Raw genomic sequence first — 72,089 nt, forward strand, 5'->3', positions numbered from 1 at the left:
TCGGACGCACCATTACGCTGTGGTGTTCCGGGTGGCGTGAGTTGTGAAACTATTCAGCATTGTTTCAAATGTAGACCAAACTCGTAACTCAAATATTCTCCTCCATGATCAGATCGTAGAAACTTTATTTTCTTGTTACGATGATTTTCAACTTCACTCTGAAATTCTTTGAACTTTTCAAATGTTTCAGACTTATGTTTCATTAAGTAGATATATCCATATCTGCTAAAATCATCTGTGAAGGTGAGAAAATAACGATACCCTCCGCGAGCCTCAACATTCATTGGACCACATACATCAGTATGTATGATCTCCAACAAATCGGTTGCTCGCTCCATAGTTCCGGAGAACGGCGTTTTAGTCATCTTACCCATGAGGCATGGTTCGCAAGTACCAAGTGATTCATAATCAAGTGATTCCAAAAGTCCATCAGTATGGAGTTTCTTCATGCGCTTTATACCAATATGACCCAAACGGCAGTGCCACAAATAAGTTGCACTATCATTATCAACTCTGCATCTTTTGGCTTCAACATTATGAATATGTGTGTCACTACTATCGAGATTCATCAAAAATAGACCACTCTTTAAGGGTGCATGACCATAAAAGATATTACTCATATAAATAGAACAACCATTATTCTCAGATTTAAATGAATAACCATCTCGCATTAAACAAGATCCAGATATAATGTTCATGCTCAACGCTGGTACCAAATAACAATTATTTAGGTCTAAAACTAATCCCAAAGGTAGATGTAGAGGTAGCGTGCCGACGGTGATCACATCGACTTTGGAACCATTTCCCATGCACATCGTCACCTCGTCCTTAGCCAATGTTCGCTTAATCCGTAGTCCCTGTTTCGAGTTGCAAATATTAGCAACAGAACCAGTATCAAATACCCAGGTGCTACTGCGAGCTATGGTAAGGTACACATCAATAACATGTATATCACATATACCTTTGTTCACCTTGCCATCCTTCTTATCCGCCAAATACTTGGGGCAGTTTCTCTTCCAGTGACCAGTCTGTTTGCAGTAGAAGCACTCAGTCTCAGGCTTAGGTCCAGACTTGAGTTTCTTCTCCTGAGCAACAACTTGTTTGCTGTTCTTCTTTAAGTTCCCCTTCTTCTTCCCTTTGCCTTTTTTCTTGAAACTGGCGGTCTTATTGACCATCAACACTTGATGCTCCTTTTTTATTCCGACCTCTGCAGCTTTTAGCATTGCGAAGAGCTCGGGAATTGTCTTATTCATCCCTTGCATATTATAGTTCATCACGAAGATTTTGTAGCTTGGTGGCAGTGATTGAAGAACTCTGTCAATGACACTATCAATAGGAAGATTAACTCCCAGTTGAGTCGAGTGATTACGGTACCCAGACATTTTGAGTATATGCTCACTGACAGAACTATTCTCCTCCATCTTGCAGTTGTAGAACTTATTAGAGACTTCATATCTCTCAATCCGGGCATTTGCTTGAAATATTAACTTCAACTCCTGGAAAATCTCATATGCTCCATGACATTCAAAGCGTCGTTGAAGTCCCGGTTCCAAGCCGTAAAGCATGGCACACTGAACTATCGAGTAGTCATCATTTTTGCTCTGCCAGGTGTTCATAACATCTGGTGTTGCTCCCGCAGCAGGTTTGGCACTCAGCGGTGCTTCCAGGATGTAATTCTTCTATGCAGCAATGAGGATAATCCTCAAGTTATGGAACTTATCCATGTAATTGCTACCATCATCTTTCAACTTTGCTTTCTCAAGGAACGCATTGAAATTTAACGGAACACCAGCACGAGCCATCTATCTACAACAAACATAGACATGCAAAATACTATCAGGTACTAAGTTCATGATAAATTTTAGTTCAATTAATCATATTGCTTAAGAACTCCCACTTAGATAGACATCTCTCTAATCATCTAAGTGATCACATGATCCAAATCAACTAAACCATAACCGATCATCATGTGAAATGGAGTAGTTTTCAGTGGTGAACATCATTATGTTGATCATATCTACTATATGATTCACGCTCGACCTTTCGATCTCAGTGTTCCGAGGCCATATCTGCATATGCTAGGCTCGTCAAGTTTAACCTGAGTATTCTGCATGTGCAAAACTGGCTTGCACCCGTTGTAGATGGATGTAGAGCTTATCACACCCGATCATCACGTGGTGTGTGGGCACGACGAACTTTGGCAACGGTGCATACTCAAGGAGAACACTTTTATCTTGACATTTAGTGAGAGATCATCTTATAATGCTACCGTCAATCAAAGAAAAATAAGATGCATAAAAGATAAACATCACATGCAATCAATACAAGTGATATGATATGGCCATCATCATCTTGTGCTTGTGATCTCCATCTCCGAAGCACCGTCATGATCACCATCTTCACCGGCGCGACACCTTCATCTCCATTGTAGTATCGTTGTCGTCTCGCCAACTATTGCTTCTACGACTATCGCTACCGCTTAGTGATAAAGTAAAGCAATTACAGGGCGATTGCATTGCATACAATAAAGAGACAACCATATGGCTCCTGCCAGTTGCCGATAACTCGGTTACAAAACATGATCATCTGATACAACAAAATATAGCATCATGTCTTGACCATATCACATCACAACATGCCCCGCAAAAACAAGTTATACATCCTCTACTTTGTTGTTGCAAGTTTTACGTGGCTGCTACGGGCTAAGCAAGAACCATTCTTACCTACGCATCAAAACCACAACGATAGTTCGTTAAGTTAGTGTTGTTTTAACCTTCTCAAGGACCGGGCGTAGTCATACTCGGTTCAACTAAGGATGGAGAAACTGACACCCGCCAGCCACCTGTGTGCAAAGCACGTCGGTAGAACCAGTCTCGCGTAAGCGTACACGTGATGTCGGCCCGGGCCACTTCATCCAACAATACCGCCAAACCAAAGTATGACATGCTGGTAAGCAGTATGACTTGTATCGCACACAACTCACTTGTGTTCTACTCGTGCATATAACATCAACGCATAAAAACCTGGCTCAGATGCCACTGTTGGGGAACATAGTAATTTCAAAAAAATTCCTACGCACACGCAAAATCATGGTGATGCATAACAACAAGAGGGGAGAGTGTGTCCACGTACCCTTGTAGATCGAAAGCGGAAGCGTTAGAACAACGCAGTTGATGTAGTTGCATGTCTTCACAATCCGACCGATCAAGTACCGAACGCACGGCACCTCCGAGTTCTGCACACGTTCAACTCGATGACGCCCCTCGAACTCCGATCCAGCCGAGCTTTGAGGGAGAGTTCCATCAGCACGACAGCGTGGTGACAATGTTGATGTTCTAACATCGCATTGCTTTGCCTAAGCACCGCTATGATATTATCGAGGTGGACTATGGTGGAGAGGGGCACCGTATATAAAGGAGTGGTTTAGGATGAGGGGGCCAGCCACCCTAGGCGCGCCCCATGAGGAGTCCTAGTCCCAATGGGAGTAGGACTCCCATTTTCCATGTGGGAGTATGAGACGAGAGGGAAGGAGAGAGAGGGGAAAGGAAAGGGGGGCGCCGCCCCCCTCCTTGTCCAATTCGGACTGGGGGGGAGGGGGCGCGCGGCTGCCCTTTGGCCGCCCCTCCTCTTCTCCATTAGGGCCCAATAGGCCCATTAGTCTCCGGGGGGGGGGGGTTCCGGTAACCCCCCGGTACTCCGGTATATGCCCGAAACTACCCGAAACCATCCCGATGTCCGAACATCGTCGTCCAATATATAGATCTTTACGTCTCGACCATTTCAAGACTCCTCGTTATGTCCATGATCATATCCGGGACTCCGAACTACCTTCGGTACATCAAAGACCATAAATGCATAATATAACCGTCATCGAACTTTAAGCGTGCGGACCCTACGGGTTCGAGAACTATGTAGACATGACCGAGACACGTCTCCGGTCAATAACCAATAGCGGAACCTGGATGCTCATATTGGCTCCTACATATTCTATGAAGATCTTTATCGGTCAAACCGCATAGCAACATACGTTGTTCCCTTTGTCATCTGTATGTTACTTGCCCGAGATTCGATCGTGGGTATCTCAATACCTAGTTCAATCTCGTTACTGGCAAGTCTCTTTACTCGTTCCGTAAGACATCATCCCGCAACTAACTCATTAGTTGCAATGCTTGCAAGGCTTAAGTGATGTGTATTACCGAGTGGGCCCAGAGATACCTCTCCGACAATCAGAGCGACAAATCCTAATCTCGAAATACGCCAACCCAACAAGTACCTTCGGAGACACATGTAGAGCACCTTTATAATCACCCAGTTACATTGTGATGTTTGGTAGTACACAAAGTGTTCCTCCGGTAAACGGGAGTTGCATAATCTCATAGTCATAGGAACATGTATAAGTCATGAAGAAAGCAATAGCAACAAACTAAACGATCAAGTGCTAAGCTAACAGAATGGGTCAAGTCAATCACATCATTCTCCTAATGATGTGATCCCGTTAATCAAATGACAACTCTTTGTCTATGGCTAGGAAACATAACCATCTTTGATCAATGAGCTAGTCAAGTAGAGGCATACTAGTGACACTCTGTTTGTCTATGTATTCACACATGTATCATGTTTCCGGTTAATACAATTCTAGCATGAATAATAAACATTTATCATGATATAAGGAAATAACTAATAACTTTATTATTGCCTCTAGGGCTTATTTCCTTCTAAAGGCACATCAATTGTTTCTTAGCCATGTGCAGTGCCCCCCTCCACAGTTTACCACCTCGGTCATATTGTCGTAGTGCTTAGGCGAAGCCCTGCGTGGATCACATCACCAACACCGTCGCCACACCGTCGTGCTGACGGAACTCTCCCTCGACCCTCTATGGATCAAGAGCTCGAGGGACGTCATCTTGCTGAACGTGTGCTGAACACGGAGGTGCCGTACGTTCGGTACTTGGACCGGTTGGATCGTGAAGACGTTCGACTACATCAACCGCGTTACTAAACGCTTCTGCTTTCGGTCTATGAGGGTACGTGTACACACTCTCCCGTCTCATTGTTATGCTTCTCCTAGATAGATCTTACATGATCGTAGGATTTTTTTGAATTACTACGTTTCCCAACAGTGGCATCCGAGACAGGTCTATGCGTACATGATATATGCACGAGTAGAACACAATGAGTTGTGGGCGATAATAGTCATACTGCTTACCACCAACGTGTTACTTTGATTCGGCGGTATTGTTGGATGAAGCGGCTCGGACCGACATTACATGACCGTGTTCATGACACTGGTTCTACCAACGTGCTTCACACAGGTGGCTGGCGGGTGTCTATTTCTCCAACTTTAGTTGAATCGAGTTTGACTATGACCAGTCCTTGTTGAAGGTTAAAATAGCACACTTGACGAAAAATCATTGTGGTTCTGATGGGTAGGTAAGAACGGTTCTTGCTAGAAGCCCGTAGCATCCACGTAAAACTTGCAACAACAAAGTAGAGTACGCCTAACTTGTTTTTGTAGGGCATGTTGTGATATGATATGGTCAAGACGTGATGAGATATAAATTGTTGTATGAGATGATCATGTTTTCTAAAAGTTATCGGCAACTGGCAGGAGCCTTATGGTTGTCTCTTTATCGTGTGAAATGCAATCGCCATGTAATTCCTTTACTTTATCACTAAGCGGCAGTGATAGTCGTAGAAGCAATAGTTGGCGAGATGACAACGATGCTACGATGGAGATCAATGTGTCAAGCCAGTGACAATGGAGATCATGATGGTGCTTTGGAGATGGAGATCAAAGGCACAAGATGATGATGGCCATATCATGTCACATATTTTGATTGCATATGATGTTTAACCTTTATGCATCTTATTTTGCTTAGTATGGTGGTAGCATTATAAGATGACCCCTCACTAAATTTCAAGGTATAAGTGTTCTCCCCGAGTATGCACCGTTGCTACAGTTCGTCGTGCTAAGACACCACGTGATGATCGGGTGTGATAAGCTCTACGTTCACATACAACGGGTGCAAGCCAGTTTTGCACATACAGAATACTGATGTTTACTACGCAACTTTATTCTTGTAGACACGTGTTGGGCTTCCAAGCGCAGAGTTCTGTAGGACAGTAGCAATTTTCCCTCAAGTGTATGACCTAAGGTTTATCAATCCGTGAGAGGTATAGGATAAACATGGTCTCTCTCAAACGACCCTCAATCAAATACAAGAAATCTCTTGTGTCCCCAACACACCCAATACAATGGCAAATTGTATAGGTGCACTAGTTCGGCGAAGAGATGGTGATAAAAGTGTAATACAAATGGTAGAAATATATTTTTATAATCTGAATAAATAAAAAAACAGCAAGGTAGCAAATAGTAAATAGGCACAAAAACGGTATTTCAATGCTTATAAACAAGACCTAGGGTTCGTACTTTCACTAGTGCAATCTCCCAACAGTGCTAACATAGTTGGATCATTTGATTATCCCTCAAAGTACAATAAAGAATCATTCCAGAGTTCCTATTAGCGGAGAACAAAAGATAGAAATTGTTTGTAGGGTACGAAACCACCTCAAAGCTATTCTTTTCATTCGATCTATTCAAGAGTTCGTACTAAAATAACACAAAGCTATTGTTTCTATTCAATCTATCCTAGAGTTCGTACTAGAATAACACCAAAGCAAATTCATATTCATAATACTCAATCCACACAAAGAACTACAAGGAGACCCCAAAGTTTCTATCGGAGAAAGGATAATAAAAACGTGCATCAACCCCTATGCATAGATTACCCCAATATCACCACGGGAATCCGCAAGTTGAGTGCCATAATGTATATCAAGTGAATCAATAAGATACCCCATTGTCACCACGAGTATTCAATTGCAAGACATACATCATGTGTTTTCAAATCTAAACATTCAAACCGACATGGCAAAACTTCAAAGGGTAAAGATTCAATTCATCACAACAAGAGTATAGAGGGGAGAAACATCATATGATCCGACTATATTAACAAAGCCCATGATATAGATCACGAGAGAGAGAGAGAGAGAGATTAAACACATAGCTACTAGTACAAACCCTTAGCCCCGAGGGTGGACTACTTCCTCCTCATTGTGGTGGTCGCCGGGATGATGAAGATGGCCACCAGAGACGATTCCCCCCTCCGGAAGGGTGCCGGAACAGGTCTAGATTGGTTTTCGGTGGCTACGGAGCCCTACGGCGGCGGAACTTCTGATCTAGGTTAACCCCGAGGAGTTTCGGAATATTTGGGAATTTATAGTGCAAAGAAGGGGTACAGGAGGCCACCGAGGTGGGCACAACCCACCCGGGCGCACCAGGGGGCCCTGGCGCGCCCTGGCGGGTTGTGCCCCCCTCAAGGCACCCCGTAGGTGCTGCTTTGGCCCATAGGAGTCTTCTGGCCCATAAAAAATCCACAAAAAGTTTCGCGGTGTTTGGACTCCGTTTGATATTGATTTTTTGCGATGTAAAAAACAAGCAAAAAAGAACAACTGGCACTGGGCAGTGGGTCAATAGGTTAGTCCCAAAAAATGATATAAAGTTGCTATAAAATGATTGAAAAACATCCAAGAATGAAAATATATTGGCATGAATACTTCATAAATTATAGATACGTTGGAGACGTATCAAATACTCGGGTTAAACTTGACGAGCCTAGCATATGCAGATATAGCCTCGGAACACTGAGACCGAAAGGTCGAACATGAATCATATAGTAGATATGATCAACATAGTGATGTTCACCATTGAAAACTACTCCATCTCATGTGATGATCGGACATGGTTTAGTTGATATGGATCACGTGATCATTTAGATGACTAGGGGGATGTCTATCTAAGTGGGAGTTCTTTAGTAATATGATTAATTGAACTTTAATTTATCATGAACTTAGTACCTGATAGTTTTTTGCATATCTATGTTGTTGTAGATCAATGGCCCGTGCTACAGTTCCCTTGAATTTTAATGCATTCCTAGAGAAAGCTAAGTTGAAAGATGATGGTAGCAACTACACGGACTAGGTCCGTAACTTGAGGATTATCCTCATTGCTGCATAGAAGAATTACGTCCTGGAAACACTGCTAGGTGCAAGACCCGCTGCACGAGTAACTCCGGACATTATGAACGTGTGGCAGAGCAAAGCTGATGACTACTCGATAGTTCAGTGTGCCATGCTTTATGACTTAGAATCGGGACATCAAAGACATTTTGAACGTCGTGGAGCATATGAGATGTTCCAGGAGTTGAAGTTAATATTTCAAGCAAATGCACGAGTTGAGAGATATGATGTCTCCAGCAAGTTCTACAGCTGCAAAATGGAGGAGAATAGTTCTGTTAGTGAACACATACTCAGAATGTCTGGGTACCATAACCACTTGACTCAGCTGGGAGTTAATCTTCCTGATGATAGTGTCATTGACAGAGTTCTTCAATCACCACCACCAAGCTATAAAGGCTTCGTGATGAACTATAATATGCAAGGGATGGAAAAGACAATTCCTGAGCTGTCCCCGATGCTAAAGGCTGCGGAGGTAGAAATCAAGAAGGAGCATCAAGTGTTGATGGTGAACAAGACCACTAGTTTCAAGAAAAGGGGCAAAGGAAAGAAGGAGAACTTCAAGAAGAACAACAAGCCAGTTGTTTCTCAAGGGAAGAAGCCCAAGTCTGGACCTAAGCCTGAAACTGAGTGCTTCTACTGCAAAGGGACTGGTCACTGGAAGCAGGACTTCCCCAAGTATTTGACGGATTAGAAGGATGGCAAAGTGAAAGGTATATTTGATATACATGTTATTGATGTGTACCTTACTAATGCTCGTAGTAGCGCCTGGGTATTTGATACTGGTTCTGTTGCTCATATTTGCAACTCGAAACAAGGGCTACAGATTAAATGAAGATTGTCTAAGGATAAGGTGAGGATGCGCGTGAGAAATGATTCCAAATCGATGTGATCGCCGTCGATACACTACCCCTACATCTACCATCAGGATTAGTTTTAGACCTAAATAATTGTTTAATGTGAGACGATTATTCATTTAAATCAGAGAATAATGGTTGTTCTATTTATATGAGTAATATCTTTTATGGTCATGCACCCTTGATGAGTGGTCTATTTTTGTTGAATCTCGATAGTAGTGATACACATATTCATAATACTGAAGCCAAAAGATGCAAAGTTAACAATGACAGTGCAACTTATTTGTGGCACTGCCGTTTAGGTCATATTGGTGTAAAGCGCATGAAGAAACTCCATGCCGATGGAATTTTGGGATCACTTGATTATGAATCACTTGATTCTTGCGAACCATGACTCATGGACAAGATGACTAAAACTCCGTTCTCCGGAACAATGGAGCGAGTGACTGACTTATTGGAAATAATACAAACTAATGTATGCGGTCCAATGAGTGTTGAGGCTCGCGGCAGGTATCGTTATCTTCTAACCTTCATAGATGATTTGAGCAGATATGGGTATATCTACTTAATGAAACATAAGTCTGAAACATTTGAAAAGTTCAAAGAATTTCAGAGTGAAGTGGAAAATCATCGTAACAAGAAAATAATTTTTCTACGATCTGATCATGGAGGTGAATATTTGAGTTATGAGTTTGGTCTTCATCTGAAACAATGTGGAATAGTTTTGCAACTCACGCCACCTGGAACACCACAGTGTAATTGTGTGTCCGAACGTCGTAACCGTACTTTATTAGATATGGTGCGATCTATGATGTCTCTTACCGATTTACCACTATCGTTTTGGGGTTATGCTTTAGAGACGGTTGCATTCACGTTAAATAGGGCACCATCTAAATCCGTTGAGACGACACCATATGAACTGTGGTTTAGCAAGAATCCTAAGTTGTCGTTTCTTAAAGTTTGGGGCTGCGATGCTTATGTGAAAAAGCTTCAACCTGGTAAGCTCGAACCCAAATCGGAGAAATGTTTCTTCACAGGATACCCAAAGGAGACTGTTGGGTACACCTTCTATCACAGATCTGAAGGCAAGATATTCGTTGCTAAGAATGGATCCTTTCTAGAGAAGAAGTTTCTCTCGAAAGAAGTGAGTGGGAGGAAAGTAGAACTTGATGAGGTAATTGTACCTTCTCCCGAATTGGAAAGTAGTTTATCACAAAAATCAGTTCCAGTGATTCTTACACCAATTAGTGAGGAAGCTAATGATGATGATCATGAAACTTCAGATCAAGTTACTACCGAACCTCCTAGGTCAACCAGAGTACGATCCACACCAGAGTGGTACGGTAATCCTATTCTGGAGGTCATGTTACTTGACGATGATGAACCTACGAACTATGAGGAAGCGAGATGAGCCCAGATTCCACGAAATGGCTTGAGGCCATGAAATCTGAGATGGGATCCATGTATGAGAACAAAGTGTGGACTTTGGTTGACTTGCCCGATGATCGGTAAGCAATAGAGAATAAATGGATCTTCAAGAAGACTGACGCTGACGGTAATGTTACTGTCTACAAAGCTCGACTTGTTGCAAAAGGTTTTTGACAAGTTCAAGGAGTTGACTACGATGAGACCTTCTCACCGTAGCGATGCTTAAGTCTGTTCTAATCATGTTAGCAATTGCCACATTTTATGATTATGAAATTTGGCAAATGGATGTCAAAACTGCATTCCTTAATGGATATCTTAAAGAAGATTTGTATACGATGCAACCAGGAGGTTTTGTCGATCCTAAAGGTGCTAACAAAGTGTGCAAGCTCCAGCGATCCATTTATGGACTGGTGCAAGCTTCTCGGAGTTGGAATATACGCTTTGATAGTGTGATAAAAGCATATGGTTTTATACAGGCTTTTGGAGAAGCATGTATTTACAAGAAAGCGAGTGGGAGCTCTGTAGTATTTCTAATATTATATGTGGATGGCATGAAATAATACATAATTTCTGGATAGCATAAAAGGATACTTGAATAAGAATTTTTCAATGAAAGACCTCGGTGAAGCTGCTTATATATTGGACTTTCACAAAGCACATACCTTGATAAAGTTCTGAAGAAGTTCAAAATGGATCAGTCAAAGAAAGGGTTCTTGCCTATGTTACAAGGTGTGAAGTTGAGTCAGACTCAATGCCCGACCACTGCAGAAGATAGAGAGAAAATGAAAGTCATTCCCTATGCCTCAGCCATAGGTTCTAGCATGTATGCAATGCTGTGTACCAGACCTGATGTGTGCCTTGCTATAAGTTTAGCAGGGAGGTACCAAAGTAATCCAGGAGTGGATCACTGGACAGCGGTCAAGAACATCCTGGAATACCTGAAAAGGACTAAGGATATGTTTCTTGTTTATGGAGGTGACAAAGAGCTTGTCGTAAATGGTTACGTCAATGCAAGCTTTGACACTGATCCGGACGACTCTAAGTCACAAACCAGATACGTATTTATATTGAATGGTGGAGCTGTCAGTTGGTGCAGTTCCAAGCAGAGCGTCGTGGCGGGATCTGCGTGTGAAGAGGAGTACATAGCTGCTTCGGAAGCAGCAAATGAAGGAGTCTGGATGGAGGAGTTCATATCCGATCTAGGTGTAATACCTAGTGCATTGGGTCCAATGAAAATCTTTTGTGACAATACTGGAGCAATTGCCTTGGCAAAGGAATCTAGATTTCACAAGAGAACCAAACACATCAAGAGACGCTTCAATTCCATTCGCGATCAAGTCAAGGAGGGAGACATAGAGATTTACAAGATACATACGGATCTGAATGTTGCAGACCCGTTGACTAAGCCTCTCTCACGAGCAAAACATGTTCGACACCAAGACTCCATGGGTGTTAGAATCATTACTATGTAATCTAGATTATTGACTCTAGTGCAAGTGGGAGACTGAAGGAAATATGCCCTAGAGGCAATAATAAAGTTGTTATTTATATTTCCTTATATCATGATAAATGTTTATTATTCATGCCAGAATTGTATTAACCGGAAACTTAGTACATGTGTGAATACATAGACAAACTAGAGTGTCCCTAGTATGCCTCTACTTGACTAGCTCGTTAACTTTCTAACCATAAACATGTGTTGTCATTTGATGAACAGGATCACATCATTAGAGAATGATGTGATGGACAAGACTCATCCGTTAGCTTAGCATAATGATCGTTTAGTTTTATTGCTATTGCTTTCTTCATGACTTATACGTATTCCTCTGACTATGAGATTATGCAACTCCCGAATACCAGAGGAACACCTTGTGTGCTATCAAACGTCACAACGTAACTGTGTGATTATAAAGATGCTCTACAGGTGTCTCCAAAGGTGTTTGTTGAGTTGGCATAGATCGAGATTAGGATTTGTCACTCCGAGTATCGGAGAGGTATCTCTGGGCCCTCTCGATAATGCACATCACTATAATCCTTGCAAGCAATGTGACTAATGAGTTAGTTACGGGTTGATGCATTACAAAACAAGTAAAGAGACTTACCGGTAACGAGATTGAGCTAGGTATGATGATACCGACGATCGAATCTCGGGCAAAGTAACATACCGATGACAAAGGGACTAACGTATGTTGTTATGCGGTTTGACCGATAAAGATCTTCGTAGAATATGTAGGAGCCAATATGAGCATCCAGGTTCCGCTATTGGTTATTGACCGAAGATATGTCTCGGTCATGTCTACATAGTTCTCGAACCTGTAGGGTCCGCACGCTTAACCTTCGACGACGATTTGTATTATGAGTTATGTGTTTTGGTGACTGAAGTTTGTTCGGAGTCCTGGATGAGATCACAGACATGAGGAGGAGTCTCGGAATGGTCGAGAGATAAAGATTCATATATTGGAAGGTTGTATTCGGACATCGGAATGGTTCCGAGTGATTCAGGGATTTTTCCAGAGTACCATGGGGTTACCAGAACCCCCCCCCCCCCCAGGGGGGATATTGGGCCTACATGGGCCATAGGGGAGAGGGGAAGCAGCCCATAAGGGGTAGCCGCGCTTCCTCCCAATAGGGAGTCCGAATTGGACTAGGGAGGGGGGCGCCCCCCTTTCCTTCTCCTCTTCCTCTCCCTTCCCTCTTTCCCCCCTCCGGAAAAGGAAAGGGAGTCAAACTAGGATTGGGAGTCCTAGTTGGACTCCCCCCTTTGGCGCGCTCCTAGGCCGGCCGCCTCCTCCCCTCCTCCTTTATATACGGGGGCAGGGGGCACCCCAAAGGCACACAATTGTTCCTTAGCTGAGTGTGGTTCCCCCCTCCACAGTTTACCACATCGATCATACTGTCGTAGTGCTTAGGCGAAGCCTTGCGTGAATCACATCACCAACACTGTCGCCATGCCGTCCTGCTGACGAAACTCTCCCTCGACCCTCTACTGGATCAAGAGGTCAAGGTACGTCATCATGCTGAACGTGTGCTGAACACGGTGGTGCCGTATGTTCGGTACTTGGACCGGTTGGATTGTGAAGACGTTCGACTACATCAACCGCGTTACTAAACGCTTCCGCTTTTGGTCTACGAGGGTACGTGGACACACTCTCCTGTCTTGTTGCTATGCTTCTCCTAGATAGATCTTGCGTGGTCCTAGGAATTTTTTGAATTACTAAGTTCCCCAACATTATCTCTACAAATTCGATGGTCGATTTCGGCGGGGATATGCAAACTATGAACGATGTCTAATGCAGAGGGATGGTTGTGCAACGGCGGTGGTCACGTCGCATGTAGCTGCTGGTATCGCGGAAAAGAGGTGGCGACAACACGTCAGTGACTTCGATGGTGGTGCTACTTGAGCATCCGGTCTCGAGTGCCGGGGCGAAAGCCTAGGTCTGCCTCGAGTCGGGTATACCTGGCAATGGCGACATTTTTATGCCATTACCTTGTTGAAGGCATTGTTCGGAATGCTCAGACTGATTCTTCAGGGTGAAAACCTAGATTTTAGCCTTGGTGGTTGGATCCGGTGATGGCGACGATCAAGTGTCGCTCCCTTCCTGAAGGCATTGCTGTTGAAGAACCTCTTCGTCCATATAGTGTCATGAGATGATGGTGCAGATACGGTCATTTTTCTAGTTTGCCCATTGCGAATATGATCGCTTTGGGGCTTTTTTCTTTTTTCATCGCCTACACATAGCTTTGGTCATATATGACTTTGCTATTTGCTGGCGTGTTTTTGTGTGCGTGAGTTTGTGTTGGCTGTGTGCATCCTTGCTATGCAGAGGCCGAGTGTGTGCTCATTGTGTTTGTATCCTCTTGATGCTGCATTTTAAGTTAATAAAATCCACCCTTTGTCGAAAAAAGGTTATATGCAGAGGGTGTAGACAGGCCCTAGGCTATCAGGGTGCTATCAGGGCCATGGCTCAGGGCGTACCAAGAAATTCCTTTGTTGATTGTAGCAATAGTGTCACACTGTAGTAAATAGTAATCACTGTAGATACATGGCTGGCGTAGGGCGAGGGAGTATCTGGTGAAACGAGCAAATTGGTGCATGCGGTACACCAGTGATAGATGGGCCGTTGGATTCGTAAGAGAGGGACATGATTCAGTGCGATCATTGGGCTCCTGGTATATTTTCAAAATTGTCCTCGCAGCAGAGCTAAATCCAGCGAATTGTCCTCCACGCATCTAGATCGTCTTCCTCCCCTTGCCATGTGTTCTGTACCATTGCAACAACCTAGAGCTAGGGTTAAGCAAAATCTGAGCGATCTCTCTCTCTCTCTCTGATGGCCCCTCATTTCACCAGATGCACCCTCTCTCTACCTTCCCCCGGCTTCCGGCGTTGACGCACCAGTGCCCAGAATCTAACTCGTGTGGTCCATTGATGGCTCACCGTGATTGCGTCCACCTAGCGACGCGACGCTGTAGCTCCAGGAATATCGATGTTGCGGCTGATTAGGAGCCAACTACCCTCTTTTTACTGATAAAGAATCCACAGCATATATGAGCACTAATTTTGGTTCTTCTGTTATTCAGAAAAACTAATCCTTCGGTTCGCCAAGTTGTTTGAATGCAGGGGCATTTGGTGAATAGTATGAGCACCAAATCGATGTGCGACATGCAGTTATAATGGATAATTTTACCAGTAATTATAGGCGGCTGGAAAAATAGATGAGAGGAAATATGTTTGTACAATCTGTATGTCAATTACAAGGTTTGACCATAAATCGGTTAGTGCTCCTGGGAGCCCGCGCTCCTGCACGTATTTTTTTTCAAAGTGTGAAAAAAATTTAAACAAAAATTTGGCGCATACATCTCGACATTATATGTGTGCACATCAAGTTTTGAAGAAAATTAGTATTTTTGTGGCTTGTGTAAAAAAGACAAAAGGATGTCTTGTGAAAAGCATTTTTTAACACCGGATTTTGTCTTTTTCACATGCGACACATCAGTTGTTGGTTTTTCACAAAACAACTTTATGAGCATGTACAATATATCGAGATGTACGTGCCTAGTTTTTGTTTGAATTTTTTTGACATTTCAAAATATGTTTAAAAAACATCTTAAAAACTAGGAGTGCGCGCTCCCATATGCCAAACCTAACATCTAAGACCTGAGGTCCCATCCAGGACATCTATCGGGTATGGGGCACCCACCGGTCCGGCGCACTCCTCAACCAGGACGCCTGTCCAGTATGAGGCCGCTGCAGCCACCTGACACCAATTCATCTTCAGAGTTGTACTGTTGCATCTACCTTGCACGGTCTAGCTGCCGTCGACGCCACCACGACGTCAGACCGTGACACCCTCCTGTGCGAGTCAATCTCCACGCATCCGACGCCGAGTCACCATAGCGCCATGCCGCCGAGATCCACCGCCATCAATGAGTGAGATGACGCACCGCTCCACCAAAGAATCCGTCCACTGGTCCCTCGAACCCGTGTACACCTCCAAGAATGACGCCCCCATGAGGGAAACGACACAAGAACACAACCGTCATCTGATCTAGAGATCTAGAGTTTCCCCTGGAGGTAGCAGATGGTGGCCTTGAACTTCTCCTCGGCGATGCTTTCAAGAAAGGAACGTCGCAAATAGCACCGCCACTGCCGGCTTTGACCTCTAGCCAAAAGCAGGTTTTCACCCGGATCCGTTTGAAGGTCCTCCATCAAGCATCTTGTGCGTGGGCCGCAGCCATCTCTGACGGGGAGTGGACGAAGAATCCAGACCGCTGCCGCCTGACCGGCCACGACACCACCATGATGCCAAGGCTGGCGCTGCCAGGCCCACCACACCCTCTTGTAGTGTAGCGATCCGACCTCAGACAGTCATTCTCTGTGTATAAGTGTCATCTCTGGATCGGTAATGCTCACACACACAGTACATGAAGGATTTATAACAGAGTTCAATCACACACTTATTACACCGAATGCCTCAAAAGAGAACTTATTACAATAATATGGCTGAAGGCCATCTAAATAAGATAATAGCGGAAGCTTCGAAGGTAAAATGAGTCCATCAACTCCAACGGCATAGCTGAGTGCATGACAATGACCTAGCGCACCTTACTCTTCATTTGAAAACTCTGCAACATAATACGTTGCAGCCTATGTAGGTCAGCACATGGAATATGCCGGCAAGATAACACTATAAAACAATGAACAAGTAACAGCTATAACTATATGCATATTTGGATGTTGGAGGCTCTATGTTTAGCATTTGCAGAAAGCTAGTTTTTCCCCACAACAAAGGAATATATTTTATTTAACTACAAAGTTTGTTGAAATATTGAGAAGGTTCCTCCAACTCAATCCCAAATTAAAGTAATCATCAACCCAACAATTTAATTAAGTAAAGTGATGAGATCAAATCAATAATTCAAGCACCATATATTCAAGATGTCCATAACTGGGGACACGGCTAACCATGATTAGTTTGTACACTCTATAGAGGTTTGCGCACTTTTCCCCACAAGACTCGATCTCCTCCGTTGTATTTCTCGCACTGCATGATGTTTGAGAAATGGATGACCGAGACACAGTCTTTTTGAAGAGGTCCCCTTAACCGATAGATAGGTCGGTACACCTACAATCCCCTACATCTGCTGGCCCATCATGGAAAGGTCTCCTGCAACTTACTAAACTATGCCAGAGCCCATATTGGCTTGTGGCTGCACATGAAAGTTTCCAGCATGAATAATTTTATGATCCCTTTGAGCCTGGGTGGCAAACAATAGGATAATCACACGGGTACTCCGAGATATCCCAGGACAGTGCTGGATTGCTCCAGGTGCCCAGACAACCATTGGGTACTCCAGGGTGCCTCAACCAATCCACCCAGATATGTGTTAAAGTAGCCACCTTAAATAAACCCTTAGTTCATAATAATTCTCACAACTATCATGAACCACTCAATCCAAACCACGTCTATGAGCATAGCATAGCAAAGTATAATAAGCGTAACGTAGTAACTCCCGAGGTTTGAATGAAAGGGAAATAGGTACTACCTCAACATCTACTTCCCAAAACCCACATGTTAAATAGGTCCTAACCATGCAGTGTTTGAGGATTGAAACTAATGCATAAAAACTGGGTAATAAAGGGGTATGATCAAAGTGTTACTTGCCTTGCTGATGATCTGAAAATCCAAGTGACTCGTAGTAGCACGCTTCGCACTCCGGAAACTCTATCACAAACAGACAATAACATACATAAGCACTCAAGCAATAGATGCAAGGGTAAAACTCAAGAGAAAAGATCCAAATTGAAAGTACAAGTGAAGTGCTTTGGTTTGCAAAAAGAATCAATCGAATCGGAGCTACGGAACTCAAACTACGATCAAAAGAAGTTTGAATTCAAATCTGCTTGGAACCACATTTTAAATTGTCAAAACCATGTTCAAGTTGGTTATCTAGAAAGAGGGGAACAAGATGAAGATTTTGGCGTTGGTTTCACTGGATTTGGATGAGCGAGCAAAAAGTTGCGAAAGTTTGAAGATCAGGGGCTAATCTGCGATAAAAATCGCGGATAGGTCCCTGGCCGAAAATAAAATAAAAACAAAAAGGCTATCGAAAGAATGTTCGCTATCAGGGTCGAACGAGTGAATACGTTTGCTAACAGAGAAGTTCGAACGAACGCTTGCTAATTAGCGAACTCGAAAAAACTGAACTAAATCGATCTAACGAACCCCCCCCCCCCAAAAAAAACTGGGCGATGGTTCGGTCTTTACCGGTTCTTAAAAAAAACGGTGGGCAGCAGCGGCGCAATCCGGTGAACGGTGCAGCGGTGGCGGCGCAGGGCTTCGGCAGTGGGCGGCGCTAGCGGCGGCGGAGAGCAGCGTCCGCAGCAGGGCAGCGGTGGCGAGCGGCAACAACGGCGGTGGATACGGCAGCGTCGACGGCGGGCGACGGTGGCTGCGGCGACTCGGGACAGGAGGAGGCGGTGGGGCGCACTTATAAAGGCGAGGGGGGCTTCGCCTTGCGGGAGGGGGCGCCGGGTTGGACCGGGAGTCGTGCCCCGGCCAGACTCAGGTGGCGGCGGCGGCGACTCGGTCTCCCCGCGTGGGAGGAAGGCGATGCGCAGGTGGGCCGCGGCCTGCTCGGCTGGGCTTCGGCCGAGTCGGCCGGAAGAGATTTTTTAAATAAAAAATAAAATTCCGCCCAAATAAAATCGTAAAAAAATAAAAAAAATAAAAATAACAGAAACAATTTTCACCATCTAAACCTAATATTTAGAACAAAGTGAACATTTTTGTGATTTAAAAATGCAATTTTCAAAAGTGCATATTTTTCTAATTCAAATAAAATAGCAAATAAAATATAAATTTGATTTTAACGTTTCTCCTCCAATATTCCTCTCTTTTTGAAGAAGTCATATTATCTTCTCTCTTTTATTTTTAATATTGGAAATATTTTGGAGAGAAAAATATTAAAACCAAATTGATCCTCTTTTCAAATTTGAGAAAATTCAAATATGAAAATAAATGAAATCCCAAATCTCTCCTTGGGTCCTTGAGTTGCTTAGGATTTCTAGGATCACCAACAAAATGCAAATAAAATATGATATGCATATGATGACCTATGTATAGCATCCAAATTGAAAATTTGGGATGTTACAAACCTACCCCCCTTAAGATGAATCTCGCCCTCGAGATTTGGGTTGGCTAAAAAATAGGTGCGGGTGGTCTTTCCGTAGGTCTTCTTCTCACTCCCCGGTGGCTTCATCCTCGGTATGGTGGCTCCATTGAACTTTGCAAAACTTGATAACCTTGTTGCGTGTAACCCGGCTAGCAAACTCGAGAATCTTCATGGGTTTCTCCTCGTAAGTTAGGTCATTATCCAATTGAATTGCTTCCAGGGGCACCGTTTCTCTTAGAGGAATATCGGCCATCTCAGCATGGCACTTCTTCAATTGGGAAATGTGAAATACATCGTGAACTCCTGACAATCCTTCGGGTAACTCCAACTTATAGGCCACATCTCCCATACGTTCCAGAACTCAGTATGGCCCTACAAATCTTAGGGCTAGCTTACCCTTCACTCCAAATCATTTAACTCCTCGCAGGGGTGACACACGTAGATACGCTCGGTCTCCAATCTCATAAACTACCTCCTTGCGTTTTGTGTTGGCATAACTCTTCTGCCTAGATTGAGCTACCTTCCTTCTATCTCGAATCAACTTAACCCTCTCTTTAGACTCTTTGATCAAATCCGATCCAAACAATTAACGGTCTCCAACTTCATCCCATATCAACAGTGTCCTGCACCTCCTTCCATACAAAGCTTCAAAAGTTGCCATCTTCAAACTAGCCTGATAACTGTTGTTGTATGAGAACTCTGCGTAAGGTAAATTATCATCCCAACTAGATCCATAATCTAGCGCACATGCTCTCAACATGTCCTCCAGAATCTGATTGACTCTCTCGGTCTGTCCATCTGTCTGTGGATAAAAGGTTGTACTGAACTCTAGCCTAGTACCCAAAGTCTGGTGCAGCTGAATCCAAAACTTCGAGGTAAACTGTGTTCCTCTATCCGATACGATGGTCCTCGGAACTCCATGCAGACATACGATCCTGGTCATATATATCTTGTCCAACTTCGCGCTTGTATAAGTGGTTTTCACTAGGATAAAGTGAACTACCTTGGTTAAATGATCACCTACATCCTAGATAGAATCATACCAAGATCGGGTCCTGGGCAATCCGGTGATGAAATCCATGCCAAGCTTGTCCCACTTCCATTCGGGTATCGGCATAGGCTGAAGTAATCCTGCCGGCTTCTGATGTTCTTCCTTCACTCTCTGACATACATCACATACTGCTACATACTCGGCAATATCCTTCTTCATACCCGTCCACCGGAAACGCTCTTTCAAATCCAAATACATCTTGGTGTTTCCGGGGTGAATCGAGTATGGCGAGTCATGAGCTTCCTGAAGTATTAACTTCCCGATCTCCGCATTATTGGGAACATATACACGATCCTCAACCATAAAGTCTCATGCTCATCCTCACGAAAACCTTTGGCTTTTTCTTTGCGCATCTTCTCCTTTATCTCAGCGATTTCCTTATCATCCTTCTGAGCTTCTCGAATCTTTCCCAATAATGTAGACTGAACCTCCATTGCTGCAACAAAACCTCTTGGAACTATCTCCAAACGTAGTTCCTTGATATCGTCAACTAACTCCTGCAGTAATCCTCCGCTTACGAGGGTATTTGCATAACTTTTGTGGCTCAAAGCATCTGCTATGACATTGGCCTTTCCTGGATGATAATGCAACTTCATATCATAATCCTTTATGAGCTCCAGCCATCTCCTCTGCCTGAGATTCAACTCCTTCTGCGTGAAAATGTACTTCAAACTCTTGTGTCCCGTGTACACATCACAATGGTTTCCAATCAGAAAATGTCTCTAGGTCTTGAGCACATGCACTACGGCTGCTAACTCCAAATCATGGGTGGCATAATTCAACTCATGAGGTCGAAGCTGCCGTGAGGCATATGAAACAACTCTTCCATCTTGCATAAGTACACCTCCAAGTCCCAAGCAAGAAGCGTCGTAATACACTTGGAAATCCTTGCGTATATCCGGAAGAATCAGTACTGGGGCTGTAACCAAACATTTCTTCAACTCCTAAAAACTGGCCTCACAATCCTTGGTCCATTTAAACTTGGTGTCCTTCTTCAACAACTCTGTCATGGGTTTCACAATCTTGGAAAAATCCTCAATGAATCTCCGATAATATCCTGCGAGTCCCAGAAAACTTCGGATCTCTCCAACTGAGGTGGGTGCCAACCACTCGGTGACAGACTGGACCTTGGTGGGGTCGACTGCTATACATTCTCCTGATATAACATGTCCAAGAAAACCAACTTCCTTCAACCAAACTCACACTTGCTAAACTTGGCATACACCTGATGTTCCCTGATCTACTCGAGAACTAAGCGCAAGTGTTCCTTGTGTTCCTCTTCATTCTTCAAGTATACCAGAATATCATCAATGAACACCACAACGAACTTATCCAAAAACTCCATGAACACCTTGTTCATCATACTCATAAAATAGGCAGGGGCATCAGTCAATCCAAATGACATGACCGTGTATTCATATAGCCCGTACCTTGTGGTAAACGTTGTCTTAGGTATATCCAGTTCCCAAATCTTCAACTAGTGGTACCCTGATCTAAGATCGATCTTGGAGAATACTTTAGCTCCTTGCAACTGGTCAAACAAATCATTGATCATTGATAGTGGGTACTTGTTCTTGATCGTCACTTCATGCAATGCCGGATAATCAACAACCATTCTCAAAGATCCATCCTTCTTCTCAACTAAGAGCACTGGGGCTCCCCAAGGTGATGAACTTGGTCGAATATAACCTTTCTCCAGTAAATCCTTAATCCGCTTCTTAATTTCCTCCAGATCATTTGCGGGCATCCGATATGGTCTCTACGATATTAGTCCGGTGCCTGGCAACAACTCTATCAAGAATTATATGTCTCGATCTGGTGGCATGCCTGGTAATTCCTCTGGAAACACATCCGGGTAATCCTTCACAACAGGCACTTCTTCCTGAACAACTCCTGAGAGTGAATTTACTTGGATCCTCCTTGGTGCATGTCATGATACATACTTGATCCGTTTACCCTCTGGGGTGGTGAGTAGAATTGACCTACTAGCACAATCGATATTTCCTTCATACATGGATAGCCAATCCATGCCTAATATCACATCCAATCCTTGTTATTCCAAGATTATTAGGTCTGAGGGGAAAACATGCCTACCTATGGCTAATGGCATCTGAAAACATCCACTGCTTTCCATATACTCCGCTCCGGGTGAGCTCACTAGCATATGTATTTTAAGGACTTTGGTTGGCAACTTTTACTTATCCACAAATACCCTTGATATGTATGAATGTGATGCACCAGTATCAAAAAGAACAGTAGAAGTAAATGACTTAATCAAAACTTACCTATAACTGCATCTGGCTGTTCTTCAACCTCCTCCACGTTAACGTGGTTCACTTGTCCTCTGGTGAAAGGGTTGGGCTTCTTCCCAGAGTTTCCATTTCCATTGCCGTTCCTTGCTTCAGGGCATTCGGTGGCGTAGTGTCCAGTCTTCCCGCACTTGAAACAAGTAATGTGACTTAGATCCTTCTTGGCGGGTGTTGCTGGGTTGGAACAGTTCTGGCTGCTACTTGCTCCATTCCCATTTCCATTCTTGGGGCCATTGTGATTGTGTGTGCTTCCTCCATTATGGGTATGGCCTCCATGGTTATGGTTGTATCCTCCCGAGTTAGGGGTAAAGCGAGGCTTCTGTTGAACTCCAGAATTGTACTTCCCTTGTCCATACTTCCTTTTGCGGATCTCTATTTGTTGTTGCTTGCCTTCGATCATAAGGGCCCTGTCTACCAAATCCTGGTAGTTATTGAATGTTGCTACCATCAACTGCATACTCAGCTCATCATTCAGCCTTCCATAAACTTCTCTTGCTTTGGGGCATCTGTGGCCACATCATCTGGGGCATATCGGGCTAATTTACTAAACTCATCCACATACTGCCCCACAGTATGATTTACCTGGCGTAAGTTGTGAAACTCACGCTTCTTCATACTCATTGCTCCAGTTGAGACATGTGATGTGCGGAAAGCTTGCTGAAACTGATCCCATGTGACATTGGCTATGGGAAAAGTGGCTGTGTAATTCTCCCACCATGAGGCTGCTGGTCCATCCAATTGATGTGTGACAAAGCGCACCTTCTCAGCATCTATGCAACCTGCGGTGGTTAGCTCCCTTCCAATCATGCGGAGCTAGTCATCAGCAACAATCGACTCGGTCCTACTGGAAAACACCGGCGGATTCAACCTCAGAAAACGGGCTAAGTTGTCAACTGGAGGTGGTGGCGGTGGGTTGTTGTTATTGTTGTTGCCTCGGTTCTGAACTAGTAGCTGCATCAAGGCATTCTGCTGCTGGATCAACTGAGTGAGCTTCGGTGGGAAGACAAATTCGGGGTCACGTATCGGAGGCATCTGACAGGTTTAGAGGGGAGAGATTAGAATAGAGTGATGTCTAAAGATAAATCACTACCCATATGCACATGAGACAAACACACAATCATAATCACACCACTCAAACAATGGCATACAATCAATCTAACTATCGTTACAAAATACTCGAACTATCCTATATACATGGGGGAATACTATTGATAATATGGTGGTCGACTAAAAACTTTGATCGGTGGAAGACTCCATGATATCTGCTCCAGCTTCGTCTTCATAATCATCATCACTATCGGGGTCGGAGTCGGTGTCGTCGATGATGATGTAGTCCTCGGGAAGGTTGTCCTCTCCTGGCGCAGGGTCTCCCATGAATACTCCTAGCTTCTTCTTCAGGTCTTCATTCCTCTCCAGTAGTACTGCAATTTCTTCTTCATATCCATCGCATGTAGACTTGAGTTCCTCTTCTACCTCCATGTTCCTGGTCATCAACTTCTTCATGTCTATCATGCCAGCGCACATCTGGTTCTCCTGACGATGAATGTGCTAGTTTAACTCCTGGAAGTACACTACTAGGGAAAACCCTAGTAGTAGCGCATGTTTAATGCCCAGTAGTAGCGCGGGCTACCGTGCTACTAATAAGGCGCTACAGCTATTACTTAGTAGTAGCACATGCGACACGCGCTACTGCTAAGACACATAGCGGCAACGCTTGTTCTCTCCCGCGCTGCTGCTAATCTAGCTAGTTGCAGCGTGTTTACTATCCATCGCTACTAGTATTCTTTTTTCACTTTTTTAATTTTTAGTGTATTTATACGCCGTTATACAAATTTTGGTACAATACCAATTATGAGATTTATATCATTATGTCCATAGCAGTGTGTCAAATGAAGGTGGATTAGGTTCAAGTGGAGGCAATATGTGGTGCATGTCAAAAGTATACTACTAATCCAACCTTAATCTAGTTTGGACTAGTAGTACTTTCGATTAGGTAAAATAACATAAAACATGTGTAGCTCTCCTCCTTCATCAAGTTGGAGCATGCAGATGAACCTGTCTCCTAATCGTGGGCTGCGCTTCTGATTGCTGCCCCTAGTACTTCTCTACACTCCTCCATCACAAATTTGGTCCAGTCTTTCACTATTAAGCATTCCTCGCTATTAGAAATCCTGAATGCACTAAAGTGCATTGTAGGATATATTGTCCGTAAGCTAACAATACTCATGGTACCTTTAGTCTCGATCCCATGAGGCACAACATTCATCGGGAGTCCCTGTTGAATAACATCGTATAGTAACATACTTAGCAATGAAGTTTAGCTTAAAAAATAATGTATGCAAAAGATGCACTGAGGACAAATAGTAAAAATCTTACCATCTTTCCTAAATAGATGTGACCGTAGTTCATTACGAACACTATTGGTCGCACATTTTTAGTACTAACATTTCTAAGTGCAGGAAGAAAATTTGTCTTGACTGTATCAAGATCCTCAAGCCATGAAACATAATGACTTAGCTCCTCGCAGTTTAGTTCAGCCCCGGGACAGTAGTAGGTCCTGTCTACCAAGCGCTGGACATGTTTTCTTGAACGGAAATAAGCTGACAATAGAAATTAGTTGTCAACTATTTTTGAATAAACAATATCAAAGACATAAATATGGTTGAGAAACTCACATAATGGTACAACTGGAGGCATCTGCACATCGACCCAGCTGTCGATATTACCTTCAATATCATCGTCCGGACGAATATCAAAGGTGATAACCATATCAGGCTCAAATGCATAAGTCCTGCATAGTGCTCGCCAAGTTTTGCATCCAAAATAGGTGTAGTCATTTGCATTGTATAATTTTGCATGGAAAATACAACCATGCTCGGTCTTCAAGTAAACTTTCTTTACCTCCATAGTACGACTGAAACCTATCTTATCCAAGACAAAAACTCTTGCATGGCAGGGGATACACTAGTAGAATAGTAAAAAAAATAAATTATAAGTTGAAGCAAATGAAGCAGATGTCATGCTTAATTACGAAAAAAGACTTGCCGTTGTGACTTATTGTATCCACTTCGAAGTTCACGTCCAGCTTGATGCTGAAGCGCCTATCATCATCTAGGAAGATTCCGTCGCACATGCCGCGCTCGTCTTTGCAGTATTTGCAAATACCGAAATCCTTTTCATTGTCAGACATTTCCTATGTTCATAGTTGAAACATTAATTGAATTCGATCAAAGACAACTACTAGGATACTCAAAATATCTTATAGGACTCATATTGACATGAGCATTCAATAAGCAAAACCAAATCATAAAATAAATAAGTATTCAAATTAGCATGCATTCAATAAGCAAAAGTAAATCATCTCATGCGTCCGTACATCGTCGAATATTATCACTAATACACCCCGAATAGTACCATACATATAACATCACTAATACAACTAAAACCCTAGCGCATGACGGGTATCGGCGCGGGCAGTGTACACCCAAAGAGAAGGAACCATCGCAGGATCATAGCTCCAGTGAGATCCCTGGAGAACCTGCCAGGTATTGGAGAATCTGTGCTACAACGCAAACAAGTAGCGACGGACGTGCGCGTCCTCCTCACTAACACGGTGATGCACCACCTCCGCGGGTCCTCGAGCCTCTGGACCGTCACTGGCCCACGCGACCACCACCAAAGAAGGTTCGTGTCAACGACAGGCTGGCTCCTCACCAACCTGTGCCCCGCGGTAGGTAGCACCTCCCAGTACCACCCCGGCGGAGCCCAGTCCCGGACATGGCCCATATGGTGACACAGGTGTCTTCCGTCGACTCGACGACGAGGATGCGCGATAGGCATCATCGATGTCGATGCGGGAAAAATTGCTTTAACTAAAAAAATAACAACAAATGTGACATGTCCAACTAGTTCTATTAATTCAACTAGTTCTTATGATTAAATCTAGTCAATTAATTCTATACCTAATAAAATGAATAATGACATAAAAACGGCCTATGCTTTGCAGGAATGTTGACTCCTTCCCGGTGCGGCAAATCCCGGGCACTCGATATGTCCTAGTTTTTAGCACAAGTCATGCCGAAATTCACAGAAAATTTCGGCATGACTTTTACTAAAAAGTGGACAAATCAAGAACTTGAAATTTGTCGGAACGGAAATGAATCAACATTCCGGCAAAACATAGGCCACTCGACTTCATTCCCTGGAAACAACAAAGCCACTTGGGCACAATCGAACCACTTCAATAATGGAATATGCAAATAAACATCAATGACATATATCATATAACAACAATCTTGTTTTTTGTTTACATAGCAACAATTAGTTTAACCAAGGTTTTGAAAGAAAAACAATTCTGTTTTTTGTTTTTTGAATGAAATTACTATTTAGGCATTTTCATAAAAAATTATCGTAGCTAATTTCCTAAAAACAATTGCTAATCATTTTTCCTAAATGCTAAAAAATGCCTACTGCCCTAAACAAATCTATGGTTCATATGAACTCCTAGGGTTCATATGAACATCAACACAGCATCAACACATATATGAATTGCCCTAGCAGAGAGAGAGAGGGGAGGGTAGGGGAGAGGAGAGGCAGAGCCTTACGGTGATTGCGGCGAGGGAGGGGCAGGCGGCGTCGAGGACGGGGTCGGGGCTCGGGCGCGCGGCGGAGGGCAGCGTCGATGTCGGGGTCAGGGGCGGCGTCGAGGTCGGGGGCGGCGTAGAGGGTGTGCGGTGGGCAGCGGCGGTGGTAAGGTTGAGGGCGGCGGTGGTGAGGTCGAGAGCGGCAGGGCGACGACGGCGATGGTGCAGTTGGGGGAGAGGGGGGAGTGAAGGGGAAGGACTTAGAGAAATTTTGAGCCCGCACGGCCGGGGGTCAAGTCAAACTAGTAGCAACGCGTTTTGCCGGAACGCGCTATAGCTAAGTTAGCTATAGCGTGTCAAGCAAAACGCGCTACAACTATTACTTTCTGTTTTATAATATCAGTAGCGCTTTGCCCTGAAAAAACGCTACTGCTAAGTCTAAGCATGTAAAAACTTCAAAAATATACATTGGTCACCATTGATCTTTTTGTGTAGAATCTAAATAGTCAGCATGAATCCTCACAGTACCTGTATAAGCACTGGTGAAGATTCATATTGCAGCCACAAATCCTACACATATAGTTCAATGAAGACCAAGTGCTTGAGATTGTTTGAGAAGTAACATATTTAAGGTGGTAAACACCTTGTTCGCTTAGCAGTACGGGACTAAACTTAATTAGGTGCAATACTTAGCAGTAGCGTGTTTTGAAGAAAAACTTTGCTACTAACTACTTTAGCAGTAGCGCGTCCTCGGAAGGGCGCTACTACTATATCTAGCCTAGGGGCAACGCCGTGGCAATTATAGTAGTAGCGCTTGTTCCACCTAGACCGCTACTACTACTGTGCTATTAGTAGCATGGTTTTCTGAAGCTCGCTACTGCTAATTTGCAGTAGCGTCTGTTTTTAAACCGCGCTGCTGCTAAGATTCTGTGTATAAAGTTTTCCCTAGTAGTGGTAGGCTGCAATGGACTTGTCCCTCTTGGTGCAAATCATCTCCCATTGCTCATCTCGGCGTCCGCATATTGATACGCCTCCAACCTATCTATAATTTTTGATTGTTCCATGCTATTATATATATTATGTTTTGGATGTTTAATGGGCTTATTTATACACTTTTATATTATTTTTGGGACTAACCCATCAACCGGAGGCCCAGCCCAAATTGGTATTTTTTTGCCTACTTCAGTGTTTCGCAGAAAAAGAATATCAAACGGAGTCCAAACGGAATGAAACCTTCGGGAGCGTGATTTTTGGAAAAAACGTGATCCAGAGGACTTGGAGTGGACGTCAAGCAATCAATGAGGAGGCCACAAGGCAGGGGGCACGCCTACCCCCTGGGCGCGCCCTCCACCCTGGTGGGCCCCTCGTGGCTCCACCGACCTACTTCTTCCTCCTATATATACCAACGTACCCTGAAAACATCAGAGGGCACCACGAAAACCTAATTCCACCACCGCAACCTTCTGTACCCGTGAGATCCCATCTTGGGGCCTTTTCCGACGCTCCCCCGGAGGGGGCATTGATCACGGAGGGCTTCTACATCAACACCATAGCCTCTCCGATGATGTGTGAGTAGTTTACTTCTGACCTTCGGGTCCATAGTTATTAGCTAGATGGCTTCTTCTCTCCCTTTGGATCTCAATACAAAGTTCTCCTTGATTCTCTTGGAGATCTATTCGATGTAATCTTCTTTTGCGGTGTGTTTGTCGAGACCCGATGAATTGTGGGTTTATGATCAAGATTATCTATGAACAATATTTGAATCTTCGTTGAATTCTTGTATGTATGATTGCTTATATTTGCAAGTCTCTTCGAATTATCAGTTTGGTTTGGCCTACTAGATTGATCTTTCTTACAATGGGAGAAGTGCTTAGCTTTGGGTTCAATCTTGCGGTGCTCGATCCCAGTGACAGCAGGGGAAACAACACGTATTGTATTGTTGCCATCGAGGATAAAAATATGGGGTTTATATCATATTGCATGAGTCTATCCCTCTACATCATGTCATCTTGCTTAAAGTGTTACTCCGTTCTTATGAACTTAATACTCTAGATGCATGCTGGATAGCGGTCGATGTGTGGAGTAATAGTAATAGATGCAGGCAGGAGTCGGTCTACTTGTCACAGACGTGATGCCTATATACATGATCATACCTAGATATTCTGATAACTATGCTCAATTCTATCAATTGCTCGACAGTAATTTGTTCACCCACCGTAATACTTATGCTATCTTGAGAGAAGCCACTAGTGGAACCTATGGCCCCCGGGTCTATTTTCCATCATACAAGTTTCCAATCTATTTTATTTTGCAATATTTACTTTCAATTTATATCATAAAAATACCAAAAATATTTATCTTATTATTATTATATCTATCAGATCTCACTCTTGCAAGTGGCCACGAAGGGATTGACAACCCCTTTACCGCGTTGGTTGCGAGGTTCTTATTTGTTTGTGTAGGTACGAGGTGACTTGCGCGTGTTCTCCTACTCGATTGATACCTTGGTTCTCAAAAACTGAGGGAAATACTTATGCTGCTTTGCTACATCACCCTTTCCTCTTCAAGGGAAAACCAACACATGCTCAAGAGGTAGCAAGAAGGATTTCTGGCGCCGTTGCCGGGGAGATCTACGCCAAGTCAAGACATACCAAGTACCCATCCCAACTCTTATCCTTCGCATTACATTATTTGACATTTGCCTCTCATTTTCCTCTCCCCCACTTCACCCTTGCCGTTTTATTCACCCTCTTTTTCGTTCGCCCTTTCTTTCGCTTGCTTTATCGTTATGGCTAGTCCTTTATCTACTCCTTTATCTCCCGATAATGAGGTCCTTAATTTTAAACAAAGGGAGGGAGAAAATCTAAAAGATGCTTGGTTCAGAATTTGCAATGCGCAAAATAAATCTACTAGGAAGCAATCTACTTATGTTCTTCTTCACAATTTTTATGTAGGCATCATTCCTTGAAATAGATATATTCTTGATACCATTACCGGAGGAAATTTCTTGGGTAACCACACTTTTGATTCTTACAATGCTATGATAGATTTGTTTGCACACCACCTCTCTTGGTTAATGGAACTATGTTAACTTTGGAACATGTTATGCAAAGGCTCAATATTATTGAAAATAAAGTTTCCACTGTTGAATTGATTGAGAATTTGGAGAAAAATATCCATAACCAAATTACCCAATATTGATCTAAGGTAGGAGTTGCTCTGAAAAGTTTTAAAGAAAAAGAACTTGTAGTTAATGAAAGAATTGACCAAGATTCCACTAGAATTGATAAACTTGAGGGTATTATTACCAACTTGGGGTCCACTTTTTCCGCTTTAAGGAATACTTCAAACCCCCTACCAAAGTTGCCAAATTAATGTACGTTCCTAAGAATAAGGGTGAAACTTCTAGTAAGGAAAATGCGGATCTCAAATCGATAAGTGTTCACCCCAACTTTCTTCCTATCATTAAGGAACCTTTTGATACAAATAATTTTCTTGATTTCTTGCCTAGGATCTTAATCATTAATAGAAAGAAGGAAACTCCTAAGGGTTATAAGTGTTCTATTGAAGAATTGCCTACCAAAGATGATAATACCTAGATCTATCCTCGCTTTTATGCCTAGCTAGGGGCGTTAAACAATAGCGCTTGTTGGGAGGCAACCCAATTTTATTTTTATTCCTGTTTAGTAATAAACAATTTATCTAGCCTCTGTTTTGGTTGTGTTTTTTGCTTTTAATTAGTGTTTGTGCCAAGTAGAACCATTGGGAAGACTTGGGGAAAGTCTTTTTGATCTTGCTGTAAAAACAGAAACTTTAGCGCTCGCGAGAATTGCTGCCATTGTTAATGGAGAGTGATATTTAGTTAATTCTTTTTGCAGATGATTAATAGATAAATTCCTCACGTCCAGAAATTTATTTTAGAATTTTTGGGGTTCAGAAGTATGCGTTTGATACAGATTACTACAGGCTGTTCTGTTTTTGACAGATTCTGTTTTTCGTGTGTTGTTTGCTTATTTTGATGAATCTATGGCTAGTAATGGAGTTTATAAACCATAGAAAAGTTGGAATACAGTAGGTTTAACAAAAATATAAATAAATAATGAGTTCACTACAGTACCTTGAAGTGGTGTTTTGTTTTCTTTCACTAACGGAGCTCACGAGATTTTCTGTTAAGTTTTGTGTTGTGAAGTTTTCAAGTTTTGGGTAAAGATTTCATGGATTACGGAACAAGGAGTGGCAAGAGCCTAAGATTGGTTATGCCCAAGGCACCCCAAGGTAAAATTCAAGGACACCAAAAAGCCTAAGCTTGGGGATGCCCCGGAAGGCATCACCTCTTTTTTCTTTGTTCATCGGTAACTTTACTTGGAGCTATATTTTTATTCACCACATGATATGTGTTTTGCTTGGAGCGTCTTGTATGATTTGAGTCTTTCCTTTTTATCTTACCACAATCATCCTTTCTATACACACCTTTTGAGAGAGACACACATGAATCAGAATTTATTAGAATACTCTATGTGCTTCACTTATATCTTTTGAGCTATATAGTTTTTTCTCTAGTGCTTCACTTATATCTTTTAGAGCACGGTGGTGGTTTTATTTTATAGAAATAATTGATCTCTCATGCTTCACTTATATTATTTTGAGAGTCATTTAGAACAGCATGGTAATTTTCTTTTAAGCATAGTAAAAACTTTCATATAAGTGCATTGAATACTATGAGAAGTTTGATACTTGATAATTGTTTTGAGATATGGAGATGGTGATATTAGAGTCATGCTAGTTGAGTAGTTGTGAATTTGAGAAATACTTGTGTTGAACTTTGTGATTCCCGTAGCATGCATGTATGGTGAACCGTTATGTGATGAAGTCGGAGCATGATTTATTTATTGATTGTCTTCCTTATGAGTGGCGGTCGGGGACGAGCGATGGTCTTTTCCTACCAATCTACCCCTCTAGGAGCATGCATGTAGTACTTTGTTTCGATAACTAATAGATTTTTGCAATAAGTATGTGAGTTCTTTATGACTAATGTTGAGTCCATGGATTATATGCACTCTCACCCTTCCACATTTGCTAGCCTCTCTATTACCGCGCACTTTTCGCCGGTATCATACACCCACCATATACCTTCCTCAAAACAGCCACCATACCTACCTATTATGGCATTTCCATAGCCATTCTGAGATATATTGCCATGCAACTTTCCACCGTTCCATTTGTTATGACACGCTTCATCATTTTCATATCGCCATGCATGATCATGTAGTTGACATCGTATTTGTGGCAAAGCCACCGTTCATAATTTTTTTTCATACATGTCACTCTTGATTCATTGCATATCCCGGTACACCGCCGGAGGCATTCAGATAGAGTCATATTTTGTTCTAAGTATTGAGTTGCAATTCTTGAGTTGTAAGTAAAAAGAAGTGTGATGATGATCATCATTATTAGAGCATTGTCCCAGTGAGGTAAGGATGATGGAGACTATGATTCCCCCACAAGTCAGGATGAGACTCCAGATGAAAAAAAATAAAAGAGGCCAAAAAAGAAGGCCCAAATAAAAAAATGAGAGAAAAAGAGAGAAGGGACAATGTTACTATCCTTTTTCCACACTTGTGCTTCAAAGTAGCACCATGATCTTCATGATAGAGAGTCTCCTATGTTGTCACTTTCATAAACTAGTGGGAATTTTACATTATAGAACTTGGCTTGTATATTCCAATGATGGGCTTCCTCAAATTGCCCTAGGTCTTCGTGAGCAAGCAAGTTGGATGCACACCCACTTAGTTTCTTTTGTTGAGCTTTCATACACTTATAGCTCTAGTGCATCCGTTGCATGGCAATCCCTACTCACTCACATTGATATCTATTGATGGGCATCTCCATAGCCCGTTGATACGCCTAGTTGATGTGAGACTATCTTCTCCTTTTTTGTCTTCTCCACAACCACCATTCTATTCCACCTATAGTGCTATGTCCATGGCTCACACTCATGTATTGCATGAAAGTTGAAAAAGTTTGAGAACATCAAAAGTATGAAACAATTGCTTGGATTGTTATCAGAGTTGTGCATGATTTAATATTTTCTGTGATGAAGATAGAGCATAGCCAGACTATATGATTTTGTAGGGATAACTTTTTTGGCCATGTTATTTTGAGAAGCCATGATTGCTTAGTTAATATGCTTGAAGTATTATTATTTTTATGTCAATATTAAACTTTTATCTTGAATCTTTCAGATCTTAACATTCATGCCACAATAAAGAAAATTACATTGAGAAATATGTTAGGAAGCATTCCAAATCAAAAATTCTGTTTTTATCATTTGCCTACTCGAGGACGAGCAGGAATTAAGCTTGGCGATGCTTGATACGTCTCCAATGTATCTATAATTTTGTATTGTTCCATGCTATTATATATATATATATATATATATATATTCTAATTTGGATGTTTAATGGGCTTATTTATACACTTTTATATTATTTTTGGGACTAACCTATTAACCGGAGGCCCAACCCAAATTGTATTTTTCTGCCTATTTTAGTGTTTCGTAGAAAAAGAATATCAAACGGAGTCCAAACGGAATGATACCTTCGGGAGCGTGATTTTTGGAACAAACGTGATCCAGAGGACTTGGAGTGGACGTCAGGCAATCAACGAGGAGGCCACGAGGCAGGGGGTGTGCCTACCCCCTGGGTGTGCCCTCCACCCTCGTGGGCCCCTCGTGGCTCCACCGACCTACTTCTTCCTCCTATATATACCTACGTACCCTGAAAACATCAGAGGGCACCACGAAAACCTAATTCCACCGCCTCAACCTTCTGTACCCGTGAGATCCCATCTTGGGTCCTTTTCCGGCGCTCCGTCGGAGGGGGCATTGATCATGGAGGGCTTCTACATCAACACCATAGCATGTCCGATCATGTGTGAGTAGTTTACTTCAGACCTTCGGGTCCATAGTTATTAGCTAGATGGCTTCTTCTCTCTCTTTGGATCTCAATACAAAGTTCTCCTCGATTCTCTTGGAGATCTATTCGATGTAATCTTCTTTTGTGGTGTGTTTGTCGAGATCCGATGAATTGTGGGTTTATGATCAATATTACCTATGAACAATATTTGAATCTTCTCTGAATTCTTTTATGTATGATTGGTTATCTTTGCAAGTCTCTTTGAATTATCAGTTTGGTTTGGCCTACTAGATTGATCTTTCTTGCAATGGGAGAAGTGCTTAGCTTTGGGTTCAATATTGCGGTGCTCGATCCCAGTGAAAGTAGGGGAAACGACACGTATTGTATTGTTGCCATTGAGGATAAAAAGATGGGGTTTATATCATATTGCATGAGTTTATCCGTCTACATCATGTCATCTTTCTTAAAGCGTTACTCCGTTCTTATGAACTTAATACTCTAGATGCATGCTGGATAGCGCTCGATGTGTGGAGTAATAGTAGTAGATGCAGGCAGGAGGAGTCGGTCTACTTGTCACGGACGTGATGCCTATATACATGATCATACCTAGATATTCTGATAACTATGCTCAATTCTATCAATTACTCGACCATAATTTGTTCATCCACCGTAATACTTATGCTATCTTGAGATAAGCCACTATTGAAATCTATGGCCCTCGGGTCTATTTTCCATCATAGAAGTTTCCAATCTATTTTATTTTGCAATCTTTACTTTCAATTTATATCATAAAATTACCAAAAATATTTATCTTATTATTATTATCTCTATAAGATCTCACTCTTGCAAGTGGTCGTGAAGGGATCGACAACCCCTTTATCGTGTTGGTTGCGAGGTTCTTATTTGTTTGCGTAGGTACGAGGTGACTCGCGCGTGGTCTCCTACTGGATTGATACCTTGGTTCTCAAAAATTGAGGGAAATACTTACGCTGCTTTGCTGCATCACCCTTTCCTCTTCAAGGGAGAACCAACACATGCTTAAGAGGTAGCACATATCTGGTAGATGGTGTCCTTAAGATCCTTGTGGTAAACTTCGCAGATGCGTCCCATGGTGATGTGGGCTTCCATGCTCTTTCCTAGACTCCAGGTTGGTGCATCAAAGGAAAACTCTATGGGCTCAGTAACTGGCGCGAATGTCCTTCCTGGAACATGAACTCGAATCATCCAACGCTCCTCTTCTGGTAAAGTGGCCATGTAGGTCCCGGTGAAGCTTGGTATTCCGATGTCCATGTACCTAGTGGCTTCCTTCAAGTGTCATCCAAAAGGTGTATCTTCATCTGGTTGAGCAAACTTATTCCTTGGGTACGCCATCAATAGAGTAGAAAATGGATAAGAGTCAAAAATGAGTAGAGAACAGGGTCCTATGGCTCATCTTAGTGGTTGTGTCCTACAGTCAGCGTGTGCTCTGATACCATCTTGTAGTGATCCGACCTCAGACGGTCAAATCTCTGTGTATAAGTGTCATCCCTGGATCGGTAATGCTGACACACACAGTACTTGAAGGATTTATAACAGAGATCAATCACACACTTATTACATTGAATGTCTCAAAAGAGAACTTATTACAATAATATGGCTAAAGGCCATCTAAATAAGATAACATCGGAAGTTTCAAAGGTAAAATGAATCCATCAACTCCAATGGCATAGCTGAGTGCATGACAACGACCTAGCGCACCTTACTCTTCGTCTGAAAACTCTGCAACACAATACGTTGCGGCCTGTGTAGGTCAGCACATGGAATATGCTGGCAAGATAACATTATAAAACAATGAACAAGTAACAGCTATAACTATATGCATATTTGGCTGGTGGAGGCTCTATGTTTAGCATTTGCAGAAAGCTCGTTTTTCCCTACAACAAAGGAATATATTTTATATAACTACAAAGTTTCTTGAAATATTGAGAAGGTTCCTCCAACTCAATCCAAAATTAAAGTAATCATCAACCCAACAATTTAATTAAGTAAAATGATGAGATCAAATCAATAATTCAAGCACCAGATACTGAAGATGTCCATAACCGGGGACATGACTAACCATGATTAGTTTGTACACTCTGCAGAGGTTTGCGCACTTTTTCCCACAAGACTCGATCTCCTCCGTTGTATTTCTCGCACTGCATGATGTTTGAGAAACGGATGATGGAGACACAGTCTTTTCGAAGAGGTCCCCTTAACTGATAGATAGGTCAGTACACCTACAATCCCCATCTGCTAGCCCATCATGGAAAGGTTTCCTGCAACTTACTCAACTATGCCAGAGCCCATAATGGCTTGTGGCTGTACATGAAAGTTTCCAGCATGAATAATTTTATGATCCCTTTGAGCCTGGGTGGGAAACCATAGGATAATCACACGGGTACTCCGGGATATCCCAGGACAGCGCTGGATTGCTCCAGGTGCCCAGACAACCACTAGGTACTCCAGGGTGCCTCAACTAATCCACCCAGATGTGTGTTAAAGTAGTCACCTTAAATAAACCCTTAGTTCATAATAATTCTCAGAACTATCATGAATCACTCAATCCAAACCACGTCTACGAGCATACCATAGCAAAGTATAAAAAGCGTAACGTAGTAACTCCCGAGGTTTGAATGAAAGGGCAATATGTACTACCTCAACATCTACTTCCCAAAACCCACATGTTAAACAGGTCCTAACCATGCAGTGTTTGAGGATTAAAACTAATGCATAAAAACTGGGTAATAAAGGGATATGATCAAAGTGTTACTTGCCTTGCTCATGATCTAAAAACCCTAGTGACTCGTAGTAGCGAGCTTCGCACTCCGGAAACTCTATTGCAAACAAACAATAACATATATATAAGCACTCAAGAAATAGATGCAACGGTAAAACTCAAGAGAAAATATCCAAATTGAAAGTACAAGCGAAGAGCTTCGATCTGCAAAAAGAATTAATCGAATCGGAGCTACGAAACTCAAACTACGATCAAAAGAAGTTTGAATTCAAATTTGCTTGCAGCCACATTTTAAATTGTCAAAACCATGTTCAAGTTGGTTATCTGGAAAGAGGGGAACAAGACGAAGATTTTGGCGTTGGTTTCACTGGATTTGGACGAGCGAGCAAAAAACTGCGAAGGTTTGAAGATCAGGGGCTAATCTGCGATAAAAATCGCGGATAGGTCCCTGGTTGAAAATAAAATAAAAAGAAAAGGCTATCGAACGAACGTTCGCTATCAGGGTCAAACGAGCGAATACGTTCGCTAACAGAGACATTCGAACGAACGCTCGCTAATTAGCGAACTCGAAAAAAACAGAACTAAATCGATCTAACGAAAACCCCCAAAAAATATTGGGCGACGGTTCGGTCTTTACCGGTTCTTTAAAAAAACGACGGGCGGCGGCGGCGGGATCCCGCGAACTGCGTGGCGGCGGCTTCGGCATCGGTGGCGCGGGGCTTCAGCAGCGGGCGGCGCTAGCGGCGGCAGCAGGACAGCAGCGGCGAGCAGCAACGACGACGGTGGTTGCGGTGGCTCGGGACGGGAGGAGGAGGCAGTGGGGCGGGCGCTTATAAACGCGAGGGGGGAGGCTTCGCCTTGCGGGAGGGGGTGCCGGGTCGGACCAGGAGTCGTGCCCCGGTCGGACTCGGGTGGCGGCGGCGGCGGCTCGGTCTCCCCGCGCGGGAGAAAGGCGGCGCGCAGGTGGGCCGCGGCCTGCTCGGCTGGGCTTCAGCCTAGTCGGGCGGGAAAATATTTTTTTAAAATAAATTCTGCCCGAATAAAATCCTAATAAAATAAAAAATGCTAAAAATACCAGAAACAATTTTCACCGTCTAAACCTAATATTTAGAACAAACTGAATATTTTTCTGGTCTAAAAATACAATTTTCAAATATGCATATTTTCCTAATTCAAATAAAATAGCAAATAAAATCCAAATAAAATATAATTTTTATTTTAACATTTCTCCTCCAATATTCCTCTCTTTTTAAAGAAGTCATATTATCTTCTCTGTTTTATTTTTAATATTGGAAATATTTTGGAGAGAAAAATACTAAAATCAAATTGATCCTCTTTTCAAATTTGAGAAAATTCAAATATGAAAATAAATGAAATCCCCAACTCTCTCCTTGGGTCCTTGAGTTGCTTAGGATTTCTAGGATCACCAACAAAATGCAAATAAAATATGATATGCATATGATGACCTATGTATAACATCCAAATTGAAAATTTGGGATGTTACATGTAAACGGCCTCTAGATCTGCTGGCCCGCCGAAACCCATCTAGGCACCGCAGGGGCCGTGATCTGGGCCACCGCCATAGGTGCTCCTCAGCCACGGAGAGGGCGCCTGCGCAGTCCCCTTCGATGCACTCACCGCCGATCACCTGCTGTGCCTTGCTGCCAGTGAACCGCCGACCCATTAGCCGCCGCCAGGAGGACACCACCATCGCGCGAGGGGGAAAGGCCCTGCCGCCGCCGTCATTGGCTAGGCTGCATCGGCGTGGCCTCAGGCGGCGGCAGGAGGGAGGAGAGGAACGCGGACGCCTAGGGCCGACGGTGGGGAATCGCCCCCCGTGTCGCCTAGGGTTGGCGACGCGGGGTTGGGTTTCGGGGGTGGGTATGCGGTCAGCCTTCCTATCTGGTGATTTTATTATCTCATTCATTCTTGCCCTGAAACTGGTGTTTTCAGTTCATATATACAGAATACGAAAGAACGACTGATCTTTAGCGCTCGCTATGGAGGATCAGGGATGAGGTTTGGTATTGAACCTGGTCGCAATTCTCCACCTTCGGGTCGGCCATGTGGCAAGCAACCCCGACGTAGGCAGGCCGGCACTGCACTTGTGATGTAGGGGAGAAGACGGGAACTCTGTCGGCGCCGACACCGGACCGCATCGCTACGGCCGGCGACATGGCCGAGGAAACGGAGACACGACCCACGTCGGCGGGCGCGGAGGAGAGGGGGCAGGGCGAGACCGAGGACTATGACTCCTCGGCGGCCGCACGGCGCGGCGCGCTGGCAACTGCCGCACCCGATGGATGATGCTAGGATTTTGGGATATTCTACGATGGGAGGAGATCGGGAGAAAGAACAACCTGAAAAATTCTCCGTGCAATTAGACTCCGGTGTGGTTTGCTGTGTAGAGGCAAAGCGCGGGGTGTGCCCTCGACCTAGGCAGTAAAAGAGGCATGTGGAAACAAGACCATGGAGGCACCAACTATGGGAGATAGGCGGCGGCGGGCGATGAGCAGCGCGGTGGCGATAGCGAGAGGTTCAAGGTCATTGCAAACATCCGCCGTCAAAACAGACACAATATTTTTTTAGGTACACAATGATACGAGCTTCTTCCAAACGTCCGCCTGCAATATAAACAAATTCAAACACAATTCATGCAAATTTGACGAAACTCATTGAAACAGATGTACGTTTAATATATTATAAATTAGAGGAAAGTATATTTTTCGTTACTCAACTCTTGACGAAGTTAGATTTAGTCACTCAACTCTCAAACTAGACAATTTGCACCCACAACTCTTGAAACCGGACAAATTCTGTCCCTTGTCTAGGCAGACCCGGTATCACTGCCGACTTGGCGTGGTTTTGACCGGTCTTTGTCCAAGTGGCATTATTTCTCTCTCCTACCTTCTTCCTTCTCATGTTGACTTATTGAGCCATTTCATCGAACACCTTGCATGCACTGTGTGTGCCGTCAATGGCCGATCCCTTGCAATTCCCTCTAGCCAACGATAGGTCACGAGCACATGCCTAAGTGAGGTTAGGGTCTGCGAGGACCCAGGCCGGTGTCACATCGAATTTCACAAATGCCAAGTGGCATGCCGCATTGCGCCACTCCCACTGGGCCACTTGTCTGGCCATCGTCTCCTTAGCTATGATGCTGCTCCGCAATTACTAGGATCTTCCGCCGGCATCGAGGCAGTGGAGGAAGCACCCACGAACCTTCGCAATTGCGGGGGTAACTCCTCCTTCATGATCTTATCACGCCAAATTGATTTGTCGCTGTATTTAGTTCCTAAATATTCACACGGCCAAGTAATCATCAACCCGCGGTAGTTTGAGTGGTAGAGAACGTTAACTCTTGATCGTGTGTTCGCGAGTTCGATTCCTCGATCACTTGTGTGGAGGTCTCACTCGCGGCGACTATTTGTCGCTTTAAGCGAGCGTCGGGCGAGCTCTCCTGAAGGTTTTCCTCTATCTACGTCGTATTGGGCCGGCCCGCGCGCTGATAAAAATACAGTGTAGAAATATGGAGATGCAGGATTCAATCCCTAGTCCCGAGGCTAATCTCAGGTGTCGCCAATATACCTAGCCATCTGTCGGGCCGGGCCGGGCTTCGGGACGGGCCTACCGAAGCCTGTGACAGAAAACCTAGGCCCGAGCCCAGCCTGGCCGTCGGGCCTGATTTTTGGGCCCAAGCCCGGCCCGAAAGTGTTAAAACCCGTCAGGCCTCGGGCCATGGGCCGAGCCCCTTCAGTAAATCTCAAAAACAGCGGGCCCGGGCCCAAGCCCGGCCCAACCTCGGGCTCAAAATCTAAGCCCGAGCCCAGCCCGGGTGTAGTGTCAGGCCGGCCGGCTCGGGCTTTTTCATGTCGGGCCGGGTCGGGCCGACCGGGCCGGGCTGCCCATCGCCAGGTCTAGTCGCTAGCCACACCACCAAGGTGCCTCTAGCGAAAAGTTATAGAGCATGTACTACTTGAGGCTAGTCGAGCCGTTTTTTCCTGTTTTCTTTTATTTTTCTCCTTTCTTGTATTTTGTTTCTTCTTTTTTGTTTTCTTACATTTTTTCTTCTTCATTTTTTGTTTGGTTTTCTTTTTTTTCTTCTCCATCTTTTTTGTTTTTTTTCTTATGATGTTTTCGATTTCATTCTACATTTTCATATGTGTCAAAAATATGTTTTTAATAAGTGATCAACATCTTTTGTATACACATTCAACATTGTCCAAACGATACTTATTCAACACTCTTCAAAATTCAAATACATGTTTAACATTTTTCAAGTAGTCGTTTAACATTTGTAAATACTTATTCAACATTTTCAAATACTTGTTCAGCATTTTAAATAGTTATTAAAAATTTGAAAAACTTTCCAACATTTATTAAACACTAGTTCAACAATTCTTAATACCTATTCAACATTTGTCAAATACTTGTTCAGCATTTTGAATAGTTATTCAACATTTTTAATACCCATTCAACATTTTTCAAAAACTTGTTCAACCTTTTTAAAACACTCGTTCTACAACTCTTAATACCTATTTCAACATTTGTCAAATACTTTCTCAACATTTTAAATACTTATTAACATTTTTAATATTTATTCAACATTTTTTCAATACTCGTTCAACATTTTTAGTGCTTATTCAACATTTTATGTGTTCGTTAACCTATATTTTTTCATGAAAAGCATGGAAAAACCGAGTAAAAGAAAAGGCACAGACAAGCGTGTTGAATTAGATGAGTAAAGATGAAAAAAAATTAAAAGCAAGGAAAGGAGGTAAGCACCGTAAACCCCGCTCATTTTTCTTCTTGTAGGCTGCGCTCTCCATGTTGTACAACAAGTTGAGTTTGTGGTAGTGGCTAGAAGCGCAAGGAAGCAACAAGTTGATCGCATGATCGATTCCCACCTAGCACCAATTTTAACTCTGGTTTTTTCTGAATATGTACCCTGCAGTGGACCAGCCCAATATGTAGCGATCGACGCGAGAATCCCATCTCATCTCGCTTAATGCGAGAATCCCATCTCGTCTCGCGTAATGCGGGGAATAGGGGCGCCCGTTAGATGAAGCGATCGACGCGACGCGGGAAACCCATCTCACCCCGCTTAATGCGAGGAATAGGGGCGCCCGTTAGCTGAAGCGATCGACGCGATGGGATTCTCGTCTCGCTTAATGCGAGGAATAGGGGCGCCCGTTAGCTGAAGCGAAGCTAAGCGGGCGACCGCCATGGGCCGGCCCACTTGCAGCGAGGAACCGGTTTTGGGAACTTTCTAGAAGGTTCCCTAAACCGGTTTTTCCCTGTTTTGTTCCATTTTCTTAATTATTTTTATTTTTCTTTTTCGTTTTTCTTTTTCTTCATGCTTATTTGTTCCTTTTCTTTTCTTTTTCTACTGTTTTTTGTTTCCATTTTTATATTTTCGTAAATTCAATATTTCCAAAAAAAAACAGAATTTTCAGAAAAATGTTTCAAAGTCCAAATTTTGTTCACGTTTTTTGATTATTGTTCCTGTTTTCAAATTTTGTTCACGTCTTCAAAAAAGTTTGGAATTCCCTTCTGTTCACCGTATTAATGAAAAATGTTCACAACCTCTGAATGTAACCATTTGGTTTGATTAATGAAAGTTCCTTTCCCGCAAAAAAAGTTCACTATACATTTAAAAAAATGTTCACTCCTGTATAAATAATGTTCGTCGTGTATAGAAACTTTGTTCAAGTGCATTTGACAAAATTTCGTTGTATTTTAAAAATATCGTTCAGTGTCTATTTAAATAATGTTCATGGTGTACTAAGAAAATGTTCAGCGAGTATTTTAAATTACTTTTTAAAATTGTTCACTGTTAAAAAAATTGTTCAGATTTTCAAAATTTGTTCAGAAAATGTTCATGTCTTAAAAATGAATATTAGAAAAAATTAGTATTTCCATACATTTGGTCGCATTTTTTTTAAATGTTCTAATTTTTGTCCAATAAATGTTGAAAAAGTTGAGGAAACTCAGACCTGCCGCTTTTTGATTTTATATCACGTAGTGCCATATATCAGCCGTACTCAGTTCAGATCTTAGCTGGCTAGCAGTGCTAGTACGCATCGCTATGTTGGGAGTTCGACTCCCAGTTGGTGCGCTTTTCTTTTTGCGATTCGCTCGGCGCCTGCGAATTGAGCTGGGCCATTTGCGTGCTACCTTTAGCGAAACCAGCTCGTTTTGACGCTCACGAGCGTCGAGCAGGAGCTCTCGGTCTCACCGCGGTGCGTTCTTTTCTCGATCGGTAGTGTAGTATTGGGCTAAGATGTGAGGCCCAGCTTAGAGGTTAGGAGCGGGCTGTGCGCCAGGTCGAAAGATTTTTTTTCACAGCGGGCTGGGACTTTTTCTTACGCCCAGTCAATGGCCCCGGCTGCCCGGGGCCCATCTCCGCCATCGCTCAACAAGAAGAGATTCCATTTAGATTCTCGAAAAAGAGAAGAGATTCCATTTCTCTCTAAAAAAAAACAACAACAGGACATCCCATTATTGATTTGTGTTGTAGTTGGAGGAAGAGACCTAGATCGATCTACCCTAAGGATCACCCAAAAAAATCTAGCCCTAAAGAAAAAAAACCTAGATCGATCTGATATAAATCTGTATCCAAGAATAGAAGAGAGGGACTTCACGTGATTTGGTTTTGCTGAATGCATAGCAAATATTTCCGTGCCACATTCCTTATGTGTACATGCATGTATAATTACTTTTTGCTTTTTATTATGTATATTTACAGTCTTATAATAAATATAATTTGCAACATATACCAGGCAACGTAATGTTCTCTTGCAACTTATGTACTACAATATGGTCATGAGCTTCAACTCTGCAACACATGAGCTGCATCGCTTATATGCGTACCTACACTGAATTTTGTAACATATAGTCAAAATGTTGTGGAATTTGTGTTGCTTTATAGGGGTATCCTTGTAGTGATTTCAAATCCAAATTTAACAAATTAAATGTGTATTCCTATCAAGAAAGTGTGTTCTACCCATTTACAAAAAAAATTCCACTGTTTTGGTTAATTATAATTGGTGCAATTAGAAAATATTTTAATTACTCGTTATAGCTTGCAAAAATCATAACTTAATATCTATAAATTCAAATAATATATTTTTTCACTGTTTTACTTGTAACTAATGCAATGTCACACTGATATTGCAATATCTTTCCGAATATTACCAAAAATAGTTATTCTGTTGAAATACCTAGTCTCTATTACAACAAAATGGCTGCCTCGCGCAACGGAATTTGTTTGTCGCAATATCGCTACCATATTGCAATGTCGATGCAGTTTGTATAGTTAGCCACTCTTTTGCAACAATATTTGTAACTAATGCAAAATCATGCTGGTGTTGCAATATCTTTTCTAATATTGGCACGAATAGTTATTCTGTTGAAATACCTAGTCTCTATTACAACAAAAATGACTGCCCTCGTGCAACGGAATTTGTTTGTCGCAATACCGCTACCATATTGCAACGCCGATGTAGTTTTTTGCAGTATGAGGCCTCTATTGCAACAAAGTTAGTATTTATCGTGACCAAACTAAGTTATGGCAATATGTGCGGCCTATTACCACAACCGGAGAATTTGTGGTAATACTGCGTTTTTTTGCAACAAAACTTAGTTGTAGCAATAAATTTTGTTGCAATAGACCGGAATCCTTGTAGTGGCTTTCCTTACAAAAAATTACACCAATTCATGTCCTAGAGTCCTAGTTCTAGTCCAACTCGGATTCAGTCTGAATTTGGCCCAAACTTCTGTCTTGCTCCTTACGCGGGCCGTAGAGCTTGCATATGACCTCCGATCAAGACGGCCGATATATCAAATTTGTGTGCCTTGAAGAGACAAACAACTCTCGTGTTGGTCACTTTTTCAAACAAGATCATCTTGAATACTTTACGAGGTCATCTTTACCTTCCAGTCGGACTCGGTCTTGCAGCAGACTGGACTGTCCGAGTCTCATAGTGAATTTGCAAGCCATATACTATCTCAGATGATGACGACTCCAGAACCAAAGTTTACTTTTTGACAATACGCACAACTTCCGTGTTGAAAACTTTCCCATCCGAGGTCATCTAGATAATCTTTCAGGCACGTCTTCAGCTTCTGGTCGGAGCACTCGGATCTCTCCACTCAGATATTAGAGTCTTTCACTCGGATCGTCCGACTGGACTTTTTGACTCGGATGTTAGAATCTTTCACTAGGATTTCCCGATTAGACTTCTTCACTCGGACGTCAACTTTCACGAGGATGGCAAAATATTCACTCGAAAGACAATCTTTCACTCGGATGACTATATTTTCACTTGGAAGGCAATCTCTTACTCGATCGGCAAGTTTTCATTCCGACGGTAATCTTTTCACTCGGATGGCTATATTTTCACTCGGATGATAATAAGTTCACTCAGACAGTAAACTTTCACTCGATCGGTAAGTTTTCACTCGGAGGATAAGATTTTCACTCGGATTTCCCGACTGAAAACATAGCCTGGTCTTGATTTGTCTCTCCAGGTCTCATACGACCTCATATTGAGACGAATTCTATATGAAAATTAATCGGCTCGACGAGACGAAACTTTACCTTGTTGACGGTTTTTCGATTCAAAGCCTTATTGAGGGCTGAATTGCTCGCGCGACCCAACAAACAGGGTGTCTGGTACCTCCCGTCATATTTCCGTTTAGCCTCGGTCTGCAGTGTATTGTCTCTAACTTTTGCATACGAACTCCCGTAACTCTCCGGTACTTCGAAAAATACCCGAATCATTCGGAACCTTTCCGATGTCCGAATATAGGCTTCCAATATATCGATCTTTACGTCTCGACCATTTTGAGACTCCTCGTCATGTCCGTGATCTCATCCAGGACTCTGAACAACCTTCGGTACATCAAATAACATAACTCATAATACAAATCGTCATCGAACATTAAGCGTGCGGACCCTACGGGTTCGAGAACTATGTAGACATGACCGAGACACATCTCCGGTAAATAACCAATTGCGGAACCTGGATGCTCATATTAACTCCTACATATTTTACGAAGATCTTTATCGGTCAAACTGCATAACAACATACATTGTTCCCTTTGTCATCGGTATGTTACTTGCCCGAGATTCAATCGTCGGTATCATCATACCAAGTTCAATCTCGTTACCGGAAAGTCTCTTTACTTGTTCCGTAATGTATCATCCGCAACTAACTCATTAGTCACATTGCTTGCAAGGTTCATATTGATGTACATTATTGAGAGGGCCCAGAGATACCTCTCCGATAGACGGAGTGACAAACCCTAATCTCGATCTATGCCAACTCAACAAACACCATCGGAGACACCTGTAGAGTATCTTTATAATCACCCTGTTACGTTGTGACGTTTGATAGCACACAAGGTGTTCCTCTGTTATTCGGGAGTTGCATAATCTCATAGTCAGAGGAACATGTATAAGTCATGAAGAAAGCAGTAGCAATAAAACTGAACAATCATTATGCTAAGCTAATGGATGGGTCTTGTCCATCACATCATTCTCTAATGATGTGACCCCGTTCATCAAATGACAACACATGTCCATGGCTAGGAACTTAACCATCTTTGATTAACGAGCTAGTCAAGTAGAGGCATACTAGGGACACTCTATTAGTGTATGTATTCACACATGTACTAAGTTTCCGGTTAATATAATTCTAGCATGAATAATAAACATATATCATGATATAAGGAAATATAAATAACAACTTTATTATTGCCTCTAGGGCATATTTCCTTCAGTCCCCACTTGCACTAGAGTCAATAATCTAGTTCACATCGTCATGTGATTTAACACCAATAGTTCACATCTTTATGTGATTAGCATCTCCATGTGACTAACACCCAAAGGGTTTACTAGAGTCAATAATCTAGTTCATATCGGTATGTGATTAACACCCAAAGAGTGATCATGTTTTGCTTGTGAGAGAAGTTTAGTCAACGGGTCTGCCACATTCAGAGCCGTATGTATTTTGCAAATTTTCTATGTCTACAATGCTTTGCACGGAGCTACTCTAGCTAATTGCTCCCACTTTCAATATGTATCTAGATCGAGACTTAGAGTCATCCAGATCGGTGTCAAAGCTTGCATCGACGTAACTCTTTACAACGAACTCTTTGCCGCCTCCATAACTGAGAAACATTTCCTTATTCCACTAAGGATATTTTTGACCATTGTCCAGTGATCCACTCCTGGATAACTATTGTACCCTCTTGCCAAATTATGGTGAGGTACACAATAGGTCTGGTACACACCATAGCATACTTTATAGAACCTATGATTGAGGCATAGGGAATGACTTTTCATCCTCTTTCTATTTTCTGCCATGGTCGGGTCATGAGTCTTTACTCAACTTCACACCTTGCAACATAGGCAAGAACTCCTTCTTTGACTGCTCCATTTTGAACTACTTCAAAATCTTGTCAAGGTATGTACTCATTGAAAATATATCAAGCGTCTTGATCCATCTCTATAGATCTTGATGCTCAATATGTAAGTAGCTTTTGTTGGGGAACGTAGTAATTTCAAAAAAATTCCTACGCACACGCAAGATCATGGTGATGCATAGCAACGAGAGGGGAGAGTGTTGTCCACGTACCCTCGTAGACCGAAAGCGGAAGCGTTATAACAATGCGGTTGACGTAGTCGTACGTCTTCACGGCCCGACCGATCAAGCACCGAAACTACGGCACCTCCGAGTTCTAGCACACGTTCAGCTCGATGACGATCCCTGGACTCCGATCCAGCAGAATGTCGGGGAAGAGTTCCGTCAGCACGATGGCGTGGTGATGATCTTGATGTTCTACCATCGCAGGGCTTCGCCTAAGCACCCCTACAATATTATCGAGGATTATGGTGGAGGGGGGCACCGCACACGGCTAAGAGATCAATGATCAATTGTTGTCTCTATGGGGTGCCCCTGCCCCCGTATATAAAGGAGCAAGGGGGAGAAGGTGCGGCCAGGCAAGGGGCACGCCAGGAGGAGTCCTACTCCTACCGGGAGTAGGATTCCCCCCTTTCCATGTTGGACTAGGACTTGGGGGGAAAGAGAGAGAGAGAGGGGAAAGGAAAGGGGGGCACCGCCCCCTCCTTATCCAATTCGGACTTGGGGGGGGGGGGGAGGGGCGCGCGGCTGCCCCTTGGCCTCCTCTCCTCTTCCTCCACTAGGCCCATTAAGGCCCATTAGGTTACCGGGGGGTTCCGGTAACCTCCCGGTACTCCGGTAAAATGCTGATTTCACCCGGAACACTTCCGATGTCTAAACATAGGCTTCCAATATATCAATCTTCATGTCTCGACCATTTCTAGACTCCTCGTCATGTCCGTGATCACATCCGGGACTCCAAACAACCTTCAGTACATCAAAATATATAAACTCATAACGAAACTGTCATCGTAACGTTAAGCGTGCGGACCCTACGGGTTCGAGAACAATGTAGACATGACCGAGACATGTCTCCGGTCAATAACCAATAGCAAAACCTGGATGTCCATATTGGCTCCTACATATTCTACGAAGATCTTTATCGGTCAGATCGCATAACAACATACGTTGTTCCCTTTGTCATCGGTATGTTACTTGCCCGAGATTCGATCGTCAGTATCTTAATACCTAGTTCAATCTCGTTACCGGCAAGTCTCTTTACTCGTTCTGTAATACATCATCTCGCAACTAACTCATTAGTTGCAATGCTTGCAAGGCTTTAAGTGATGTGCATTACCGAGAGGGCCCAAAGATACCTCTCCGACAATCGGAGTGACAAATCCTAATCTCGAAATATGCCAACCCAACAAGTACCTTTGGAGACACATGTAGGGCACCTTTATAATCACCCAGTTACGTTGTGACGTTTGGTAGCACACAAAGTGTTCCTCCGGTAAACGGGAGTTGCATAATCTCATAGTCATAGGAACATGTATAAGTCATGAAGAAAGCAATAGCAACAAACTAAACGATCAAGTGCTATGCTAACGGAATGGGTCAAGTCAATCACATCATTCTCTAATGATGTGACCCTGTTAATCAAATGACAACTCATGTCTAGGGTTAGGAAACTTAACCATCTTTGATTCAATGAGCTAGTCAAGTAGAGGCATACTGGTGACAGTTTGTTTGTCTATGTATTCACACATGTATTATGTTTCAGGTTAATACAATTCTAGCATGAATAATAAACATTTATCATGAAATAAGGAAATAAATAATAACTTTATTATTGCCTCTAGGGCATATTTCCTTCAGTCTCCCACTTGCATTAGAGTCAATAATCTAGTTCACATCGCCTATGTGATTTAACATCAATAGTTCACATCACCATGTGATTAACACCCATAGTTTACATGTCATGTGACCAACACCCAAAGGGTTTACTAGATTCAATAATTTAGTTCACATCACTATGTGATTAGCACCCAAAGAGTACTAAGGTGTGATCATGTTTTGCATGTGAGAGAAGTTTAGTCAACGGGTCTGCCACATTCAGATCCGTAAGTATTTTGCAAATTTCTATGTCAACAATGCTTTGCACTAAGCTACTCTAGCTAATTGCTCCCACTTTCAATATGTATCCAGATTGAGACTTTGAGTCATCTGGATCAGTGTCAAAACTTGCATCGACGTAAACTTTTACGATGAACCTTTTGTCACCTCCATAATCGAGAAACATATCCTTATTCCACTAAGGATAATTTTGACCAATGTCCAGTGATATACTCCTAGATCACTATTGTAGTCCCTTGCCAAACTCAGGGCAGGGTATGCAATAGGTCTGGTACACAACATGGCATACTTTATAGAACCTATGGCTGAGGCATAGGGAATGACTTTCATTCTCTCTCTATCTTCTCCCGTGGTCGGGTTTTGAGTCTTACTCAACTTCACACATTTGTAACACAGGCAAGAACTCCTTCTTTGACTGTTCCATTTTGAACTACTTCAAAATCTTGTCAAGGTATGTACTCATTGAAAAACTTATCAAGCGTCTTGATCTATCTCTATAGATCTTGATGCTCAATATGTAAGCAGCTTCACCGAGGTCTTTCTTTGAAAAACTCCTTTCAAACACTCCTTTATGCTTTGCAGAATAATTCTACATTATCTCCGATCAACAATATGTCATTCACATATACTTATCAGAAATGTTGTAGTGCTCCCACTCACTTTCTTGTAAATACAGGCTTCACCGCAAGTCCGTATAAAACTATATGCTTTGATCAGCTTATCAAAGCGTATATTCCAACTCCGAGATGCTTGCACCAGTCCATAGATGGACCGCTGGAGCTTGCATATTTTGTTAGCACCTTTAGGATTGACAAAACTTTCTTGTTGCATCATATACACCTCTTCTTTAATTAATCCATTAAGGAATGTAGTTTTGTTTATCCATTTGCCAGATTTCATAAAACGTGGCAATTTCTAACATGATTCAGACAGACTTAAGCATAGATACGAGTGAGAAACTCTCATCATAGTCAACACCTTGAACTTGTCGAAAACCTTTTGCGACAATTCTAGCTTTGTAGATAGTAACACTACTATCAGCGTCCGTCTTCCTCTTGAATATCCATTTAATCTCAATGGCTCACTGATCTTTCGGAAAGTCAATCAAAGTCCATACTTTGCCCTTATACATGGATCTCATCTCAGATTTCATGGCCTCAAGCCATTTCGCGGAATCTGGGCTCATCGTCGCTTCCTCATAGTTCGTAGGTTCATCATGGTCAAGTAACATGACCTCCAGAACAGGATTACCGTACCACTCTGGTGCGTATCTCACTCTGGTTTACCTACGAGGTTCGATAGTAACTTGATCTGAAGTTTCATGATCATTATCATTAGCTTCCTCACTAATTGGTGTAGGTGTCACAGAAACCGGTTTTTGTGATGTACTACTTTCGAATAAGGGAGCAGGTACAGTTACCTCATCAAGTTCTACTTTCCTCCCACTCACTTCTTTCAAGAGAAACTCCTTCTCTAGAAAGGATCCATTCTTAGCAACGAATGTCTTGCCTTCGGATCTGTGATAGAAGGTGTACCCAACAGTCTCCTTTGGGTATCTTATGAAGACACATTTCTCCGATTTGGGTTCGAGCTTATCAGGTTGAAGCTTTTTCACATAAGCATCGCAGCCCCAAACTTTTAGAAACGACAACTTTGGTTTCTTGCCAAACCACAATTCATAAGGCGTCGTCTCAACGGATTTTGATGGTGCCCTATTTTGCGTGAATGTAGCTGTCTCTAATGCATAACCCCAAAACGATAGTGGTAATCGGTAAGTGACATCATAGATCGCACCATATCTAATAAAGCACAGTTACGACGTTCAGACACACCATTACACTGTGGTGTTCCAGGTGGCGTGAGTAGTGAAACTATTTCACATTGTTTTAACTGAAGGCCAAACTCGTAACTCAAATATTTTACTTCTGCGATCATATCGTAGAAACTTTTATTTTTGTTATGATGATTCTCCACTTCACTCTGAAATTCTTTGAACTTTTCAAATATTTCAGACTTGTGTTTCATAAAGTAGATATACTCATATCTGCTCAAATCATTTGTGAAGATCAGAAAATAATGATACCTGCCATGAGCCTCAATATTCATCGGACCACATACATCAGTATGTATGATTTCCAACAAATCTGTTGCTCGATCCATTGTTCCGGAGAACGGAGTCTTAGTCATCTTGCCCATGAGGCATGGTTCACAAGCATCAACTGATTCATAATCATGTGATTCCAAAAGCCCATCAGCATGGATTTTCTTCATGCGCTTTACACCAATATGACCTAAACGGCAGTGCCACAAATAAGTTGCACTATCATTATTAACTTTGCATCTTTTGGCTTCAATATTATGAAAATGTGTATCACCACGATTGAGATCCAACAAACCATTTTCATTGGGTGTATGACCATAGAAGGTTTTATTCATGTAAACAGAACAACAATTATTCTCTAACTTACATGAATAACCGTATTGCAATAAACATGATCTAATCATATTTATGCTCAATGCAAACACCAAATAACATTTATTTAGGTTCAACACTAATCCCAAAAGTATAGGGAGTGTGCAATGATAATCATATCAATCTTGGAACCACTTCCAACACACATCGTCACTTCACCCTTAACTAGTCTCTGTTTATTTTGCAACTCCCATTTCGAGTTACTACTCTTAGCAACTGAACTAGTATCAAATACCGAGGGGTTGCTATAAACACTAGTAAAGTACACATCAATAACATGTATATCAAATATAGCTTTGTTCACTTTTCCATCCTTCTTATCCACCAAATACTTGGGGTAGTTCCGCTTCTAGTGACCAGTCCCTTTGCAGTAGAAGCACTTAGTCTTAGGCTTAGGTCCAGACTTGGGTTTCTTCACTTGAGCAGCAACTTGTTTGCCATTCTTCTTGAAGTTCCCCTTCTTCCCTTTGCCCTTTCTCTTGAAACTAGTGGTCTTGTCAAACACTTGATGTTTTTCTTGATTTCTACCTTCGCCGATTTTTGCATCGCGAACAGCTTGGGAATTGTTTACGTCATCCCTTGCATATTATAGTTCATCACTAAGTTATACTAACTTGGTGATGGTGACTAGAGAATTCTGTCAATCACTATTTTATCTAGAAGATTAACTCCCACTTGATTCAAGCGATTGTAGTACCTGGACAATCTGAGCACATGCTCACTGCTTGAGCTATTCTCCTCCATCTTTTAGCTATAGAACTTGTTGGAGACTTCATATCTCTCAACTCGGGTATTTGCTTGAAATATTAACTTCAACTCTTGGAACATCTCATATGTTCCATGACGTTCAAAACATCTTTGAAGTCCCGATTCTAAGCTGTTAAGCATGGTGCACTAAACTATCAAGTAGTCGTCATATTGAGCTCGCCAAACGTTCAGAACGTCTGCATCTGCTCCTGCAATAGGTCTGTCACCTAGCGGTGCATCAAGGACATAATTCTTCTGTGCAGCAATGAGGATATTCCTCAGATCACGGATCCAATCCGCATCATTGCTACTAACATTTTTCAACTTAGTTTTCTCTAGGAACATATAAAAATTAAACAGGGAGCAACATCTTGAGCTATTGATCTACAACATAGATATGCTAATACTACCAGGACTAAGTTCATGATAAATTAAAGTTCAATTAATCATATTACTTAAGAACTCCCACTTAGATAGACATCCGTCTAATCATCTAAGTGATCACGTGATCCAAATCAACTAAACCATAACCGATCATCACGTGAAATGGAGTAGCTTTCAATGGTGAACATCACTATGTTGATCATATCTACTATATGATTCACGCTCGACCTTTCGGTCTCAGTGTTCCGAGGCCATATCTGCATATGCTAGGTCGTCAAGTTTAACCTGAGTATTCTGCGTGTGCAAAACTGGCTTGCACCCGTTGTAGATGGACATAGAGCTTATCACACCCGATCATCACGTGGTGTCTGGGCACGACGAACTTTGGCAACGGTGCATACTCAGGGATAACACTTTTATCTTGAAATTTAGTGAGAGAGCATCTGATAATGCTACCGTCAATCAAAGCAAGATAAGATGCATAAAAGATAAACATCACATGCAATCAATATAAGTGATATGATATGGCCATCATCATCTTGTGCTTGTGATCTCCATCTCCGAAGCACCTTCATGATCACCATCGTCACCGGCATGACACCTTGAACTCCATCGTAGCATCATTGTCATCTCGCCAATCTTATGCTTCCACGACTATCGCTACCGCTTAGTGATAAAGTAAAGCATTACAGGGCGATTGCATTGCATACAATAAAGCGTCAACCATATGGCTCCTGCCAGTTGCCGATAACTCGGTTACAAAACATGATCATCTCATACAATAAAATTTAGCATCATGTCTTGACCATATCACATCACAACATGCCCTGCAAAAACAAGTTAGACGTCCTCTACTTTGTTGTTGCAGGTTTTACGTGGCTGCTACTGGGCTTAGCAAGAACCGTTCTTACCTACGCATCAAAACCACAATGATAGTTTGTCAAGTTGGTGTTGTTTTAACCTTCGCAAGGACCGGGCATAGCCACACTCGATTCAACTAAAGTTGGAGAAACTGACACCCGCCAGCCACCTGTGTGCAAAGCACGTCGGTAGAAGCAGTCTCGCGTAAGTGTACGCGTAATGTCGGTCCGGGCCGCTTCATCCAACAATACCGCCGAACCAAAGTATGACATGCTGGTAAGCAGTATGACTTATATCGCCCACAACTCACTTGTGTTCTACTCGTGCATATAACATCAACGCATAAAACCTGGCTCGGATGCCACTGTTGGGGAATGTAGTAATTTCAAAAATTCTCCTACGCACACGCAAGATCAAGGTGATGCGTAGCAACGAGAGGGGAGAGTGTTGTCCACATACCCTCATAGACTGAAAGCAGAAGCGTTATAACAACGCGGTTGATGTAGTCGTACGTCTTCACGGCCCGACTGATCAAGCACCGAAACTTCGGCACCTCCGAGTTCTAGCACACGTTCAGCTCGATGATGATCCCCGGACTCCGATCCAGCAGAATGTCGGGGAAGAGTTCCGTCAGCATGACAGCGTGGTGACGATCTTGATGTTCTACCATCACAGGGCTTCGCCTAAGCACCGCTACAATATTATCGAGGATTATGGTGGAGGGGGGCACTGCACACGGCTAAGAGATCAATGATCAATTGTTGTGTCTATGGGGTGCCCCTGCCCCCGTATATAAAGGAGCAAGTGGGAGGAGGTGCGGCCAGGCAAGGGGCGTGCCAGGAGGAGTCCTACTCCTACCGGGAGTAGGACTCCCCCCTTTCCATGTTGGACTAGGACTTGGGGGAAAGAGAGAGAGAGAGGGGGGGAAAGGAAAGGGGGGGGGGCGCCGCCCCCCCTTGTCCAATTCGGACTTGGGGGGGGGGAGGGGCGCGCGGCTGCCCCTTGGCCTCCTCTCCTCTTCCTCCACTAGGCCCATTAGGTTACCGGGGGGGGGAGGGGTCCTGTAACCTCCCGGTACTCCGGTAAAATGCCGATTTCACCCGGAACACTTCCGATGTCTAAACATAGGCTTCCAATATATCAATCTTCATGTCTCAACCATTTTGAGACTCCTCGTCATGTCCGTGATCACATTCGGGACTCCGAACAACCTTCGGTACATCCAAATATATAAACTCATAATGAAACTGTCATCGTAACGTTAAGCGTGCGGACCCTACGGGTTCGAGAACAATGTAGACATGACCGAGACATGTCTCCGGTCAATAACCAATAGCGGAACCTGGATGCTCATATTGGCTCCTACATATTCTACGAAGATCTTTATCGGCCAGACCGCATAACAACATACGTTGTTCCTTTTGTCATCGGTATGTTACTTGCCCGAGATTCGATCGTCGGTATCTTAATACCTAGTTCAATCTTGTTACCGGCAAGTCTCTTTACTCGGTCTGTAATACATCATCTCGCAACTAACTCATTAGTTGCAATGATTGCAAGGCTTTAAGTGATGTGCATTACCGAGAGGGCTCAGAGATACCTCTCCAATAATCGGAGTGACAAATCCTAATCTCGAAATACGCCAACCCAACAAGTACCTTTGGAGACACCTATAGAGCACCTTTATAATCACCCAGTTACGTTGTGACGTTTGGTAGCACACAAAGTGTTCCTCCGGTAAACGGGAGTTGCATAATCTCATAGTCATAGGAACATGTATAAGTCATGAATAAAGCAATAGCAACAAACTAAACGATCAAGTGCTATGCTAACGAAATGGGTCAAGTCAATCACATCATTCTCTAATGATGTGACCCCGTTAAAAAAATGACAACTCATGTCTATGGCTAGGAAACTTAACCATCTTTGATTCAACGAGCTAGTCAAGTAGAGGCATACTAGTGACACTTTGTTTGTTTATGTATTCACACATGTATTATGTTTCCGGTTAATACAATTCTAGCATGAATAATAAACATTTATCATGAAATAAGGAAATAAATAATAACTTTATTATTGCCTCTAGGGCATATTTCCTTCAGCTTCATCGAGGACTTTCTTTGAAAAACTCCTTTCAAACACTCCTTTATGCTTTCCAGAAAATTCTACATTATTTCCGATCAACAATATGTCATTCACATATACTTATCAGAAATGTTGTAGTGCTCCCACTCACTTTCTTGTAAATACAGGCTTCACCGCAAGTCTGTATAAAACCATATGCTTTGATTACTTTATCAAAGCATATATTCCAACTCCAAGATGCTTGCACTAGTCCATAGATGGACCACTGGAGCTTGCTCACTTTGTTAGCACCTTTAGGATTGACAAAACCTTCTGGTTGCATCATATACAACTCTTATTTAAGAAATCCATTTAAGGAATGTTGTTTTGACATCCATTTGCCAGATTTCATAAAATGCGGCAACTGCTAACATGATTCGGACAGACTTTTAAGCATCGATACGAGTGAGAAAATCTCATCGTAGTCAACACCTTCAATTTGTCGAAAACATTTTGCGACAATTCGAGCTTTGTAGATAGTAACACTACTATCGGCATCCGTCTTCCTCTTGAAGATCCATTTATTCTCAATGACTCACCGATCATCGAGCAAGTGAATCAAAGTCCATACTTTGTTCTCATACATGGATCCCATCTCAAATTTTATGGCCTCAAGCCATTTTGCGGAATCTGGGGTCATCATCGCTTCCTCATAGTTCGTAGGTTTGTCATGGTCTAGTCACATGACTTTCAGAACAGGATTACCGTACCACTCTGGTGTGGACCGTACTCTGGTTGACCTACAAGGTTCGGTAGTAACTTGATCTAAAGTTTCATGATCATCATCATTAGCTTCCTCACTAACTGGTGTAGGAATCATTGGAACTGATTTCTGTGATGAACTACTTTCCAATTCGGGAGAAGGTACAATTACCTCATCAAGTTCTACTTTCCTCCCGCTCACTTCTTTCGAGAGAAACTCCTTCTCTAGAAAGGATCCATTCTTAGCAACAAAATATCTTGCCTTTGGATCTGTGGTAGAAGGTGTACCCAATAGTTTCTTTTTGGGTATCCTATGAAGATGCACTACTCCGATTTTGGTTCAAGCTTATCAGTTTGAATTTTTTTCACATAAGCATCGCAACCCCAAACTTTAAGAAATGGCAACTTTGGTTTCTTCCCAAACCATAGTTCATACGGTGTCATCTCAACGGATTTAGATGGTGCCCTATTTAACGTGAATGCAGCTGTCTCTAATGCATAACCCCAAAACGATAGTGGTAAATCGGTAAGAGACATCATAGATCGCACCATATCCAATAAAGTACGATTACAACGTTCGGATACACCATTGTGCTGTGGTGTTCCAGGTGGCGTGAGTTGTGAAACTATTCCACATTGTTTCAAATGAAGACCAAACTCGTAAATCAAATATTCGCCTCCACGATCAGATCGTAGAAACTTTATTTTTTTGTTACGATGATTTTCCACTTCACTCTGAAATTCTTTGAACTTTTCAATTGTTTCAGACTTATGTTTCATTAAGTAGATATACCCATATCTTCTCAAATCATCTGTGAAGGTCAGAAAATAACGATACCCACCACGAGCATCAACACTTATCAGATCGCATACATCAGTATGTATTATTTCCAATAATTTAGTTTCTCGCTCCATTGTTCCGGAGAACGGAGTCTTAGTCATCTTGCCCATGAGGCATGGCTCGTAAGCATCAAGTGATTCATAATCAAGTGATTCCAAAAGTCCATCAACATGGAGTTTCTTCATGTGCTTTACACCAATATGACCTAAACAGTAGCGCCACATATAAGTTGCACTATCATTATCAACTTTGCATCTTTTGGCATCAATATTATGAATATGTGTATCACTACGATCGAGATTCTATAAGCCATTCACCTTGGGTGTATGACCACAGAAGGTTTTATTCATGTAAACAGAATAACAATTATTCTTTAACTTAAATGAATAACTGTATTGCAATAAACATGATCCAATCATATTATGCTCAACGCAAACACCAAACAACATTTATTTTAGGTTCAACACTAATCCCGAAGGTAAAGGGAGTGTGCGATGGTGATGTTATCAACCTTGGAATCTCTTCCAACACACATCGTCACTTTTCCCTCAACTAGTCTCTGTTCATTTTGTAACTCCTGTTTCGAGTTACTAATCATAGCAACTAAATCAGTATCAAATACCTAGGGGTTACTATGAACACTAGTAAAGTACACATCAATAACATGTATATCATATATACTTTTGTTCACTTTGCCATCCTTCTTATCCGCCAAATATTTGGGGTAGTTCCGTTTCCAGTGACCATTCCCTTTGCAGTAGAAGCACTCAATTTCAGGCTTATGTCTAGCTTTCGGTTTCTTCACAGGAGTGGCAACTTGCTTGCCTTTCTTCTTTGAAGTTCCTCTTTCTTTCCATTTGCCCTTTTCTTGAGACTAGTGGTCTTGTTAACCATCAACACTTGATGCTATTTCTTGATTTTTACCTTCACCGATTTCAGCATCGCGAAGAGCTTGGGAATTACTTTCGTCATCCCTTGCATATTATAGTTCATCACTAAGTTCTAGTAACTTGGTGATAGTGACTAGAGAACTTTATCAATTACTATCTTATCTGGAAGATTAATTCCCACTTGATTCAAGCAATTGTAGTACCCAGACAATCTGAGCACATGCTCACTGGTTGAGCTATTCTCCTCCACCTTGTAGGCAAAGTACTGTCAGAGGCCTCATACCTCTCGACATTGGGCATGAGTATGAAATACCAATTTCAACTCTTAGAACATCTTATATGTTCTGTGGCATTCAAAACGTTTTTGAAGTCCCGGTTCTAAGCCGTAAAGCATGGTGCACTAAACAATTAAGTACTCATCATACTGAGCTTTGTCAACCGTTCATAAGTGTGCATCTGCTCCTGCAATAGGTTTGTCACCTAGCGGTGCATCAAGGACATAATTCTTCTGTGCAGCAATGAGGATAATTCTCAGATCACGGACCCAGTCCGCATCATTGCTACTATCATCTTTCAACTTATTTTTCTCTAGGAACATATCAAAAAATAAACGGGGAGCTACATCGCAAGCTATTGATCTACAACATAGATATGCAAAAACTATCAGGACTAAGTTCATGATAAATTAAGTTCAATTAATCATATTACTTAAGAACTCCCACTTAGATAGACATCCCTCTAATCATCTAAGTGATCACGTGATCCATATCAACTAAACCATGTCCGATCATCACGTGAGATGGAGTAGTTTTAAATGGTGAACATCTCTATGTTGATCATATCTACTATATGATTCACGTTCGACCTTTCGGTCTTAGTGTTCCGAGGCCATATCTGCATATGCTAGGCTCGTCATGTTTAACCCGAGTATTCTGCATGTGCAAAACTGGCTTGCACCTGTTGTATGTGAATGAAGAGCTTATCACACCCGAACATCACGTGGTGTCTCAGCACGAAGAACTGTTGCAACAGTGCATACTTAGGGAGAACACTTACACCTTGAAATTTTAGTAAGGGATCATCTTATAAAGCTATCGTCGTACTGAGAAAAATAAGATGCATAAAAGATAAAAATCACATGCAATCAAAATATGTGACATGATATGGCCATCGTCATCTTGTGCCTTTGATCTCCATCTCCAAAGTACCGTCATGATCTCCATCGTCACCGGCATGACACTATGATCTCCATCATCTTGATCTTTATCAACGTGTCGTCATGTGGTCGTCTCACCAATTATTGCTTTTGCAACTATTGCTATCGCATAGCAATAAAGTAAAACAATTATATGGCGCTTGCATCTTATGCAATAAAGAGACAACAATAAGGCTCCTGCCAGTTGACGATAATTTTAACAAAACATGATCATCTCATACAACAATTTATATCTCATCATGTATTGACCATATCACATCACAACATGCCCTGCAAAAACAAGTTAGACATCCTCTACTTTGTTGTTGCAAGTTTTACGTGGCTGCTACGGGCTGAGCAAGAACCGTTCTTACCTACGCATCAAAAACCACAACGTAGTATAGTGATTGCTTTTTGATCTTCAGAAAGAACCCTGTTCATTGAAACCGATTCAATTGAAGTTGGAGAAATAGACACCCACTAGCCACCTGTGTGCGAAGCACGGCGGTAGAACCAGTCTCGCGTAAGCGTACGCGTAATGTCGGTTTGGGCCGCTTCATCCAACAATACCACCGAATCAAGAATCAATTAGTAACAGAAAGCAATATGTATATACTCACGCCCACAACTCCTGTCTGTTCTACTTGTGCATATAATATCTATGCATAGACCTGACTCTAATGCCACTGTTGGGGAACACAGTAATTTTAAAACAATTCCTATGCACACGCAAGATCTATCTAGGTGATTCATAACAACGAGAGGGAAGAGTGTTGTCTATGTACCCTTGTAGACCGTAAGCGGAAGCGTTATGATGTAGTCGAACGTCTTCACAATCCGACCGATCCTAGCACCGAAGGTACGGCACCTCCGCGATCTGCACACGTTCAGCTAGGTGACGTCTCGTGAACTCTAGATCCAACTGAGTGTCGAGGGAGAGTTTCGTCAGCATGACAGTGTGATGACGGTGATGATGAAGCTACCGGAACAGGGATTCGCCTAAGCACCACAACGATATGACTGAGGTGGATTATGGTGGAGGGGGCCACCGCACACGGCTAAGACAATTGTCAACTTGTGTGTCTATGGGGTGCCCCCTCACCCGTATATAAATGAGGGGAGGAGGGGAGGGCCAACCCTCTCTATGGCGCGCCCCAAGTGGGATTCCTACTCCTAGTAGGAGTAGGTTTCCCCCTTCCCTAGTTGGAGTAGGAGAAGAAGGAAGGGGAAGAGGGAGAGAAGGAAAGAGGGGGGCGCCGCCCCCTCCCTAGTCCAATTAGGACCAGCCCATGGGGGGGGGGTGCGCAGCCACCCCTTGAGGCCCTTCTCTCCTTTCCCGTATGGCCCATTAAGGCCCATTACTTCCCCGGCGAATTCCCGTAACTCTCTGGTACTCCGAAAAATACCCGAATCACTCGAAACCTTTCGGATGTCCGAATATAGGCTTCCAATATATCGATCTTTACGTCTCGACTATTTTGAGACTCCTCGTCATGTCCGTGATCTCATCCGGGACTCCGAACAACCTTTGGTACATCAAATCACATAACTCACAATACAAATTGTCATCGAATGTTAAGCGTGCGGACCCTATGGGTTCAAGAACTATGTAGACACGACCGAGACACATCTCCCATCGATAACCAATAGCGGAACCTGGATGCTCATATTGGCTCCTACATGTTTTATGAAGATCTTTATCGATCAAACCGCATAACAACATACATTGTTCCCTTTGACATCAGTATGTTACTTGCCCGAGATTCGATCGTCGGTATCATCATACCAAGTTCAATCTCGTTACCGGCAAGTCTCTTTACTCATTTCGTAATGCATCATCCGCAACTAACTCATTAGTCACATTGCTTGCAAGGCTCATAGTGATGTACATTGCCGAGAGGGCCCAGAGATACCTCTTTGATAGATGGAATGACAAATCCTAATCTCGATCTATGCCAACTCAACAAACACCATCGGAGACACCTGTAGAGCATCTTTATAATCACCCAGTTATGTTGTGACATTTGATAACACACAAGGTGTTCCTCTGGTATTTGGGAGTTGCATAATCTCATAGTCAGAGGAACATGTATAAGTCATGAAGAAAGCAGTAGCAATAAAACTGAACGATCATTATGCTAAGCTAACGGATGGGTCTTGTCCATCACATCATTCTCTAATGATATGATCCCGTTCATCAAATAACAACACATGTCCATGGCTAGGAAACTTAACCATCTTTGATTAACGAGCTAATCAAGTAGAGGCATACTAGGGACACTCTATTTGTCTACGTATTTACACATGTACTAAGTTTCTGATTAATACCATTCTAGCATGAATAGTAAACATATATCATGATATAAGGAAATATAAATAATAAATTTATTATTGCCTCTAGGGCATATTTCCTTCAAAGCTAACATTGGCGTTGAGGGGCACCGTGAACCCTACACTACATGTATGGATCCTTCATTTTGTAACGATATCTGCAATAGAGATGGTTACGGAGGTGGGACCTACTGTGATGGTCACTGCGAATGCATCAGATAATTGTAGCAAGAACATGACCAAGAATAAAGTTTGGAAATAAAGATTGAATTGGGAGCATTATGAATTGTTTTTTCCAGCTGGAATAATTTAAATCCAACTTCTTTATTTTCCTACTCTTTGTACTTGAACCCGTATCATGGCCTGTTTTAACATAGATGATCACATACATGTGCATTACACTCACCGTATTGGGATGATTTTTGGGGAAAATTAAAATTAAATCTACCACCGAAGTATAATTATACTATGATTTCAACCAGAACATTTTTTCATCTAAATCTGGAACTACACACCTGATAGTGTCTAATCTTTTAAACTTAACCATACCTTCTGCAGAACTTGATGTATGGACTTGAATAATTCTGTAGCTAACAATTATCTTTGATACCAAGAGTTAGGACAGCTGGAAAACATATAATGGCTCATTGGCTATTGGGACCAAATAGATTCATTGTTCCTGCACAAAAAATAAGCACACACCAATGGTCCATCAAACATATTCAGCTGGAAACTAACAAGCTGCAGCGTATTTTTGTTTCTGGCTATCTACCACAACATTGTTTGCCCTTCTCCGACGAAGGATGGGTGATGACGACGGCACGCCTTTTGGCTAGCTCTAGTGCTTGTAGTCATCGCTAAGTGGTCTATGGACCTGGATGTAAATTTTACTTCTGGTGTTCTTTGAAATACCTGACAGTTGGTGAATACTGCCTTGGTTGCATTTCTTATAATTCCTCATAATTTCATTTTTAGCCCTTTGGAGAAAAGGAAAGTATCTCTCTCATGATTATATGTATCTCTCCTTGTAGGAAAGGAAGGAAAGTATCTTTCTTGATTGCGTGTATCTCTTTATTTCTTGTGCTAGGCTAATTCATCTTACGTACAAGAATGGAGGACTAGATCGGAAGTTTTCTTGCAAAAAAAGATCAGTCGTTGCAAAATGGATTTTAGTGCTAGACTAGTTGAGCTGTTATAAACTGTGCAGAACGCCTCCACTTATTAACCAAATCTTTACTATCAAAAAACAGTTTTTCCAAAAAATACGTATGGTCTAAAAAATATATTAAAAAGTTAAGGTTTCCTTCGTCTATTTTTTTTCCTTCCTTACACATCTGAGGAGTAGCCACCGTCCTAAATGGTCTAATTATCGATGGATTTATAAATGTTTAGACTTTTGTGATAACTTTTTATGAACCTTTTCATCTGTCCTCGGATGTACGCTATCCATTGTAGTTACATCAGTTTTCTATTTACTAATGTCCAAGATTTTCTCTTTAAAATAGTTTTCATCTAGACGGACAAATTAGATCTTTCTTTGGTAACCTATCGCTATCCAACATACGTTGCGTTGTTCCGTAGCCTGCTCCTCCCCCCACCGCACCGACATACTTGCGAGGTTCTTCTCCTTGAAGGTCCCCTTCCTGGAGTCATTGGTGTCAGTGGGGTTGTAGGTGTGACTGTTGGTGTCCTATAGGCTTCTTCGATGAATATTGTGTACCATAAAATCTTGGAGAGAATTGCACGTACAGTCCTCATCCTCAAGCAACGTCTATGCAGGCTATCGCGGGGAATCATTTTCTCTACACATTTAAACGGGATAGGTCCCTTATCCACGCCTCCTGAGTGAGAATCCCAGATATATTCACTCCACACAGGAGTCAAACCCTGGTTGACGGGAGCACCACTGCGATTGCAGCCATTGGTCTACTGTCCCAAAAACATAGGAGCCTCCTGTTAGGAGATTAGAGTTTTGAGGGGACACATGAGGGAGTCCTGGACTAAGGGGTCCTCGGGCGTCCGGCCTATTATCTATGGGCCGGACTGATGGGCTGTGAAGACATGAAGGCCGAAGACTGCATCGTGTCCGGATTGGACTCTACTTGGCGTGGAAGGCAAGCTTGGCGACCGAAGATTCCTTCTTATGTAACCGACTCCATGTAAACCCTAGACCCTCTCGGTGTCTATATAAACCAAAGGGGAAAGTTCGAAAAGGACAACGCATATATTCATTACCATACCCACATAGGCTAGACTTCTAGGGTTTAGCCATTATGATCTCGTGGTAGATCCACTCTTGTAACACTCATATTCATCAATATCAATCAAGCAGGACATAGGGTTTTACCTCCGTAGAGAGGGCCCGAACCTGGGTAAAACATTGTGTCCCCCGTCTCCTGCTACCATCGATCCTAGATGCACAGTTCGGGACACCCTACCCGAGATACGCCAGTTTTGACACCGACATTGGTGCTTTCATTGAGAGTTCCACTGTGTCGTCGACAAAAGGCTCGATGGCCCCCTCAATCGTCAATGATGATGATGTCCAGGGAGGGATCTTCCTCCCTGGACAGATCTTCGTATTCGGCGGCTTCGTACTGCAGGCCAACTCACTTGGCCATCTGGAGCAGATCGATAGCTATGCCCCTGGCCATCAGGTCAGATTTGGAAGCGTGAACTATGCCACGGACATCCGTGGAGACTTGATCTTCGAGGGATCAGAGCCCGTGGCGATCGCTCCCCCTCATCCCGATGAATGTGACTTAAATCTGTGATCGGAGCACACCCACGAGATGGTTCCTACGGTTGCAACGACCTTAGAGCCGAAGCAGATCAAGCCATCCGAGGCCTCAGAGTCCGCGGTGTTGGAGCCGCACATGGACTTGACGCCCTGCAATATTCGCTTTAATGGAACTTCGGAATCGTCTCCGGCTATAAGTTATGGACTGTGTACGCCCGCAGACACCGAGCTAGATCGGTTATCGATCTTCGAGTTCAGCGTCGCTGACGTTTTCCAGCACTCGCCTTTGGGTGATGTGCTAAAATCTTTAAGGAATCTATCCTTGGAGAAGAACTCCCAGCCGAACTATGTCCGGTTCGAGCTAGAGACGGATGATGAGGAATTTTTCTTCCCACCCACCACCCGCTTCATAGCCACGGTCGACGACTTAACCGACGTGCTTGACTATGGCTCTGAAGACATCGACGGCATGGACGACGATGCCGACAAGGACAAGGGCAAGACCCGCCATTCACTAGACGTTGGACGGATACCTCTTCGTACGACATGTACATGGTTGATACTCCTAAAGGATCTAGCGACGACAAAGAAGAGCCGGATGTGAACACAACCTCCGAGACACAGTCCAAGTGCTGGCGGCCCAAACGCCGCCCTAAGCCCTATCGCTCAAAGAATGGCAACACTGGCACTGGAGAAAATAGTACTCCGGGTGACACCGAAAATAGTGAAGACCCCGCCGGGGCTACATCCGAACAGGAACACAACAACAGGCGAGACAACACTGACAAACATGCCATAGAAGATGACCCGGAGGATGATAGTTACCGTCCACCCTCCGAGGAGGAGACAAGCCTTGGCAACGAAGACTTCATCGTGCCTACGAATCCTCTCGAGCAGGAGCGCTTCAAGCTTCAACTCAGAGCCACTGCAAGGAGCCTGAAAAAGAAACAACGGCAGCTTCAAGCTGAACAAAACCTGCTCATCGATAGATGGACTGATGTCCCGACATCCGAGCAATACGGCCTCCACCACCCAGTCAAGAGCTACCCGAAGCGCAGACTACTACCTCAATTCGATGAGGAGGCGCCGGAGCACATATCTCCCTCGCGTAGTGCGGACCGACCACCACGTGGTCGGGACAGGGCGGCTGAACGGCCACCCTGCGGTCAGTATAAAGCGGCAATTCAGGCCGAACAGCAGTCCACCCCACCGCCTCGCAAAAACAGGGATAGGCCAGCTCGGGACTGTACATACGATCTTCGGCAGGAATTTGATAATAGAGCAGGACACAACAAATCTATATACGGATCACGAGGACGTTTCCATACTCGGGACGACGGCTACCTATTCGGACGTGACAAACTTAATCACACCCGTGTTGATAACCACAGACGAACGTCATCGGAGACGCCGTGACGCGGTCCGCTATAGAGGTGCCGCACACCCCCTCTGTTTCACAAATGAGGTGCTGGACCATGAATTCCCCGAGGGGTTCAAGCCTGTCAATATTGAATCATACGACGGAACAACCGACCCCGCAGTGTGGATCGAAGATTTTATTCTCCACATACACATGGCCCAAGGAGATGACCTCCATGCCATCAAATACCTCCCATTAAAGCTCAAAGGACTAGCTCGACACTGGCTAAATAGCCTGCCTGAGAACTCCATCGGCAGCTGGGAGGACTTAGAAGAAGCCTTCCTTGACAACTTCCAAGGTACATATGTCCGGCCACCCGATGCCGATGACTTAAGCCATATAGTTCAACAACCTGGAGAATCAGCCAGAAAATTCAGGACTAGGTTCCTAACCAAAAAGAACCAGATCATTGACTGTCCGGATGCCGAAGCCCTAGCGGCCTTTAAGCATAGCATCCGTGACGAATGGCTCACCCGCCACCTCGGCCAAGAAAAGCCGAGGTCCATGGCAGCCCTCACGACACTCATGGCCCGCAGTTGGCTGGCTCACAGTACAAACACAACCAACGAAGCAGGCCCCTCCAAGGCCAAATGCAGCACCAACAAGCTCCGGCGCAACAGACTCAAACGCTGAAGCAATGGCGATAACACCGATGACACTACCATTCACGCCGGATTCAGTGGCTCCAAGTCCGGCCAGCGAAAGAAGCCCTATAAAAGGAACGGTGGAGGACCATCCAGCTTGGACCGCATACTTGACCGTCCGTGCTAGATAAATGGCACCCCAGACAAACCGGCCAACCATACTAATAGAGATTGCCGGGTCTTTAAGCAAGCCAGCAAGGTAAATAGCATAAACAAGGAATGGGAATCGCAGAGCAAGGACGAAGACGAGGAGCCCCGGCAAACGAACACTGGGGGGCAGAAGAAATTCCCACCTCAAGTCAAAACGGTGAACATGATATACGCCACACACATCCTCAAAAGGAGCGCAAGCGCGCACTCAGGGACGTTTATGCGGTAGAGCCAGTCGCTCCCAAATTTAACCCATGGTCGTCAGTCCCGATCACCTTTGATCGTCCTGATCATCCAACTAGCATCCGTCATGGCGGTTCGACTGCATTGGTACTCGACCTAATCATCGACGGATTTCACATGACACGAGTCCTAATGGACGGTGGTAGCAGCCTCAACCTGCTCTATCAGGATACAGTATGAAGATGGGCATTAATCCCTCATGAATCAAACCCACGACAACTACCTTTAAAGGAGTCATACCAGGCGTAGAGGCCCGTTGTACGGGCTCGATCACGCTGGAGGTGGTCTTCGGTTCCCCGGATAACTTCCGAAGCGAAGAACTAATCTTCGATATCATCCCATTTCGCAGCGGCTATCATGCCCTGCTCGGACGAACCGCATTCGCTAGATTCAATGTGGTACCACATTACACTTATCTCAAGCTAAAGATGCCCGGCCCATGTGGCATCATTACAGTAAATGGAAACACGGAACCCTCCCTTCGCACAGAGGAACACACTGCCGCCCTAGCAGCAGAGGACAAAGGCAGCCTTCTCAAGCAGCATTATAATTCGGCTGCCGAGCCCCTGGACATCATCGAGAGGGTCCGGACCACACTGCAACAGGACAGCTCGGCTCGACAAGAGCCGAGTTAGCAATATGACCTCCGCCCTAGCCCTGATGAGGCAATGGCACTAATACCGCGCATACATAAACTACGCACACAAAACACCATGGGAATCGACGGAGGCATAACTCGTCCACAATCCACTATACGACTCGACCGACACCGGGATTCACACGCCTTTACTTTTGCTTTTTATTACGGCTTTTTTCTCTCTCTTTTCGAGGTCTATGTAGACGACTCGTTTGCAGAACACACCAAGGAGGCAAGGAGCTCTAGCATACAATCTCTATTAACAATCGCCATACTTGTTTTACATACCCTCACGCAGCCCGCCCCTGGTTACGGCATGATAAATAGCTTTACTTGCTTATCGCGTTATTTTCACAAAGTATGCCTCGACGTACAAATTACATCACAATGGTGAATGAATGGTGGCGCCAGCTTATTACCTAATTTTCTTGTTTTCTCACCTTTGTACATATTACTTATTGCACACGTACACCATGGTACGTATTACTGCGCCAGGGGCTTCATCACACCCAACACTACGGTGATAAAAAGTCCGAACACTTCTATAGTATAGTTTGGCACCCCGAACTTATAGCATTATATGCATCGGCTCCGAATCATGTCTTTGGTCAATAATTGGGTTGCCTGGCTCCTGTGCTTACTACCTTATGTTCCGCTATATCAGCTAGGGTAGTAAAGGGAGAACTACTGCGATTGTGTGCCGGTTCTTCCGGACGAGCACCTCAATAGAGAAAGCCGAAAACTGACTGTCATGATGCGGCGAGAGCTGGTCAGCTGTTCGAGAGGTTCCAAATCGTTAGAGATTTTTTCCGCTTCACGGGAAGAATCGGTCCCTCCGACTAGGCGTGTATAGCGCCCCTAGTTTGGCCTTCCGAATACCAGGGGCTTCGCCAAACCTTTTTGTCAAACTCCTATGGCCAAGTGAGGGCGGTAAAGGCCGCATAGTCTGGTTGCCTTGTTCGTCGTGCTAAACACCTCCTTTAAGGACCAGAATGTGGAGTAAAGAGTGTTTAGATTTATCCTGAACACCCCCGTACTATCTACGTGGGGGCAGAAGCCGACGACTGGTCAACCCTCAGATTTCATAAATGGCCGCACAAGAGGTAAAAAGTAAATCATAAGCATTATAATACATAACATCACTGCTCCATATTACAGGATAGTATAATACAAATGTTCTCATGGGAAAACGATATCCTTCGAACATTGTTCCGCCACAAGGCGGGACCCCTCCAAGACGCCGTCAAAATAGAGCTCGGTTCGACGATGCTCCTTGCCCTCCGTCGGTCCCTCGGTCATCAGCTTCTTGGCATCCAGCTTTGCCCAATGCGTCTTGACGCGGGCAAAGGCCATACACACACCTTCGATGCAGACCGACCGCTTCACAGTTTCAAGCCACGGACATGCGTTAACAAGACGTTTTACAAGTCCGAAATAGCTGCTCGGTACAGGTTCGGCAGGCCATAGCGGGACTATCAGGTCCTTCATGGCTAGCTCTGCCGACTTGTGCAGCTCAACCAACTGCTTCAGCTGGTCAATGAAGGGCAACAGATGTTCGGGTCCAAGATACTAGGACCAGAATAGCTTCTCCGTAGACATTCCTTGTTCGGCTCTGTAATACTTAGCAGCATCCGATATACTACGCAGAAGATCCGTAAACACCCCTGGGAAACCCGAATTCGGATAAGTACAAGGAACGTTTCTTACACACACTTGCTATGCAGGGCGAAATATTTACCCGCCTTAATCTTCTTAGCCGCCTGAATCTCCTGGAGAGCCTCTTGGGCTTCGGCTCGTGCATCCTGTGTGCTCCGGCGGGCCTTCGCCAGTTCGGACTCCTGCACCTTACAATCGCGTTCCAAGGACTCAAATCTGTCAATAACTCCCTAGAGCTATTGCTGTGCCTCGGCAACCTGGGCCTCGTGCTTCTCGTGCACGGTGCGTTCCGTGGCTGCTTTGTCCTCGGCCTCAGATAACGCCTTCTTAAGTGCCACCACCTCGGTTGTGGCCACTAATAAAGTTTATAACACTTTAGTCCGACTGGACTGCTCATTTTTTGAAATATACCCATAGGTTACTCCATACCTTGGCTATCGTCCAGCTGCTCTTCACGAGGCCGAGCTCCTCCTCGGCCCGCTCCAGTTTCTGCTTCAATCCGGAAACTTCCGCAGCATGAGCAGTGGCAGTCTGTAGCGATACCTACTTATTTACATAGACAACTCATGTTAGACTCCTGCAATATTTATTCTCGATCCTTTGTTTGGCTTTTCCTCCCGAACACCAAACAAAGCATCAGGGGCTACTGTCTATACGGCGATATTTTTCCTACAATCACATTACTCACCTCAAAGCCCGTTAGAAGGCTGGTGCAGGCTTCGGACAGTCCGCTTTTGACAAACCGAACCTTCTCTATTACAGTGTCGATAAGAACATGATGCTCATCCACGATAGAGGCGCCTTGTAGCGCCTCCAGCAGATTATCCGGTGCCTCTGGTTGGATAGAGGTCACCGGTGGAATAGGCACATTCCCTCCTTGGGGGGAATGCCGTTCGCTGGACCCCGGAGCCATGTAGATCTCCGAAGTGGTATCCGGCTGAGGTCCGAAGGGAACTCAGGCCCCGTCACCGGTCCCTATGGGGACTTTTTTCCCCGTATGTCCGGCGGCCAAGGAGTCATCCTGGGGCGTCACCCCGATGGTCTCCGGAATTTCCCCCCGGCCTGGGAAAGTCTTTTTGGATGCCACCTCATCATCACCCTGGGCTGAGATGGAATGAGCAGGTGGAGGAGACATGCTAGCCATCTCCTTTGATTCCAGTGAATCCTCTGTTGAGGATCGCGGGGAGCCGTCGCATGCCGGACTGCAACGACAAGGTTTAATATGCGTCAATGTTACAAAGCGAGAAGGTGGGATGTTTTTGATTCTGGTACTCACGAGGCGGCCCGAGGTTTGGTCCGACGAGGTCGCTCCGGACTGCTGTCAACATCCCACGTGGAGTTATCTGCGAAGGAGCCTCTCCCCCTCTTGGGCGCCTCCGCCTCCAAACTCGTAGAGGCCTCCCTTTTCCCCCTTCCTCTCACAGGAGGGGAGTTGCCTCCCTCCTCCTCGTCGTCGGCGGTGGCTGAGGGGTCCGTCTCCTCGTCAGACGAGATGACCAAGGTTCTCCTTGGTCGAAGGCCACGCCTGGTCCCCTTGACCGTGGTTTTGACCTTCTTCTCCGGAACGTTGTAAGGCGCCGGAAATTGCATCTTGGTAAGAAGTGGGGTTTCTTCATCTTCGGGCAGCAGAGCCGGATTATTAATCCGTCCCCCTAGATCGACCCAGGCCTGAAAAAGAAATTGACAAGCAGGCTTAGTATCCTTCCTCGAAGTGTGTCCTTAAAGACTACACCTTGATGACTTACCGAATTGGCCCGGCGCTTAAAGTTGAGCCCATGATCTTTGGTCAAGGGAGGCGGCGTCTCGCTGCCCTTGAAGAGCACCTTCCAGATAACTTCGTGCGTCGTGCCAAAGAGCCTTAGCAGTGTCTGGTGCTCGGCCGGATTGAACTCCCACAAATAACAGGTCCGGTGCTGGCATGGAAGGCCCCGGTCGTACAAGCATGACCTGGATCACACCAACGAGCTTGATCTTCCGGGTTATCATATTCTGGAGGCACATTTGGAGCCCCGTGATCTCTTCTAGAGATCCCCAGGCCAGGCTCTTCTCCTGCCAGGAGGTAAGCCGCATCGGGACTCCGGATCGAAAGTTGGGAGCCGTCGCCCAGTTGGCGTCACGCGGCTCGGTGATATAGAACCACCCCGATTGCCATCCCTTCAGCGTCTCTTCGAAGGAGCCTTCGAGCCAGGTGGTATTGGGAATCCTGCCCACCATGGCACCTCCGCACTCGGCCTGTTGGCCGTGGACCACCTTTGGCTTTACATTAAACGTCTTCAGCCATAAGCCAAAGTGAGGTGGGATGCGGAGAAAGGCTTCACACACAACTATGAATGCAAAGATATTGAGGATAAAGTTGGGGGCCAGATCGTGGATGTCCAACCCATAGTAAAACATCAATCCACGGACAAATGGATGAAGAGGGAATCCCAGCCCATGGACGAAGTGTGTGAGAAACACAACCCCCTCGTGGGGATCGGGGGTAGGGACGATCTTCCCTCTTTCCGGGAGTCGGTGAGCAATCTCATTGGCTAGATAGCCTGCCTCCCGGAGCTCTGTGATGTTCTTCTCCTTAACGGAGGAGGCCATCCACTTGCCTCCAGCTCCGTATCCGGACATGATTGGAGTGTCTTCTCGTACAAGGAAAAGCCAAAAGCTTGGGCGCTAGAGCTCAAGCACGGAAGGACTAGAGATGAAGAAGGGTGTGGGTGAAGGAAGAGTGTCCTTATCCCCTTATAAAGACCGCGAATATCAAGCGCCTCCCCGCTCGCCTTGAACTCGCCTATTCCCGAGAGTCGTGCAAAACGACACGGTTGGGTTACCCACGCCCGTATTGATGAGAATCCCGTAATAAGGGGGG

The sequence above is a fragment of the Triticum aestivum genome, chromosome 1A, assembly GCF_018294505.1.
Source record: "Triticum aestivum cultivar Chinese Spring chromosome 1A, IWGSC CS RefSeq v2.1, whole genome shotgun sequence".
NCBI lineage: Eukaryota > Viridiplantae > Streptophyta > Magnoliopsida > Poales > Poaceae > Triticum > Triticum aestivum.